This window comes from Lactuca virosa, chromosome 2 (assembly GCF_052849685.1).
Source record: "Lactuca virosa cultivar CGN04683 chromosome 2, Lactuca_virosa_CGN04683_v6, whole genome shotgun sequence".
Classification (NCBI taxonomy): domain Eukaryota; kingdom Viridiplantae; phylum Streptophyta; class Magnoliopsida; order Asterales; family Asteraceae; genus Lactuca; species Lactuca virosa.
The window spans coordinates 185232704-185290582 of NC_136427.1; the positions used below are offsets into that span (position 1 = coordinate 185232704).

The following is a 57879-nucleotide window of genomic DNA, read 5'->3' on the forward strand; positions in this document are numbered from 1 at the left end:
TACATGCAAATCACATTTTTACCCAAATTATATTGTAGTTAAACTTTATATACCGTTGTTATGTTTTGTATTTTTGTATATTTCTTGATTAATAACTTAAAATGGAAAAGTATCTTATGTTCGTTTTTCTTCTTCTTCTTGTGACTCCTATTGCTGAAGGTAAATAATTAAATACGTTTTACCATCTATATATAATATGAATGTATGTGTATTTGTTTGTGGTTGTGTGTGTTACGGTGTGTTTGAATGTGATTACATATGTATGACTTTGTTGTGTGTATCACTATGTCAAAATAGAAAATTCATTGTTATTTATGTTTTTGTTATATATGTTATATCTCTGTCCAACACATTCATCTATACAAAATATATATATATATATATATATATATATATATATATATATATATATATATATATATATATTATTTAAACTCTTGATGCAACGTGCAAGTTTAAAACCTTGTTATATGTATAGCGGAAAGGCATAAACTCTATTTTTGTTTTTCAAATGCCTACATGTAAGTTTTAGATACTTTGACATATAAACTTTAATTTTTACCAAATATAACATAAATAAATTTTATCATAACCAAAAAACCTCTAAAGTTTAAAAATGTATCATTTTTCCATTGGTTGTGGATTCAGATCTTATTGTGAACAAAACATAAAGATTTAGGAGTATGATTATATGTTTTTATGAATTTGTTGTTCTAAAAAGAAAATAGCATATCCTTTAACAAATAAATTGATGCACTACATAAATTTCTTAAGAATCATAATTATGTTATTTCATACTAAACACATGATTTCACCATATCATGTATATTTGATGTATATCTGTATATCATAACACAATGATTTCCTTTACAAAGGTTAAAGGTTAATATATTTAATCCATATGTTTAAAATAAACTATCATAAAAAAATAGAATCACCTTCATTTTTTCATTTTTTATATTCTATGGAACAAAAATCATTTCCATATATTAAAAGGTGCATTAATGTTCTATGGTCTACTAAAAATAAATCATATAATTAATCACAAATTGACAACTTTTTTATGTGTGTATAGGCACCACAAGTGGGATAATAGAGTCCTTAAAAAATTGGAAGTGTGTTTTACGCAAAGAGAATGGAAAAGATGCGTATTGTTGTACTAACCCGGCTCATATAATGTGTTATATTGGGATTGGGAATAAGGACTTGTGTGATCGTGCATGCAATAGGTTGGGGTGGAGCATAGACTGATTTCTAATAGATACATTTAAACGAGTCTTTCAATGATAGTCCACTATTTACATTTGTGATTAACTTATGCTTAAAAAAATTTATTGTTCTTATAAAAATATGTGAATAATTGATTTTTCAAGATAGATTATTATATAAAAAACTATAAAATATGATACTTATATTTATATTACAAAACATATTGTCACAACATTTATTTAGTTGTCTAAAGGACGAACCACGCAAAAAATAAAACCACGAGACCAAACACATAAGAATTTAGATAGTTATATTAAATCAACATCTTTTAGCAAATCGCAGGGATCGACAATGTAATTTTGTCTTATCTTTAAGTACACAATTTCTCACGGTATTTGCTAAAAGAGAAATAAGTTCATTTTAGATTGTGTGACGAGGATAATGATGATGATTTTCATGATGTTTAATGTGATCTATATTATACCATAACATTTTGTCACCATTTCAGTTAGTCCTAAAAATTTACCATTTCTATATTGGTAAAGTTTTTCATAAAAACGTACCATTTCTATATTGGTAAAGTTTTTCATTAGATGTGCGTAAGAGTAAATTATGTTTAAATAAATATTTCAAAACATCAATAGTTATTCGGAAGACCTATCCCCAGTGTTCTTTTACTTTTATAATCTTTGTTGTAAATCATTATCAATTTAAAGGTTTTCGTTCAATCTTACTCTTACTTCATTCCAAAAACTCATACAAATCGAATGTTCGACGCTCTTTCCATGTTCTTTAAGTATCTCGATAAAATGTTTACAATCATTAATTAAATCCATCATTTGTTATATAATCTTTTTTATTAGTAGATTTAAATAACTTAGCAACAAAAACAATATACTTTATCAACATATTTTGAATAATCAATCATTTTCGATCACATCTCTCCCTTATTTAAGTTTTCAATATAAAAAAGCATAATAAAATGTCTAGATGTTTTATCTTCATGAAACATAAGATTCATTTCCTACTTGGTCGTTTTCAATTATAATATCTCTTGATTTATTAATAGCTCCGTCCCGATTTATAGGATCATAAACATCTATGAGAGGAGTGAACCTTAAAATTACCATAAGGTTCATTCAAGTTAGCATCAATTCCATTCAAATTAGTGTCATTTTCATTCAAATTAGCAACTGGTCCTTCAAATTAGCATGTTCATTATTCAAATCAGAAATAGTTCAATCTTTTTTTGGTACCAGCCTCGTAACAGCTAGATATTTTTTATGGGCTTACATTGTGCACCTCTACTCCATACCATCGTAAACCTTTGAACATGTAAAACTAAACACCCAAAATACATTAATTACTATTGGCTAGTAAATAAATGAAAGGTTAGCCCGTTTCAGACAATTAAATCATTAAAATTTTCAACTAAATTTGTTTTCTACTACGCTAAATATGCATAAAATAATAAAACTGGATCAGTGTCATTATTTGATATCTAGTTATCTAGAGAGTTGTTACAACATACAACAGTTGTCCTATGAATATAACTACCACGGTTGCCCTTTCTTTGTATGCCTTCATGCCAATTCCAAGTCCCTTTTCACTAAAATAAAATAAAATAAAGAAAATGTGAGGATAGGTGTCGCACCCACAAACAATCGGAGCTCCATGAAAAAAAAACTTACTTACTCAGGGTAACACGTTTTGCATGAATCGAGCATAAAATTAAATCTTCAAACAACTGAACTGTGTAGGGTAACACGCTTTGCATGAATAAAGTGCATAAAAGGTTAGAAAAGAAATAATCTTTTTACTATAATTTATTTTTGGAAAATACAAGTTTTCGTTAACTTGATTACCCAAAAAATAGCAATTAGTCAAGAAATAAATATGAAAGAATTATGAAACCTCTTGAAGGGTCTGTAGAGCTTCAGCTTGCTAACAAGTAACTTTAGGGGTATGTAGTTGTTTATCTCTTTTACCTACAAACTCAAATGTTACTTCATTAAATATTTCTTACAATAATTTTCAATCTCATACATAGTCAAATTTGATATATGTGTTTGCAATTGATACAATTTATTAGATCATGAACTAAATTAAACAATTCTTGGATGTTTTATAAGAAAATTTCCTTAATATCTTCCGTTATTTTCCCTCTTTTGGGGTTATCAACACAAGTTGCAACTCATATTTTATCACTCTTCTTCCTAAAATCACCGACCCTGTATCTATTGACTACCGCCCGATTAACTCAATCGGTTGCATGTATAATGTGATCTCGAAAGTTATTTCAAATCGCCTAAAATATGTCATTGGATCTGTAGTTGGGAAGGAACAAACTACTTTCATTGTTGGTAGGAATATACTTAATGGCCCCCTCATGATCAATGAAATGATATCTTGGCTTAAAGAATAAAAAGGACGCACTACATTTCAAAGTGGACTTCAATAAGGTTTTTGATTCACTTAATTGGTCTTTTTTTTGTCCCCCAATGTTGTCATGTCTGAAGCATGTACTATAAGGATGTTCCATGACATCCATACTCCAAATGCAGGCCCACTCATATCTCACATTTTTTATGCTGACAATGCGTTGTTTGTTGGTGAATGACCACATATCAACCTACTAAACCTTGTTAGAATATTACGTTGTTTTCACTTGGATTTGGGACTTATGGTTAAGAAAAGTCTTCGGGGTGGGTATAACTGCTTCTGAAGTTGAACATTTTCCTCGAATTTTAAGTTGTCAGGACGCCACTTTGCCTTTCACATATCTTGGTCTGCCTGTTAGGGCGAACATGTCACTTATAAAGCATTGTAAACCAATTATTGATAGATTTCAATCTCGACTTTCTTCTTGGAAATAAATAACTTTATCCTTTGGAGGGTGTATCACACTCATACACTCGGTACTTGTGAGTCTTCCAGTCTTTTACTTTTCGCTCTTCAAAGCACCCCTTAAGATTATTGATGAATTGGAGAAGATCAGGAGGCGGTATTTGTGGGGGATGGAGATTCAAATTCAAAAATTTGTTGGATTAGTTGGATAAAGTACTCACTCCAAAAAAATGGTGGACTTGGTGTCATTGGTTTAAGGGATTCAAATCTCGCACTACTTGGTAAATGGTTATGGAGATTGAAGTTTGAGCCTTCATCGATCTGGGTAAAACTAATATTATCTCTTCATAATTTGGATTGTGTTTGGAAATTCTTCCATGTGCGACTCAAAGTCACCGGTGTTTGGAAAAATATTGTGAGTGTTTCCAAGGATATTGCCATTTGCAACATCAAGATTGTTGAATTAAGCAAAAAAGAACTGGGTGGAGATAACACGACTTCATTATGGTTTGAAGACTGGTCAGGAAGGGGAATTTTAAAAGATGTTTTTCTTGAGTTATCTAAACTATAATTGAGAAAACAGTCCATGGTCATTGATAGATACCAAAGAGTTGGCGCTTCAGTAGATTGGATATAGCGCTGCAAAATAGATCCTACTACGAGTATGGAGAAAATTGAATTAATGTGTTGTAATCTAACTGTTTCGAACAACATGTGGAGTTGTTGGTAGATAACGCGGGTACAATCACAGTCATATCCCTACGTCGCCTATGGGAAACGTTTTAGTTCGTTGAGTTTCCTTATAAACACTTTTGGAACAATTGGGTGCCGATCAAATTCAAATTTTTTGGCTGGCATGCGGTTCTTAATCGACTACCTTCTAAAACCGCACTTTCAAATCGTTGGGGTCGTTTTACCCTCCACAGTCTATGCTTTTTGTGGTGCTTTAGAAGAGTCAGAAACACATTTATTTCTTCCATATGTTTGGGTAAAAGAATTTTGGGCTATATTGGAAAGGGATATAGATGGAGTCTCACTCATTAAAGAGAGTTGTAAATTCTTAGAACAGGAAAAAACTATAAATATCTTCCCATAACCAACTATGAGTTCCATTTGATTGTAAGTCATAACTTGTTGAAATGCAAAATCCACATACCTACAAACTTGTCAATCAACAATTATATGTTCAATTTGAATACAAAAAATTATATATCTTGAGTAGGATATTGTCAAGTAGGAAAACTGGAAAAGTCTAGAAGAAATGGGATTCGGACCCATGCATTATGCAATCTTCTTATATGTCGATTTAGCAAACCAATGCCTTAAGTTATGTTCTCTTTGTGCATTTAGTTGTGCTTGAACCTCGTGCAAGCTTTCTTTTTTACCGAATAGATTTGGAGATAGGCGATGCAATGTGGGAGTCGTGGTCCAAAAAGACCCGAGCCTAAATTAGAAAGCTGATAGGGTTTGGGGTGAGTTGTGGGCTACATTAGATATGAGTTGAAATGGCGAGCGAACAACAATTTGAGAGCATCTTTGGAACTGAAAGAAGGGGCTAACCTGACTTTCACTTTCATAAAAAGAGAAAATTGGACTTGAACTTTAAGAAATGGAATTGCGATGAGCCAACAGTTAGAATCTCGCCTAAGGACTATTTCCTTATGGTCACTATCTTCTCGCTACTGATTCGACCTGTTAAATTGGGCTGCTGTTTACTTAGAATTGCCAAGCGATCTGTTGCCCACCCCTAACCCCCTCTTGCGATTGGACTTTATAACAAAAAAGGTTGTGCAAAAAGGAAACTGAAAAGAAGCTTTGCAAAAGCTAAGGCCAAAGCTCTTCGGGCGATATTATATCATAACGCATTTCCTCGTGATTAGGGTGATGTGATTGTTTGATCAGCTTTTCTTATGGAGGGATCTCTTAGTCAGGATAATACTAGGCTGCGATGGAAGAGATTAAACATTGGAATAAGAAGTAATTTCGTTACCTGTTTTAATTTTTATAGAGGTGGATGGAGAAAGTGGACAAAAGGTGTGAACTTAACCTATATAGGGTTAATTCTCTTGAACATCTCTTATCAGTCTCACATTGCTTCTATTAATCATCATTGCATAAAAAAATTACACATACCATCCTCTCGAGTACACTTTGGTTCATATGTAAGGCAAGAAACGACCTTACTTTCAATAATAAGGGAACATCATCGGTTAAAGTGGTTGAGAATATAAATCAGATGTGTTTATTTGGGTTAAAAATAGGGGTATGGAGCTTCTCCTAAATTGGGACAATTTGTGCATTCTCCCTTTTACGGTTCACTAAGGTGGTGGGGAGGGTTATCAGAGTGTTATTTGTTTTATTTTGTGTCATGTTTATCTACAACATATGTGGGTTTGGTGCGCGTATCGATTCATGGGTAGTTTTGTAAGTCCCAAAACTATGGATCTTATACGATATCAATCAAACTATCTAAATAATGCGGAATATAAATCAGATAGTGATTAAAGAACACACAAAATAGCTTCAAATGCACACGATTCTATTATCAATAAATCGCTTGGTACAAGAGAAAACACTTAACAGCCAAGAACTCATAATGATCAACAACTAACACCTAACCGGCTGAAAACACTTTGTATATGCCAAGTACAAGGCCTTAACAGGCCCAAGCCCAAGCTGACCAAAATCATTACGGTGATTTCGGTCCCCATAACTGAGAACATTAAAAGCCCATCAACAATAAATACCTCTAAGCCCAAATACAAAAATAGCCCAACATAAACCATAAATATGACCCAACAATCTCCCCCTTGGTTTATTGTTGGCTGACTTTACGGCTTCTCCACAAGATGAACATCAGCCCTGTCAAATGCCCCAGCACACAGCTTCTTGTCAATTATAGTAGCTACCATTTCAGTGAAAGCTTTCCCGACAGCTTCAAATAATTCATTTTCAACAATAAGTTGAAAGTTTGATAAAGTATGGATATCACATTCTCCAAACTTCAACAAGTCTTTGGGATCGATAATGCGATACTAGTTCTTCTTCAGTTTGATCACCACTGATGCGGTAGCCTCATCATAAACCCATAATTGCATTGATTCCAAAGTGCCTTCTGGTAAATGTTTGGGAAGCGGAATCCTTTTAGCTTGCTTTGTAGGCAGCCACATAACATTCACCATGGTTTTGTTAGTACGAGGATCAGTGACATCCCTGGCCTTTTTCTTGAACGATGAAGCAATCTTCATGCCTTCAAAGTTATGTTTAGCTTTATCCTCAAGAAAATTCTTAAAAGACCAGGCCATGGGTTCATTGATTGGATTGTAGAAAGGTGCGTTAATAAGTTCAGAAATATAAACTTTTGTCCAAGACAGAAAGTCGACATTCTTCTCATAATACTCAATTTGTCCGCTCTTCCGCTTTACGATCCACATTTTCTTATCAACATCATAACCCCACATTAAAATGCCAGAGCGATCCCCATACTTATCTATAAATTTCTTCCCAGTCTCCTTGAAAACCATCTTAGGGTGATCACTAGGAGCATTTTGGTCTGAATGCTTCATCATTAGCATCTTCCCTCTTAGCTTCTCAATCCTAATTTGACTTTCTCTTATTTCTTGAGCTGAAGCAGGACCAGAAGATAAAAATGTGTCAAGATTTGCATCCAGAGCAGGTCTTACAATTCTTTCACTTGCAGGTTGAGAAGTTGGATTGACTGGACCAGAACTAGAAGTAGAAATCTTTTCTCCTTCAACGCTTAAAGGTTGAAAATCATCACCAAACTTTTGATGTAAGAGCTGTCTCAGGTCAAAGAATAAAGCAGTTAGACCACCAAGATTTGCTTGAAGTTCTAAAATCTTTGCATCTTTAACGGAGTTCTCCTTTTCAAGATTAGAACTATCACATCCAGATTACCAATCAGTAAGTCCTTCTCAATGGATTCCTGCTTGAAAATCACAATCTCTTGTTTGAGCTCAGAAATGGTTTGATGAGAGTCTTCATCACCTCCTTGACCGGAGCCAATAGATATTCCCTTTCCTTTGGACCGAGGAATAGAGTCTTGAAAAGCAAGTAGCTTGGCTAGCTTGACAGATGCAAAATCATGCTCTGGAGGTGGTGGAGCAGAAGAGCTTCCCGAGGCAAAAGTTTCCTCATTAGCTAAGAAGTCAAAATCTTCATCAAGAATTGGGCTTTGAACATCTTGATGAACCTGGGCTGGTTCTACAATCGGGCTTTGATCATCTTGAATAATTTGGGCTGGTTCTACAGTCGGACTTTGATCATCTGGAATAACCTGGGCTGGTTCAACAATCGGAGTTGGCTGTTGTACTGGTTCAGTAACAAGCACTACCGGCCTTGGATCTCTACGTCTTCGCTTTATTTGCACCAAGGAGACGTTTGAATAGTCTTTATCACTCTCAAATGGAGACTCAGAAGTAACAGGAACTACTTGGGGAGGCTTCCTTGCATTTGACTGTAATTGTGCGATAAGAGCTTCCATCTGTTCGGGTGTGGGATCGTTTGGTTGCTTAAAAATGTTGATTTCCTTTTCTGTCTTAGCTACAGAAATCACAACCTCATTGACCGGCTCCTTCGATGGTACAAACATACGAAAATCCATACCATCATCATCACTATCACTATCATCATCATCATCATCACTATTAACACCATCATCATCATCACTATCAGAAACCTCAAACGAAGAACTGAGATTTTGTCTTGATGGCGCCACATGTTCTTCAGCCACCATAGCAATTGGAGTACTTGAAGTTGGAACACCTTCTGTATCTACAAATTTTCCAAATTTCACCAGCTCCTTCAATCCTTGATAGGTGACTTCGGCTGATTTTCTTGATTGCTTTATGAGCCCAAAGGTGTTGGGACCCAAGGCTTTCATATCCAAAGTATCAGACGACCTCTCAAGTTGGGGATATTTTTCATTTAGGATCATTTGAAGGAACCTGGGATACATCAAAAATAGGTCCTTCTTCTTCCCCTGGAGGTTGCTTTTCATTTCTTCAAAGACAAACCTTGAAAAGTTGTAATCCCAGTTCATTGCTAAAGCGACAATAATTGAGGTCGCAGTCTGACTAATTTCATCAGATCCTCCCTTCCTTCCAGAAATACAACTCACAAAATAATGTGCCAAAAGCCTCCAGTAAGGTGGCAACAGCTTCTTTGTGGTGGGAGGATAGGTTCCTTCATAACACATCTTCTCAAGGACTTCCTTCACTTAATCAGCAGAGTACTCAATTGGAAATGCAAGTGCATCACCAAATTCAAGTACTTCTCGGTTAACTTGCTCAGAAATAACTACTTGAGTTCCCTTCACCACCGAATCAACAACACCAGCTCCATCTGCTCCCTGCTTGTTGATTGAAGCATTTTTCCAGAATTCAGTAATCAGATCTTTGCAGATGACTGGATTAGCACGTAGAGAATGAGAAATCCTACAACTGTTCAAACCCACGATCATGGATTTGAATTCCTTGTGCGCGACAGGTGGATCCAAGAGATATCTTGCGATATTGTAAGAATCTACAAACTTCAACTGATATGCCATTTGACTGCACCAAACGAATCAAGTGAGAACCATAAAAATTAAAAATAAAATGTTATTTTCTCAAAAATTCATATTTTGGTCAAAAATGTCGATTTCGGTCAAAAGGAAGTGAATTCGGTCAAACTATGGGATTTCGGTCAAGGACTGTTGATTTCGGTCAGTTTAATTGGTTTTCGGTTGGATTTAATTGATTTCAGTTGGACTTAGTTGATTTCGGTTGGACCCGGGTCAAGTTTGATCGATTTTGGTCGGATCTGGGTCAAACCGAAAAACCCGAGAAAAAACCCGACGATTCATATATTGGTCTCTTTGACAGTTTTGACGGAAACCACCGTCAACCACGTCGAAAACCCTTTGAGCACCCTACAAAACTTCAAGAAAAAACATAAAATCTGAAATACGTTACTCGAAATCCACGTACCTTGTAAAACTCTCAAAGAATCGAAGAAAAAATAGCTGATTTTGGTTGAAAACGAAGATGAACCGATGAAAGGAGAAAAAGGGGTTTCCGATTAGGTATTTGAGAGATAAAATACTGATTTCGGTGGTGACATGAGAAAATGAAACACAAATTTATTTAAAACCCTACAACTGGGTTCTCGGCCCTTGGGCCACCGAATTCGGTGGGCCCAAATCCATTTAACAATTCATTTAAATAATTCGTTTCTTTAGATTAAAATCAAAATGGAATGAAAATAAAAGTAAATAAAATAAAAACTAAAATTTAAAATTTTAGATGAATGCAAATTAAATGCAAAATAAAATAAAATCAATAAAAATTTTAGAAACAAAAAATAAAATAAAATAAAACGAACACATTTTAATAATTAAATTTTAAAAAAAAATTAGGATCATGGTGGGATGTCAAGTCCACCAAGCAAATTACACCCTTTGATTTCTAAATAAACGTAATATAATGGTAAAAAGGGGTATCGATCCTCGGAGAAATGGTTGTATTCAATCACCAATGCAATTCAATAGAACTAGTGAAATTAAACTAACTAACTACAATTAAACTAAAGGGGGGGGGGAGGTGTTTGATTACTTGAAAACTAAAATACTTGAATAACTAAAAACCTTGCAATTAAGCAAGTTGATGAGATGCTCAAAGGTTGGGAATAATTGGTTAACTAAGGCAATTCAACACAATGAACATTTGTGTGTTTATCATTAGGATCTAATACAAAGCTTATCCTTCATCCCAAATTGGTTATAGCAATCATGAAGCATGATATGCCAAGATTCCTCATAGGTAGTATGGAGGTTGGGGAAGCCCACAACACACCTTCTTAATTAAGATCAAGGGTCAATTGAAGCAATTAATCCCAAGAAATCAATTAGCCTTAAGAATGAAGGAATCCCCAATTCCTAGAGGATGTCAAATGCTTACACATCCATAAAGGAGTTATGATTCATAAGCTAGAGATGATTTCTACCATCATAAAGCCTTTGTTCTAGATAAATTCAATGATCCAATGCAAAATCAATGAAACAAATCAACCATTGCTCAATCAAATACTAAGCTCATGATCAAAGCATCAAATAAGCATAAGAATTGTAAACTAGAATCATAAACATGGAATAAATTGATAATCAACATAAATCCTTCAAAACCCACAAACATTCATTGGTTTTCAGCCAAAGTCAACCAAATAAGAGTATTAGCCACTCATGGCAACAAAGTAACAAGAACAATAATTAATTTGCATCAAGAATCTACCTAAGACTTGAAAAGATGAAAGAAATTGAGTATTTTGCACTCCAAATCGTGACTTGCAGGTCTCCAATGGTGGAAAATTCGTGAAATGAGCTTCTAGATCTGATCCCCCAGAGTTATTGTGAGCCAAATGACCAAAATACCCAAACTGGGCAGTTGCGTGGGTACCCGCGCAGCCAAAATTCTACCCGCGCAAATGCTGCTGGAATGCTATTGGTCCACCATTCCACTACTCCACCCTTCCACTACCAAAGATTCCTTTGGTCCCCCCCTTGTCCATGTAATTTGAATCCACCAATCATCATTTAGCCACTAAATGGATGCTCCAAGCCCAAAATTAGAAATTTATGATCCATCTTCACAAGCCCAAATAATCCAAGCCAATAACTTTCAAAGCTCAATTCTTCTTCTTTGATTCCGCCAAGCCCAATAATGCTTCAGGAGCCCACTAAGCCGTCTTCACTCTAATCCACAATCACAAAAAGCTCCAAAACCCTGCAAAATTCCTCATGCAACATAACAAGCCCCCAATACGATCCATGATAAAGAAAATAAAGAATATACAATGCAATACTAATAAAAATAGCTAAAAATCTAAGTTAAACTAATAAAAATAAGGAAATAAAATAAGCTATCAGATCAAAAGTTGTCAAACAATTTTAATACCGTTTATCAGCACACACCTGCATAGATGACTCTGATCAATCACCAATATTGTGGCCCACTTAAACACAAAGGATATTTGTAAGTTGGATAGATTATAAGTGACAAGATATTGCAACTATATTCCTAAATAGACCATTTAGCTGTCGACGACCAATGATTTTGTTGTCCACTTAAATTCAACAGCGAGATCTACAGTCAACCTTTAGTCATGAACCAATTCAATTTTAAATGCACTAGAACGTGTTCCCCACTTCACGACATACCATAGTAATCAAGGAATTCCAAATAACTCTTTACCTTAGGTGAGTGTTCAGTTATTTAAGAGAGAATATAGATAGAAAGATAGGTGCATATGTTGTGACCTAGGTCGGATTTCTTCCAATCACGCAAAGGGGACAACATATGACTAACATAGATAGAGGGATAGAGAGATAGAAGGATGCATATGTTGTGTCCCAGGTCGGATCTCTTCCAATTGCACAAAGGGGACAACATGTGACTGACATAGATAGGTAGAGAGACGATGCATAAAAATAGAGATGCATATGTTGTGTCCCAGGTCGGATCTCTTCCAATCACGCAAATAGGACAACGTATGACTGACATAGAGGATAAGAAAGAAAAACAATTTCACACAGACCTACTTTATCAGAATCCCCCAGTCACCCTATCAGTACCAGAATTAAGGACATAAGTTTGTGCGTCCAAGAAGTGTTGAGCCACAGTTCTAGATGACAATTAACTTTAATGTATCTTGCAGGTTCCCTAGTTTATCTCACTGCTCAATCTATCTAAGCATCGTATGGTCAGTCCAAATGTAACTATCTAAGTCCAGGTGAGTTAACACTATCAAGTCATTTCATTGTAACCAGTGTCTACTCCTTTCATTTTGAATCCTTCGTGCCTACCAGCACATTGAACACAGAGTCTAAAAAATTTAGCTTCATTGCATTACACGCATTTCACATTGTCTTTTAACACTAAACTTCATATCACTTCCCAAAAACACTTACGAAAGAAGACATATTTTTGGATTTTTTTTTTGTATTTTTGATTTCTCCCCCTAAATTTGTGCATAGGGAAGAAAAGAAATAAAATAAATGCGCAAATTTTAAAAAAAATTAGTCTTCGAAACGAATCATTTTCAGAAATCCCACAAACACATTGAAACGAGTGTTACTGAAGGGTTTGGTGAACAAATCTGCTACATTGTTATCGGTATGAATTTGTTCCAAACGAATGAGCTTACGCTCATAACAGTCTAAAATAAAATGAACTTTAATGTCGATGTGCTTGGTTTTTGAATATTGAATGAGATTTTTAGCAATTTGAATGGCCGCATCATTATCACAGAAAATAGGGGTGTCAAGGAAATTCAAACCGTAATCCAACAATTGGTGTTGAATCCAGATAACCTGAGAGCAGCAGGCTGAGGCGGCAACATATTCAGCCTCAGCCGTCGAAGTGGACACCGTTTGCTGTTTCTTGCATTGTCATGACACCAATCGGTCCCCCAAGAACTGACATCCACCCAATGTAGATTTCCTGTCAAGATCACAACCTCCATAGTTGTTGTCAGCAAAAGCATATAAGTCAAATTCGGGATTTTTAGGATACCAAAGACCCAATTTTGGGCTACCTTTAAGGTACCTAAAAATCATTTTAACAACAATTAAATGGGAAATTTTAGGATTAGCATGATAACGAGCGCATTGACAGACGACAAACATGATGTCAGGTCTGCTGGCAGTCAGATACATCAGAGATCCGATCATCGATCGATATTCAGTTTAATCTACGGATTCTCCTTCTGGATCTGGCATCAACAGTGGTCTTTCTGCCATTGGAGTGGAAGCAATTTTTGAGTCTTTAAACTCGAATTTTATTAGCATGTCTTCCATATATTTGCCTTGATGCAATAAGATTCATGTCGAATCATGTCGAACTTGTAACCCTAGGAACATTGTTATTTCACCCAACGAGCTCATCTCAAATCTTTTCTTCATTACATCCTCGAACTCTTTGCATAGATTTGAGCTGGTCGACCTGAAAATGATATCGTCTACGTATATTTGGACGACAATCAAAATTGCATCCACTTTCTTGATAAATAACGTTTGATCAATCGTTGCCCTTGTCTACCCGTGCTCCAGTAGATGTTCGGTTAAGGTAACATACCAAGCTCTAGGAGCCTGATGCAAACCATATAGAGCCTTTTCCAGTTTGTAGACATGATTTGGAAACTTTGGATTGACAAACCCTGGTGGTTGATCAATGTAAATCTCCTCCTTCACAACTCCGTAAAGAAAGTCTGTCTAGACATACATCTGATAAACCGTAAACCCCATGTAAGAAGCGTATGCCAGGAATATATGAATGGCTTCCAAACGTGCCACAGGAGCATACACTTTGGTGTAGTCAAGACCCTCTATTTTCCTAAATCCACGAACGACCAAACGAGCTTTGTTGCGCACAATCATCTCGCTATCATCTTGCTTATTTATGAACACCCAACGTGTATCCAAAGACTTCTTACCCTTCAGTAACTCTACAAACTGCCATACTTTCAACTTCTCGAATTGATTCAGCTCTTCATGCATTGCATCTACCCAACTTGGTTCATTTATAGCCATGTCCACATTCTTTGGTTCAATTTGGGATATGAAGCACGAGTAAAGACACTCATTGACATCTCCACTTTAACTTCTGGTCTGAAACCCACTTTATAGTGGACCAATAATGTTCTGGATAGGATAATCACGTTGAACTCTGGTTGGGATTTGATGGCTGATATCATTTACTGCGACTGGAAGATTTGTGATGTTGTCAAATCTGCCCGCCGTCGAATCACCCCCTTCAGATGGTCTATGATCATGAGAAGTACTTACCACAAATTCATTTGCGATTGGCTTTGGAAAGAGAAATTCCATGAAAGTTTGTGTGGCAGTTACATTTTCCCTTGAGAGAATCTCAGCTTCTTCGGGAGTAAGGGGAGTGGCTTCGGTATCAGAACTAGACTTTTGGACTGGTGAGGAAGGAGGTGTACTTGGTGTACCTGCATCCATCGTAGGTGATTCAGGAATCACCACAGATGGTTTGAATGAGCCAATGATACCATCTTCCTCATCATCTTCAACAACTGCACTTAAAACTTGAGCATGTACCTGAAACATCATCTGAAAACACATTAAATGATTTAAACAAAGAAGTGTAATCAAATCAACAGTCTGGTCCAACTCGAGCGTCTGTCGTGTTCTCTTCCAGCCAGCGCACATCGAATGACTCCACGATCTTTTTGGTGGATTTGTTGTAAACTCGATAAGCAGTGCACCCAACATATCCCACGAAATAGCAGTCATCAGCTTTTAAATTGAACTTAGGAGTTGACTCCAGGTGAAATAGTGTGCAAGGGCATCCAAAGATCCTAAAGTGAGCAACTGTTGGCTTGTGACCATACATAATTTCATATGGGGTCTTCATCTACTGTTTGTTGATCAGAACACAGTTCTGAACATAGCACGACGTGTTAATAACTTCAGCCCAGAAAAAGACCGGTAATTTAGAGTCACTCCACTACGGTTCTGAAAACGGTCCTTGTTGCATCAATCAAAGTGCGATTTCGCGGCTCCACTACGCCATTTTGTTGAGGTGTCTGAGCAGTGTTGTACTGACACAATATACCCTTTTTAGCACAAAAGTGATCCAGGACAACATTTTTGAACTATGTACCATTATCACTTCGAATCCCCTTCACGTTCTCGTTTGTTTGATTTTCAATGAGCACAATAAACCTCTTGATAAGTTTAGCAGTTTCACTCTTATTGGACAAGAAGAAAACCCAGGTGAACCGTGAGTAATCATCAATTATAACCAAACAATAAGAGTTCTTGTTGAAGATCAGAACATTTACGGGACCGAATAGATCCATATGTAGCATCTGGAGAGTTGTGTTGATTGTGTTGGCCAATTTGGGCTTGTGTGGATTGCGATGATATTTGCCTTGAGCACAGGCCACACGTTTCTCAAAAGTGATGAAGTCCTTAATTGGAAGACCACAGACAATATCATTCTTAGCAAGATGATTGAGGTTCTTAGCGTTTGCATGACCGAGACGACGATGCCAAAGAATAGCATTGTGTTCTGAGACCTTTGAAAATAGACATGTGACTTGCTCAGGAATGTTGTGATTCATGTCGATGATGTAAGCATTCCCCTCTCGTTCAGATCTCACCAAATCCAATCCTCTGGTATGATGATACCAGGCTTCAAAATTAGACACTCTTTGTTTGTAAAATGAGTTGAAAAACCTTTGTCACAGATCTGAGAGACGCTCAGCAAACTGTGTTTCAACTCCGAAGCAAAATTAACATTCTCAAAGCTTAAAACACCATTAGTGACTGTACCCTTTTGAGTGATTTTTCCTCATACTCCCCCAAAGGAAACATATCCTCCATTAAAGTTTTGAATGTCATGCAGTTGAGAGATGTCTCCTGTCATGTGCCTGGAACAACCACGATGTGCGAGATTAATTAGATTTGGGAACCCAGTCCATAGAGACACTGGGTTGACCATTTCCATCTACACATGAAACTTCTTTCCATACCATATCCTTTGAATCAAATAATGTACATGACAAATTTAAAGGATGGTGAGGTGATTGGGCCGCATGACTTTTGGGCACCCATCTGTAATTGGGTTTAAGAATTTTATTACTGACACAGACAGGGGCTTTGGCATTTGATTTTGAAGAATTTGTGTCCTTTATGTTTGATCTTTTAGGTATCCATCTATGGTTAGATGATGACCCATGAGATGACTTTGGTGACACCGATCCTGGTTTGACCAATTTCGGTTTCACTAAATTATCTCTTGAATTTTGTTTCAAAATCTTTTTGTCCTTATTTTCTTTTACAACTTGCTTTATGGCCTTGTTTGCATTCCAATCACCATTACTGGAACGTGACCTCAAGGAATTTCTTTTGAGAGATCTTCCTCGTGATACGTTCGGCCTACCTTGTGCATAGTAGGGAACATATGCACGATTTGGGCAGTTTCTGGCAATGTGTCCAGGTGTTCCACATTGGAAACATGTTTGTTTCTTCACATAAAAGTTGTTACCACTTGTCCCTGGTTGCGTGTCCAGATTTTGTCCACAAGCACACTTATAATTAGTAGTCTGTTTGGCTTGTTTTGGTGGCTTATATTAGTAACAGCACGTCCATTAGGATTGGAATTCACAACCACATCATCACAAATATTAGAAGCAAAAGAAGTATCGGTTTTCAAGGAAACATTGTTTGAAAAATCAATAGAATTAACGAAAGTAGCGGTATCGGTTTTCACATCATTATATTTCAAAGCAGTGTCATTTTTCAAAACAGAAACACTTTCTCCATCCTCTTTCCTGTCTTGCACTAGGGGTTCATCTGCATATGAGGTAGAAGCATTAGTATCGTTCACCCTATCATTATTTACTGGCTCAACTACAGCAGGTTTGTCATACTGTAGATGTGCTTCCCTTGCCATTTCTTCCTCAGCCATAGGAGAAAAAGTGTAGTTATCATTAAATGGAGGAGAAACGCTATCATACCCTAGACCTACATTCTCTTTTTCTTTCCACATAAGTTGCTTTTCAATCATTGTCTCAACTTTCTTACTTGACACATCAAATTTTTTAAAATTAAAATATGCATTTTCATATCTAATTTTCAATGTGTCAAGCTCGGCAGTTAGACGGACAATGTTTTCTTGAGCATAATCATAGTGTTCACATTTAGTGTTATATTATTATCTAATTCTTTTTAGATCTTTGGTTTGGGCCTCTAATTTTTCTTTTAAGGGTTTTTGGGCCTTTATGAGAGTATATCCTTCATATTTAAGGTCCTCAATTTCCCTAATTAATAATTCATGTTGATCACGATAATGTTTAACTTTATCACTACAGGCTTGAGTACAGAAAGTTTCACTAACCTCTTCTGTGGCAGGTGTGGTGGAGACCATGAAGGCGAATTGCAGCTCCAAAATTTCTTCTTCAGCTTCCTCTACCTTTGAACTTTCACTGATCTGCGCCAAATGAGTTACTTCATGTCCTGTCAGATTTAGCGCCTGTATTTGATCCCCCCAGTCAAAACTTTGTGCCACCATCGCCAGGTTAGCTGTTTCATTGTTGGCTGCAACTCCTCTATTGTTCCCTGCAGGCACCATCGTCCTATCGGGATAGTTGAAGCACCAGAGCTTGCTCTTATTGAACCCCACCTTCTTCTCCACATTCATTCCCCAGTTGTTCTTCCCTGTGCGTTGAGTAAACTTCTTTGTCCAGAACACAACCACAACTATTTGCCACGTGATGTCCATCTCTTCCACATCCTCAGGATGAATCTGATTCAGTTCTCCAACCATGATTGGAGGAGCTAAATCTCCTGCCAATAGAGCATTGTAGTAATTCATGAACCCAGTCATTAAAGCCATGTTATCTTCAGCTTCTTTTGGAATTGATGAAGTTTGGACTGTAGCTGTGGCTTTAGAGCTTGAACCAGAAGAACTTGAAGGTGCCAAATGTTGATGAGGTACAACAGGATGACCAGAATGTGTCTGTTGAGCTGAAAAGTCACTATTTGTTGAGATTCCTAGATTGACAGTAGAATAAGAATTCACATGGTTGATTTCACGCTGCTTATCATCCATGTCACATGCCTTGATTATAGCCATCACTTCGGCAAGGGAAAGTTGGCTCAGATCTCTAGTCTTCTTGATCACTCCCACATTCATGTCCTAGCTACGTGGAAGAAAATTCAGCAGCTTCTTGTTAATCTCTGTGCGTGGTAAGATGATTCCTGCCGTACTCATCTCTGCAGTGAGAGTAACAAAACTTTGTAGCTGAACTTCAAGAGACTCCCCTAGAACATGATTAAACATGTTGAACCTCTGCCAAAGTAGGTATTGTCTGCTCTGCCTCATGTCCTCATTTCTCTCATAAACCTCAATCAAGGCCTCCCATAAATCCTTTGCAGATGTATATTGCCTAAAGCCTTGGGCAATTTCAGGAGATAAGGCCATGGTAAGTGTGGCAAGAGCTCTATCATGTTCTTCAATCTTTTCAAAATCCTTTTCTGTGTAGTTGTCTATCTTTTTATCAACAACAGTTCTAGCTTCATCATCCAAAGTTGTTGTAATCCTGACTGTACCTCTGAGAATGCTCCTCCATGTCTTGGCATCGTTCATTTTTGATGTACTTCTCAATTCTGAATTTCTATTCTGGAAACCCATCAGTAGACAAAAGTCGAGGAATGCGAGTAGCAGTCCCCATAATAGAATCCAACTCTTGATGCACTGAACTGTTGTATTGAGAATCCATTTTAATTAACAAAACCGAGAACATCCCAAAAATCAAAGAGTTGACCGAAACCAAGGAAAGTCAACAGGTGAGTTGACCGAAAACATCAAAAAAAATTGACCAAGAACTATTGATTTCGGCCGAGAACAAAAATCGAAAAGTGCTTATTTCTTGAACAGATTTCGGTCTAAGCGTTGACCGAAAACCTTGAACTTTGACCAAAAACTCACCGAAAACCCTTTAAGACGTTGGAACCGAAAACCTTGATTTCTTAATAGGAAGTTACCGAAATCCCTTAAATCTCGTGATTTTAATTGATAAGGATCCAATATAATCCCGAAAATTCAGATGAAGATCCACAAAGAACACGATGAATGCCAAGAATTCCAAGAACAGTTAATCGATGAACAGCCAAAATTTTATCAGTTTAAATCGAAACTTATCAATTTTCGATTAAACCAAAGATCTCAATCAAACTATCTAAAGAATGCGGAATATAAATCAGATAGTGATTCAAGAACACACAAAATAGCTTCAAATGCACACGATTCTATTATCAATAAATCGTCTGGTACAAGAGAAAACACTTAACAACCGAGCACTTAGAATGATCAACAACTAACACCTAATCGACTGAAAACACTTTATATATGCCAAGTACAAGGTCTTAACAGGCCCAAGCCCAAAGCTGACCGAAATCACTATGGTGATTTCGGTCCCCATAACCGAGAACATTAAAAGCCCATCAACAATAAATACCTCTAAGCCCAAATAAAAAAATAGCCCAGCATAAACCAAAAATATGACCCAACAAGTTCCAATGTAGGATTTTTGTTGGAGTTTAAACATTCATTTGGGTGTGTGTGTTTGTGTTTGTTGGATTTTTGGAGTGGTTTCGTAATGTGTAGGAGGTGGTGGTGCATCTTTGGTGTTGGTGTGTGTCTTTTCTAATATTTCCTTCTTAGAGGTACAATAGCTTTATCTCAAAAGTTTGGGTTTGGGCGGGTACTTTGTAGCTCTCATTTTTGGTTGTTGTAGTGATCTTGTCATATCCTCGGCCGGCGACGGAAACGCCGAGTTGTGCAACGTACGGATATTGGATCGCAGTCATTAAACATACATTGAACACTACAAAACAATATAAAACATAAATGTCACTTTTATTGATAAATAAAACGTTACATCAGATTATTAGAATTTCTAATATATATATATATATATATATATATATATATATATATATATATATATATATATATACACACACACACATACACAAAACACACAAGCGAAATGCAACTCTCCATAAATGAAACAACAATCACAATACATACACGGAACGAAAGTCTCCACACATGCAAATCACATTTCTACCAAAAGTATATTCTAGTTCAGCTTTATATATCGTTGTTGTTATGTGTTGCATTTTGTGTATTTCTTGATTAAGAACTTCAAATGGAAAAGTATTCTATGTGCAATTTTCTTCTTCTTCTTCTTGTGACTCCTGTTACTAAAAGTAAGTAATTAAATACTTTTAACGATATATATATATATATATATATATATATATATATATATATATATATATATATATATATATATATACACACACACAAAAATACATACATACACATAGACACAAAACGACATAAGCAATATGCAACTCTCCATAAATTAAACATAAATCACAATACATACAAGAAACAAAAGTCTACATACATGCAAATCACATTTTTACCCAAAATACGTTGTTGTGAAGCTTTATATGTCGTTGTTGTTATGTTATGCATTTTATATATATCTTGATTAAGACTTTAAATGGAAAATTATCTTACATTTTAATTTTCTTCTTCTTCTTCTTCTTGCGGCTCCTATAAGTAAATAACTAAATGTTTTCCACACACACACACACACACACACACACACACACATATATATATATATATATATATATATATATATATATACACACACTCTAATAAATAAAAATATTTTTGCTACATTTCATACCCTCATTCATTTTGTCACATGTCATTTTGTTGTTATTTTAAATGAACTTTTTTCACATGTCATTTTATGGTTTTTTTTCATTTTATTAGATTCCACGTTGTATTTAAATGTAATAACTGCAATAAGTTTAATAATAAATAAATATCAATTTCATTAATGAACTTACCTTATAATTTCAAAATTCTTAAATTTAAAACCTATTAATTGCATTTGTTTATTTATCTAAAGTATTTGGTTGAATATAAAAGAAAAAAGCACTTCAACTTTAATAATTCATTTTTTTAATAAATTAAACTTCTCAAATATTTAGACCTTCATTTTTTAAATAAATCCATGTAATACATATGTTTCACAACTAATTAATATATATATATATATATATATATATATATATATATATATATATATATGAATGTGTAAATGTTACATATAGCATGTACTCCTTTTTTATTTTAAATAATTAAACTCATTCAATATGTAAATCTTGAAAAAGAAAAATGAGTTTATGAGCTTAATTTTCAAAAAAGGAATGAATGGATTAAGCTACATAAGTTGTGATTAATAGTACATGAGTGGTTTGGAATAGTAGAAAGGTTTCTTTAAAGCTTATGTGAAAATGGTGATTTTTCGAAACATGTAAAAATCACTAAGTAGCCTACTTTGGAGCTCTATAACTCAAGATCTAGAGTCTATATGTTGTACACTTGAAAATGGAATTTATAGTGGATATGATAAGAAATTCTTAGAAAAAATAATCAAGTACAGTTTAGTTCTTATGATATAGTTATATATGTTTGAAGTTAGGGAAAAAGTTTTCATAAACTTAGATAAAATTAGAAAAAAAAATCTAAGTTTGGAAAAAATGTCCCAACAACATCCTAAGAAGCCTACTTTGAAGCTTCGAGCCCTTCTAATGTCCAAATGTGCATTATAATATATTAATGGGAAGTTTTTGCTGAAAATAACATATAATGAAAAATTTTGTAATTTTTTGCTTAATTTTTTGTTGTTTTCGGTAATTGATATTTGATTAAGGATTTTGGGTAAATATGCATATTTTCTTATATATATATATATATATATATATATATATATATATATATATATATATATATATATATATATATATATATGTCATATATATATAGGGAAAGGTTATTTGGAAAACAAAAAACCCTAAAAAAAACCCCTAAAAATAATAAAAATGCATAAAAAAAATACTTAGAGATCTCAAAACTTTTTTTTGAATTTTTTTTATAAAAAATCACAGCTTTCTATACAAATTCGCTGAAAAAAAAATTTGAAAAAAAAAATTTGATTTTTTATTTTTTTTTTCAGCGAATTTGTATAGAAAGCTGCGAATTTTTTAAAAAAAAAATTCAAAAAAAAGTTTTGTGATCTCTAAGTATTTTTTTTATGTATTTTTTTTTTGATTTTTAGGGTTTTTTTGTTTTCCATAGAACCTAAACCTATATATATATATATATATATATATATATATATATATATATATATATATATATATATATATATACACACACACACCCAAACCCACCATATTATATCGTTTTTGTATATACATTGTAATCGTCCAAAGTTCTTAAAATCTAACTCCTAACTTGATGTACTTCCAAGATTTTTAGAAATTTCATCATTATCTTCATCTTACATCACATCTTTTTTCCGAACATCTACCGAACTATATTTATGGTAGTTTCAAATGAAAATTGTGTTAGAAGAATATAACAGTGAAATTTCTAAAAATCTTGGAAGTAAATAAAGTTTAGAGTTGAATTATAAGAATTTTGGACGATTACAATGCATATATGATATAAAAATGATACAATATGATGGTTTTGGGTATCTAAGTTTATATAGCTTCTACGGTGTGTGTGTGTGTGTGTATATATATATATATATATATATATATATATATATATATATATATATATATATATATATAGGCCTAGGTTATTCTATTCAAACTAAGTATTGTGTTATTGTATACATAATTGTGGGTCAATCATTTTACTTAATTTTGGAAAGTGAATAATACATATTATTAAATTAAATATAATTAAAAAATACCAACTAACTTCATTCTAAGGGTATTTTAGTCAATTAACATAAATTTAAAAAAGGAAAATTACATATTTTAAGGAAAATAGATTCTATTAATTTTAAAAAATCTGATTGTATGGATGATAATTCTCCTAATTCGAAAATTCTGACGGAATATGTTTATCAATATATGAAAAATAACAAATATGATTGAACCATACAAGAATTACACATTCTGACATAATATATATATTGATTTAATGAACTTCTTGAAAAATAACAAAATTTTGGATACAAGTTAAAAAAAATTTCATTACATTCTTAGAAAAGAAAAAAAAATTATATACTATTCTATACGAATGTTACACTTATTAATAACACAAAAAACACAATATATGAATCATTCTACCAGAATATACTATTACATATATTTTTTTCATTATATTGTATATTATTCTGGTAGAATAATCCATTCTTTTTGGAAGATTGGTGGTCATTGTTCATCTTCATCCCATACAATGTTCATCTTCAAGATTCTATTCTCACAGAATCAGAATTCAAGATTCCATTCCAGTAGAATGTTGTAAGTTTCATATGTACCATGTTTTGCTTTGATATCTCTCGTTTCGTACCTACAAAAAATAATGGTATTCAACACTTGATCATTATTAACCAACAATATAAGATAAAATTCAAGCAAACCAAAATAAAGTCACGCAAAAACCATTAAAGAGAAATGGATTCGTGATTCCATTCGAACATAATTAGAATTCATGATTCCATTCCAACATAATTTGATTTGCGATTTCATACAATTCGTGAACAAATGCCAACATAATTAGAGGAACTGTTTGTCTTTCTGTTTGGATGGAAATAGAGGAACTATTTCATTCAAGCATTTCAGCGAACAGTTGGTGGGCAGAATCTAAATATACATAAGCATGTATCTCAAATAATAGGTACACGTACACAGAGTTAAAACAAATTACAGCAAGATGCTTGTAACACGAAGTGGTTTTGAAAGATTTTATTGATGTTTGATGACTATCTAAACATCAGGGTTAGTTGGGTTTATCGAGACATTTTTTTACCTGTCGTTGATCGGGACTGCCGAAACAAGGGGGAAACACCGGGATTGTCGAGCAAACACCACCGAGACCCCCATTTGATTCCTTATTCTAACCGGGAACTTTTCTGACTTCTTCATCTAACCCTCCCTGCTTCGCACTTCAAAGCCACAGAGGACGAAAGTAGCCCCGCTGCTTTGGCCCACGTCCTTCTTCGATCTAGACGACCATCAGAGCACGTCATTCGGGTGCGATGGGTCTGCAATCGTCGGTCTATAGTTGCGATCAACAGTGGCTACGTGGTTGGAGAACTGGAATGGTTTAACGAGGGTATCAGCAGTCTGTTGCTCAATTTAGGGTTTTCAGAAATTGGTTTTTATATAAAGAGGGGAACGAGATTTAATAAAAGTCAATACCATGATTATAGAGATTATTTTTGAAAGTTATTGAACAAATTACTAAATTACCCTTATTTATTTATTTAATTATTTAATTATTTATTTAATTTTGATTGGCCCACATTTATGCATACAATAACACAATAATTAGTTTAAACAAATGAACATAGCTCTCTCTCTCTCTCTCTCTCTATATATATATATATATATATATATATATATATATATATATATATATATATATATATATATACTTTTGTTCGTATAAGCACGCCATCTATATTGTTTTTTTTTCAATGGTCTCTATGGTTTTCAGATAGAAATAAATAGTCATTGACTGATATATAATTACACATATGGTTGCGGTTTTTATGGCTTTTTTTTTTCGAATTTGAATTCATGTCAGCTCACCAAGCTTTCTGATTATTTATTTTAGTCTCCTTTTATGGTTTTTATGGTTTTTTTTTTTCGAATTCGAAACTTAGTTTGTTTTGATAAATAGTTTTTAAACTTATTTTTATACTTTTTTACTATTGTATTTTTAAAAATTTGCTTTTTAAAAACTGAAGTTTTTTCTTTTTTCCTTTTTTTTACATAATCACTATTTGTACGTAATTGTTTTTATGTATTCATTCTTATTTCGATTTGAACCGTATGATTTTATTATGTGTATGGCTATGTCAAAAATAGAAAAAACATTGTTATTTATGTTTTTCGTTATATACATTCTATCTCACTCTAACACATTCGGGTTTTTTACAAAAGAAAAATATTGTTTAAACTCTCAACGCAAAGCACAAGCTTAAAACCTCGTTATTTTTATAGTTGAAAGTCAAGCTCTACCGTTGTTGGTCAAATGTCCACATGTAAATTTAAGATACTTTGATATATAAACTTAAAACTTTACCAATTATAACATAAATAAACTTTACCATAACCGAAAAACCTCTAAACTTTGAAAATGTGGCATTTCTCAAGTGGTTGAGCGTTCAAATCTTGCATGGACAAAAAAATAGAGATTTAAAATTATGATTATATGATTGTACGAATTTGTTCTAAAAAATAACAAAACATATCCTATAACAAAAAAGAAGAAGAAGATAAACTACAATAAATTTCTTAAGAGTTAAAACTATGTTTTTTTATACTAAACAAAAGATTATCACCCTATCATGTATATCATAAGATAATGATTTCCTTTACAAACGTTAAAAGGTTAATATTTTATTTCATCATTTAATTTAACTTTTTCATAGAAAAAGAATCACCTTCATTTCATTTTTATATTTTATGGAACAAAAATCATTTCTATATATTAAAATGTGCATTGATGTTCTTATTGTCTACTTAGAATGAATCCTTTAATTAATGACAAATTGAAAACCTCTTTTTATGTGTATAGGTAGCACGAGTGGGATAATAAAGTCCTTAAAAGGATGGAAGTGTGTTCCTAGCATCGTGAATGGAGAAAAGGGGTTTTGTTGTAATAACCCGGCTTTTAGAATGTGTTTTCCAGGGGATAAGAAATTATGTGATAGTCATTACAAGCCATGAACGAAAAACAAACTTCCTATGGAGGGGGCAAAAGCCTAATCTTCAAAACAAAATCACAATCTACTATCTTTTAATAGTACACTTAAATGAGTCTTTCGATAGTCACTTATATACTTATGAATGATTTATGTAAAAAAAATATCATTGTTCTTATAAAAATATATAAATGATTGATATTTCAAGATCAATTATTATATAAAGTACTATAAAATATAATATTTGTATTTATATTACAAAACATATTGTTACGGCCTCCATTTAGTTGTCTAAAAGACGAAAAACGCAAAAAATGAAACCACAAGGACCAAACACATAGTGGTTTATATAGTTATGATGAATCAACATGTTTTGGCAAACCACATAGACCAACCATATAATTTTGTTTTATTTTAAGTACATAACATCTTACGTTATTGGCTAATAGGGAAATAAGATCATTTTGAATTTTGTGATCAAGATAATGATGTTGATTTTCAATTTGTTAACAAGATTTGTATTACACCATAAAATTTTGTCATTATTTCAATTAGTCCTAAAACATTATCATTACTATAATGGTAACGGTTTTCATTAGACGTGTAAACAGCCAAAAATTATGTTTAGATAAATATTTCACATCATAAATTATGTTTTTTAAAACTTGTCTCAACGCTATTTTACTCTTACAATTTTGTTGTAAATCATTATCAATTAGGAGGTTTTATTCAATCTTACTCTTGATTCATTCCAAAACCTCGTACAAATCAAATGTTTAATACTCATTTCATCTTCTTTAACTCTCTCGCTAAGATGTTTACAATCATTAAAATCATCATTTGCTATAAAACCTTTTTTTATTAGTAAGTTTAAATAATTTACAACAAAAACAATACACTTTATCAACATATTTTGAATAAACTAACCATTTTCCATCAAGTCTCTTTATTTAAGTTTTTAGTATAAAAAGCATACAATCCTTCAAATTAGCATGTTCATTCAAATCAGAAATAGTTCATTCTTTTATTTAACAAGCACCATAAAAACCTTTCAATTTCAACATGTAAAAATAAACACACTAAATACATCAATTACTACTCAACAAAGTAATTAAAATTCTCAACCAAATTTGTTTTCTACTACACTAAATTTGCATAAAATAATCAAATTGGAATAGTGTCATTATCTAATATAATCTAGTTACCTAAAGATTTCTTGTTACAGCATACAACATTTGTCCTCTGAATTTAACTACCATGGTTGCCCTTTCTTCGTAAGCCTTCGTGCCAATTCCATGTCCTTTTTCACTAAAAAAAAAAATTAAAGAAAATGTGAGGACAGGTGTCGCGTCCACAAACAATCAGAGCTCCATAAAAAAAACCTTACTCAGGGTAACACGCTTTGCATGAATCGAGCACAACATTGAATCTTCAAACAACTGAACTATGTAATCTTCTGCTGCCTGAATTTTTGCTTAAATATAAGTTTTCTAGTAATAAGTTTTCATTACTTTGATGAATTAAAAAAGAAATTTATTAATTAATCAAGAAATTTTTATGAAACCTCTTGAAGGGCTTGTAGTGCTTCAGCTTGCCAACGTGTAACTTCAGGGGCAATGTAGTTGCTTATCTCTTTTACCTACAAACTCAAATATTATTACTTCATTAAAGATTTCTTACTATAATATTTCCAATCTAATATATAGTCGAATTTGATATCTATGTTGCATTAGATACAATTTATTAGATCATGGATTAACTATATTTGATAACTTTAAAAGAACAAGACTTACCAAAGCTTACTACTGTATAATGTTAATGTAATTCACAACTTTGTAGCCACATGAATAGAAAGGCTTTTATGTTATAATTTGGTTAATTTGCCACAAAACCAGTTAATATAGATCACTAGAATCCTTAATGTTTCATGATATTTGTATATAGTGATTCTCAATTTCAAATTGGATCAATCTAAACAGGGGTAAACAAAAGTTTCATAATTTGTTTCCTTATATTTGCTAAACCCTAAAGCCTGAATTAGCATGATGTCAATCAATGTGTATAAACACATACATACAAAAGTTTAACATGATTAGAAAGATCAAGACATCTTACAGTTCGAATGAAAGGAGCAGCTGGAATGAGAAGATTAACAGTCTTCTGAAGACGACGAATCTCACGAAGTGCTTGAGTTCCAGGCTTAAAACGATGGGGTTTCTGTTTCTGTTTCTGCCTTTGTCCAGTTCCTGAACCTAAATTCCAAAATACTTCAATTCAGAAAACTCAAAAACACATAACACAAATCGAAATGTAAGCAAAAACTCACTCCCTGCATCCTTTCCCGGAGATTTTCGTGGCTGCCGCGTTTCAAAAAGCAACCAAAAAGAAATAAAACTACATTGCATCAGAAAAACTTCGAAACGACGAATTTTATGGAAAGAATTCAAAAATTGAAACGAGAGAGGGGTTTTAAGAGCATTACCGTACTTGTTGAGGTTGAAGTTGATGCTCCAGCTGCAATTACACAGAGAAGGAAAAAAATTAGGGTTTGAACAAAACCTGAAAACAAAAACGAGATCGGAGAGCAAGAGATGGAGATGGAGATAGTGACCAGATTGTCGCTTGCCCCAACTTCGTTTAGCAGGTTGTTTGGTTCTCGCCATTGTTGATTCGATTTGATATGGGGGTTGGAGTTGCTGCCCGTTGGTGTAGAAACGGTCGACTGGCTGTGGTCTTTTTTCGAAATGAAGGACATATATTTCCCCGCTCAGTTTGTTTTCATTCGGATCCAACTATCTCAACCCGGATCCGGCTTGTGGTCGTTATTTGATTATTTCTACCTATTGGGTTTAAATATTCCTCTTTAAATTCTAATTTTAATTTGGGTTAATAACATAAAACACTTTATATATTGAATTTTTTTTATTAACCCTCAAATTTATTATTATTAATATCATTATTATTATTTTGTAAAATGGTCCTTACATTCCTATTTTTCTTTTATTTGGTCATTTTAGCAAGTTTGTGGTCTTCCGACTTTACAAAAGTTTTTTCGAAAAAAAATCTCAAGTTATATTCTCTTGAAATAAAACTCACATTTGGCAAACTTTTTTGTTTAGACAATTTTTTTTTGCTCATAATCCCTATAATTTCTATTTTTTTGTTGTTTATGGTGTTCTTGATAGTTTTCAACATTAAAATATGAATATGACATTTTTTTTCAAAACAAAGTGAAAGAGTGCATTTCTAATTTTTGTTGGAAAAATAAATATCAAAATTTTATAAATAATGCTTAAAGATTGTAGCAGGTGAAAAACAATGGTCTATGTTGACTTAGAATCTTAGACAACGACCAAAGTTGACTTCATATCTTAGAACTTCCATGGTTATGGTTTAGGGTTTAAGGCTTAAAACTTATGGGTAGGGGCGGAACTCCAACGTTAAAATTAAAGGGGCCGACATCAAAACTTCATAAATAATCATATAAATTAGTTCATTTTGTTAAGAGTTATAATACTCCCTCGGTCACAAAATTATTGTCCACACACAAAAAACACAAATTAAAGAAACATTAATTACCATTAACTTTATTAAATGAAATGACAATTATACACTTTTTGCTGCATTTAATTCTATGGTAGTTGCATTTAACTTTATCGTAGTTTTAGTAATAATGTAGGGTATTGTGGTAAAAATTATATTTATTTTTAGAAGTGGACAATTATTTTGGGACAAACCAAAAACGAAACATGAACTATTAATTTGGGACGGAGGGAGTACATAAAATTCTAGAAAATGTGCGTATAAAATATTCGCTCCTAAAAAACAAACCAAATATCTACTTTTGCCATTTGAAAATGTGATCATTTAATTATGAAATGCCACGTAACCTCCAAATTACCATTTTATTACATTTTTGAAAGTGGACTTACATGTCTTGTAAAATTAAAATGTTGGAATAATATTAATATTAATATACGATAAACTATGGAAAATGATTAGTCTACATTCCAAATCATTTTTAGAATATTAGATGTTTAACAAAATTAAAATTTCTAAATTAAGAAGCACATTAAATAAGTTTAATAATTATTCATGTAGGCTTGCAACTTTTTAATATTTTAATGGATAGATAGCTCTCAATTTGCATACAACTATTGTTGTAGATGACCAGGTGCAAGCATGATATTTTATCTTTCAGACTCATTTACACATCATAAGTATTATACTATAACAAAAAGATAAACTTACAGATCCTGAGATCTGGTGATGGAGGATGCTGTCTTGTCGGTAATAGTTTAAGATTGCACTTCAGTTTGAGCAAAATGCAGAGTGGAGAGACGAAACACATGCAAAGATGAGGGTGGTGAGCATTTTATGTTTCTGTTGAAAATCAGGCGTAGTTGAGTATTCCGACATTCGATGTTTTATTTCCGGTATTTTCGAAGTTCCTGGAAGTGATGATTATTTAGTATGGAGTTTTGTATTTTTTTTTTTAAGATCGTGTTAATAACTTGGATTATAGCATATTTTTTTTGGCTTCTTATAAATGTTTAGTTTCCTAATTAACTAATATCCTAATTTTTAGGATTGGTTTTGATTTTTGTTGTGTATTTTTAAAATTTTAATCTTATTCCATAGATTTCTGATTTTCAAAGTTGATTAGCTATTTCAATATAGTTTTGATTATATAATTTGTATAATAAACTTGAGGGGCCAAGAAAACTACTAAAATAAAATATATACAATACATATACATGGCCCTTAAAGCATCCGCCTGTGCTTATGGGTTATGGGTTATGATCTTGGGGTGTTGGGTTTTTGGTTTATGGTTTAAGGCTTATCGCTTTTTGGCTTTTGACTTATGGTTTAGGACTTATAGCTTATGGTTAGTGGCATAGAGTTTAGAGTCTAAGGTTTATGGTTTATGGTCTGTGGCTTATGACTTATGATACATATTCTTGTTCGCAAAATGCATAATAATATATATTTCTTATTCTCATTGGCAAAATACATATCAAAATCTTATTACAAGATGATCAAAGTTTGTAGCAAGTGAAGACATATGTTTTGACATCTTAACTTGGTTTAAGAATCAAACAGAAAGGGAGTTTCTAAACTCCAAACGATCTAAGATTTCAAGTAAGCTTAGACTATTGTTATTCACCTTGTACAAATATATGAGCATTCTATAAATAATTTTTGATATGCATTTTGCCAACAAGAATTAGACACATCATCATTTTTCTTTATTTTGAAAAATATTGGATGTCATCTTCACATTTTAGTGTTCAAAACTATCAAGAACACCAAAAACAACAACAATAACATGAAAAAAAATGAGACAAAACAAAAAGTTTGTCAAAGGTGATTTTTTTTGGAAAAAATTAGGTTTCTTTCGGAAAAAAAAATGTAAAACCAAAAGATTACCGGTAAAAATGCAAAAAGGGCCAAATCAAACAAAAATAGAAAAATATAAGGACTTTTTTTAGAAAAAAAATAAAGTTATGTTTAATTCAAAAAAAAACAATATATACGGTAATTAACTCTTTTACTCTATCTCAAACTCACAATGCATACTTCAACATTTCATTTGAAGAAAAAACAATTAAATCAAATATGTATTTAATTTTCAGTGAAATTAGTTTTTTCTACGACGACTGTCTTATACACTAACTGATTCTACACTTAAATCTACATATTTTATTCGCCAAAATATTTGAACTCTCAACCATTTAAAAAATAGAATATATTTTCAGTATAGCTAATGTCGTTTGGACCACAAACACTTTGATTTATAAAATTAGTTAACCTAGCAATTAAATTGTGATATAATTATGAAAACAAAGAAAGAAGTTTAAATGGGTCGATGCAACCCAAATAAATGAGAAATTATAAAATTGGTATCTAATGGTCCTAATTGCTAGTAGATATTTATAAAAAGAGAAAATTAAATATTTTCTCACATTTTCTTTCTATTTATCTTTTTATTCGTTTGAAATAATAGTAAATAAAAAGAAAAATGATTTTTAATTTCTCTAGAAAGTTACATTTTGCTTTTATTGAAACATGGCCTTATATATGAGAAAATTGAATATACATTACAGCCCCATCTAAGCTTAGGTACTAAACCTCATGAAAATAAGTTGTTTTACGATATAAAGATTGCGATTAAGGGATTCACGATTAACAATTGAAGATGTAGATTCATGATGTACACAATAGTTTTGATAAGGAAGCAAGAACATTGATTATCTTCGACCTTCGTGACGGTGGAAAACAATAATGTTCACTAGGGTGAAGTAATAAACGATACTGAAAGAATGAAAACAAGGATGGTAAAACGATAATGGAGGGAAGAAATGTTATTGGGGGCGATATATTTACCAAATCAAAACCAAATCGAGTTTAATTACTAAGTTAAAACGAAATATTTTAGAGGTTTAGTACCTAAGCTTAGGTGGGGCTGTAATGTATATTCCCTATCCCCCCCTTATATATATATATATATATATATATATATATATATATACTTAAATTATTGTGTTATAACTAATTATTGTGTGGATGTAAGGATAAATATGGACCAATCATTTTAGTTATTTTAAGAAAATGATTTATCTATATTATTAAATTAAAAAATAGAATAATACTATTTAATTAAAAAATGGCAATATTATACATGTGCATTGCCTTAAAATTAAGAAACACAAATATAAAAAGGAAGTTTTCGGATTTGGGATATTTCATTATCTTAATTTTGAATTCTAATTGTTTTTAATTAATTCAGTTTAAATAATTCTAACATAATTTTTAATCATACCCGATTTTATTTTGTCCGAATGACATTCTTTTATAATGATATTCTATGAAAATGCAAACCATAAACAAATAAAAGAGTCTTACTTCTTGACTTTCATTAAAGACCCATAATTTTTAATCATACTCAGTTTTATTCTGTCCGAATGACATTCTTTTATAATGATATTCTTTGAAAATGCAAGCCATAAACAAATAAGAGTCTTACTTATTGTGTTATAACTAATTATTGTGTACATGTAACTTAACGTATTCACTTTGTAGATAGGATATGAGTTTTGATGGTGGAATACTCACTGTCAAGATCCATAAGGAATTCGTACAACCTCTTTTTATCTTTGGATTCGTTTAGTCTTTTGCCCAACTCACAGGTACAATAAGTGCAATCACAACGTGGAGTGGGTGTTGTCGATTGAATTTATCCAAGATGGAACGGAGTTTAGTGTAATAACCGGAAACAGATGCTCCTTCCTGCCCTGTCGTCGTGAGTTGTTGCTTTAGTTCGTAGGCTCGGGTTGCACTTTCTTTTCCAAACCTCTCTTCAAGATCACTCCAGATTTCGCTAGCTGTGTTAGCGTATTTCGCACTAGATCTGATGTCCTTTTCCATGGCGGCGGTCAGCCATCCTTTTATCATGGCGTCACAACGCATCCATTGCATGTAGATCTCCGACTTTGCATCCAGCTTGCTAATCGTCCCGTCAATGAATCCAATCTTATTTTTGGCAAATAGAAAATTCTTAATCTCTTGAGCCTAATCATTATCGAAAACAAAATACTTCGAGTCTAAGATAAAGATAAACTTTGGAGTCTAAGATAAACTAGCAATCTACTAGGAATAGACAAACCAATTGACACGATAAGACACACAATTTAACTATTAAAATTATAATCAAATTCTTCTCTTTCAACCTATCTAATTTTCAACCCGACATATCTCTACTATTTTTTTTTCAAGCATAGGTAATTAACTATGTTAATACCTCCTTAATTATCAACCCGGCATAATAAAAGATGTTAGATGTGCCCGTTCTAAAGGGAAAAAATGTTTAGTCTACATAACAAATTCCTTAGAAAAAAGTGTTTTTCTATTTTTTTTTATTAATGTTATGAAAGTTTTCAGCAATTTACTTATTTGCATCTGCCACGATTCTGTGAGGATAATAAGCCAAACTAAAATATAAAAAATTAGAAAAGATTTCATGAAATCTGTTACAAGAAATCAACCAGACCGTATACGCACGACCATTGCAATACCCAAATGACGAAACAGCCCATGCTCATTACCCTATAAGTAAAACTTGTCGGAGGCCAAAACGGGTAAAATCAGATTTCGACACAATTAAATTAAGACACGTGGTGGCGACAAGGTTGTGCACGATTATTTCCCAACAGCTGCAGCAAAAGCATATTACCTCTCATCGATGATTTTTCTCTTCAAAAATTGTTGCAAAAAAGTGAACCCATTCATATATATATTTGTTTTAAATAAAAAATTATTAGGGTGAGAAAGATTTGGGTTTTTTTATTAAAAACAAAACCAAACCGAATGTTTTGCTTTTTCTTTTCATTCTTTTTTCAGTTTTCGCTTTCTTCCTATGTGTTTTTTATCTACATTGTTGCTAATACATTTTTAACAACTTAACTTTTATTAACAAAATATAACAATTAGCTAATAGTGGGAAAACCCCTTACAAATGAAACAAAATAATTCCTTTTTTTTAACAATATAACCCAACTACTTTCAATTTTGACATTTCTATTCACAACACATTGGTAAGAAAACTCCATAATCGAGTCTTTAACAAAAGACATTATTCTAAAACATCAATTTTGACATTTTTATTCAGAACACATTGGTAAGTGTAACATCACTAAAATTCATAAAAGTTTTAAACTTTTCAAATATCCAGAAACCACTATTTATTACAATTTGTTTTCAAAATAGTTTAACATCAGAGAAGTCTCAGAAATCATAACATAAAATGTGAGGAGGTGCACGATCAAGCCTTCGCCTTTCTGCGATCATCCGAAGTACCTGAAACAAAATCCACAACTGTAAGCCAGAAGCTTAGCGAGTTTCCCCCAAAATACCGATACATAACAAATAATACACATAATGACATCATGCAATAGGTCCACAACTTTACAGACTGGATTACCCCCGAGCCCACAATATGAGTCTGGCTTGTCTATCAGGCCCACAACTCATATCTAGCTTGCTCTTGAGCCCACAACACAAGTCTGGCTTGCCCTCGGGCCCACAACATATTTCTGGCTTGCTCCCTCAGTCCTCGAACCAGAATACAAATGATTAGCCCTCAGTACGAGTCTGGCATGCCCTATCCGGCCCTCAACTCATATCTGGAATGCTTATGAGTCCTCAGTATGAGTCTGACATGCCCTCCCTGACCCTTAGCTCATATCTGGCATACTCCATGGTGTGTTGGCTACAACACGGAGCAATACAACCTTAACCCAACCCATACAAAATGTCGACATGTAACAAATAAATACACATACAAATAATCATACAGTATCACAGGTAGTCTTACAGATCTACCAGACTAGCATATCAAACTAGCATGCATATCTAATTCATACCATCATATCAATAACTACTAGGATATCAGTCCAATGAGCCGGCCTTGGTGATGTCGACCCCTAAGTATAGTGAGGAAAACTCACCTCATAAGCAACACTGGGTGACAAGATCCAACTCTCAATTCACAGCTCCGAACTCAACTGCCTACAACCACCACATGACTAACTCCATCAAAATCCCAAAATACCTGAAATACCCTCAAGGTCAAACTTAGTCAACCATGGTCAAAGTCAAAGTCAACAGTCAAGGTCAACAGTCCATGTTGACCCAACTCGTCGAGTGAATCTATCAACTCGCCGAGTTCCTTCAGTACTCAGAGAAACGGATAAGACCCGAGCCAACTCGTCGAGTTAGCAGAACAACTCGTCGAGTTCCTACAACATCCAGAAAGTAGGAAAACCCGAGCCAACTCGCCGAGTTGGCGAGGCAACTCGTCGAGTTTTCTTAGTCTTAAAGCATTCAACCATTTCCCAACCGAATCTAATGCCTCAAACCATAGATCTGGTCCCCTGTGGCTGAAATACCACGTAAAGTTGCTAACTTTACGTCCATGCATGGCATCAAAAGGCTAAAACACTTAAACAAGGCTTATTAAGGGACTTAGAGCATGAAGGAGGGCCAAGACTTGATAAAGTTGACAACTTTAAGTCCAAAGAGGCCATGAGATGTCTAGATCTGAAGTTATAGCTTCATGACATGCTCCAATCCAAGAATGGTCCCAAAATAAGCTAATAATGACAATAAATTCTCAAATAATGACAACAGGGAAAGTTCTGGATCTAAAGCTTCTCCCTTCAGCTATGCACCACCAACTTCAAACTTCTTCAAGTAAACACCAAAAAGACACTCTTTAAGCTCACACACACTAAAAAATGAGAGAACGCACAAGCTAGGGTTTTTATGGACATAAGGGCAGATAGGGGTGTTCGTTTGGATGGATCGGTTTGATCCGATCCAATCAAGTGAATCCAAATTGATTTCGGTTTTCAAAACATGGATTCGGATAGTCCAAACTAAATTCAAATCTGATCCGATCCGATCCAATTAAAATTCTGTTTGATCGGTTTTTATAATTCGGTTTTAAAAAACCGAAACATTTTAAAACGACATATAATTATAATATTATCGAATTTTAGCCAAAAAGCGAAAACAAATTATTTGGTTGTGATTTGAAATTAATAAACAACTACTAAGAATGTATATTATAGTTAAATATTTTATAGATATAAAACTTTTGAGAGAAAATGCATATTAATGTTTTTTATCGGGTGAAACGTTTTGAACCTATTTGAAAAAATAACTTACAAAATTAATAAATAACTATATATATATATATATATATATATATATATATATATATATATATATATATATATATTAAAAATAAATAAATAATAAATGTTTATTCGGTTTTTTTTGGACTATTCGGTTCTTATTTTATAAACCAAAACCAATCCGAAATCCAAAATAATAATTCGGTTTTGTTGAAAACCAATCCAAAAATCCGAATATCCGAACCGAATAGTCCAATCCAAATTATCCAATTGGACAATTTGGTTTTATCCAAATAGTGAACAGCCCTAAGGGCAGATAAGGAAGCCACCCCAAAGAGTATAAGGTCCTTAAATAGGGTGCAACACCCTAAAAACTGGGGTTTCATAAATAGTCGCCAACTCGTCGGGTTTTTCTCAACAACTCGTCGTGTTGAGAGCTTCCAACACGTCGAGTTTGAGGCCATCAACTCGACGAGTTCCAAAGGAGAATTTTTATTTTAAGCCATAAATCTCATGCATGGAAGTCGAGATGTTACACTAAGAAAACTCCATAATCGAGTCTTTAACAAAAGACATTATTTTGAAACCTCTAAATCATCCATCACATCGTCGTTATAATCCCTTCCAAAGCAAGATGTTATGAACATATAACTAAGCGGAATCAATTCATACCACAACATTTTGAACCCACCGAACACCAAGAAACCTACACAATTGCATAGTTACTTCACAATTAAGAAATGTTTGATTGACATCTTTTTAGTGATCCATACATGGGCATAAGACCAAGGCAAGATCAACACCAATTTGAATTAGGTTCAAGCCAAACTGCTAATATGTAATTTCCTAAAACATAAAACAAGACAATGTTAACATATGTTTATTATTTGAGTTTTCCGAAGAAACCGTAAATGCATGATAATCACATTAATGTAGACACATTTATACATAAATGACACAGTATTAAATATTTTACTTTAGTTCGTTTTTCCATTTTTATAAATAAGAATACAAATTCAACAAAAAAGTTGTTTTGGAAAAACTAAACAATTTGTTTTTTCTCACCTGGGCTTTGGACGAGTTTTTGTGAACCATTTAGATGATACAATTTATTATTAGTTTTTTAAAACAATTTATTTGTTTTTTTTTGGTTTCAAGTTTTTTGTTTTTTTTTGTTTTTGGTATGGTTTCACTTTTTGCACATCCCTATTAACCACAATTTTCATCTTTTGGTTTTGGTTTGTTTTTTGTATTTTCTTGGTTCAGTTTGATATCTCGAGCATAAAACTGTAGAAAAACGAAATAAACCAAAATACCAAAATTATGTACATCCATGGATATGCTTAATTTATTAAGTATGTTAAAAATTGAATTAATTATTATGATTTTTTTAGAACGGTAGAATTTTATAAAAAGACGTCACACGAAAACATTTAAGAAAGATTAAACTAGTAGAGATTTTGTTCAACAAATAGGGCATAAAATCGAATTAATCTCCATACCTTTGTAAGAAAGATTAAACTTGTAGATATTTTGTTCAACAAAAGACGTCACACGAAAACATTTACTTTTATCGGAACGAGACATTATCATCTCGTAACAGAAGTAGAATCAATAAGAATTTTTTTTTATCAATTTCTGCTCTGGCCGACCTCACTGAAAAACTGCCCGTGCCATCAAGAGACCAACTCCATCTGTCAGGAGAAGAAGAAAGCAAAATCGAAGAAAGTAAAAAGCTAAAATTGACCACTGCTCCTCCTCAACACCTCCTCTCAGACTTCTTCTAAAAGAAGCGTCTCATCCTGGCTGTTGTAACTTCAAGGAAACTGTAATTTATTTAAAATGATGTTTTTGAAAAGGCTATTTTAAATGGATGTTTTTTTGAAAAGCTTTTAGAAATATTAGTGGTTTTTGCAAATATAAAGATGATTCTTTTCAAATAAAAGGTTGAAAATGTAGTGTTTTTTTATTAAAAATTTCTCAAAGTAAATCTATATCTAATATGATTTATAGGACTACAAAAAATACAAGAATAAATATAACATATAAGCTATATATTACTCATAGGTCTTGTGGTTGTAAGTTGTAACAAAAGATGTATAAATGTTGAGGCTACCTCAAAAATCATCAAAGAATTTTTTTGGGTAGCCTTTGCCCTTTGGTGAGGAAATTAACGAGTTAGTAACTTAGTACCAAATGGAACATGCAAAACACGATCGTAAGAGTAATCTTAAATTTAACAACAATAAATATTCAATTAAAGTTTTGAAATACAAACCTAAAGTTATTCAAAAATTCAAACACAAATTAGAATTTGTTAGTTTTTTTTTGTATAAAATCTCCATCTTGTGGATCATTAATTAAAGTAGATGCAGCAAAAGTTGTCAAGACCCGTTAATTCTATACGATGTTGACACAAAATAAATAGGTTTTGATAAGAGATTTCAATTATCTTTTAAGTAAACACGTTAACACGATATAACACAAAAATTTAACGAGTAAAACTAGAGTCAGACTATTTCAACACGCCATAACACATAAGGTCTCAATGCACTAACATGTCAACCCAATATGAACTCGAGACAAGTTTGGATAAAAGTTTTCTATTTATTCAAGTAATGGATTGAAATGACATGATACAAAATTTAAACAAATAAGATCATAATCAAATTCTTTCAATTTGTTTAATTTTCAACCGAACACCATATATCTTTACCATATTTTATAAAAAGCATCGATAATTACCTATGCTAACTAAAGCACCTCCTTAAGTGAATAAAATATTGTATTTCCTAGTAAGTTTAATTAATACCTTTAAATAACAAATGTATTAGAAAAACTCTTCTTCATTTTTCTTAATGCTGTACTAGTTTTTAGTACAATTTTAACTTCATTTGTATTTGACACGATTTTGTGAGGATAATAAAACAAACTAAATAGAATTCTTTTTCCTGAATTCCGTTACGTACAAGAAATGAACGTGGCCATATACGCACACCCATTAAGCCTTTACAATACCGAAAGGACAAAACTACCCATCCTTGTTACCCCATAAGTAGCACTTGTCCGAGGGTAAAACGGGTAAAGTCACATTTCGAATCAATGAAAAGAATACACGTGGCGGAGACAAGCTTGTGCACGATTATTTCCCAGTAGGCAGCAGCAGCAGCTGCAGCAGAAACAGATTATCTCTCTCTCATCGAAGCTTTTTCTCTTTATAAATCGCTGCAAAAAACCCTTCGTTTCTCATAACTCCATTTTACATCATTTCTCTCTTCATCTTCTTCTTCATTATACCTCCGGCGACTTGTTAAGCTAGGTATATCATCTCTCGTTTTTCTCTTTGTTTTCATATGTATATGCAGAATCATATATACATGTATCGATCCATGGTTTATATATACATGCTTTAACTTGTGTTTCTGGATTTGGGTATCAAAAAAGAGTAATATGATCGTAAACCTAGCTAGCATATATAGATTAACGAAATGTATGTTGTTTGTGTTCGTTTTTGTTTTCCGGTTGACTGGATAACGTGGTTTTACTGAAATATTTCTCATCTGATTCATTCCGAGTCTCTATGTACGTATATCTTCGATCGATGTTTGTTTTTCACGATTTACACTGAGAAATAGTTGAATGTTTTGTTACTGATTTAACGATGTATAATTTTGTTGGTTGAATAATGGGTTTTTTTTCTTAAATAGTGTAAGTTGACTGTATATATCTTTCTGATCTTGCTCAGTGTGTTTGCATTTATGCGAGATTTGATGTTTTACTTTCTTAAATAGTGTAAGTTGACTGGGTATTTTTCTCTGCAAAGAACTACGTCTTCCACTTGTTCCTACTTATTTTTGTTAATATTTTTGGTCATTGTTCATACAATGTTAGAGTAAACTTTTTATAAAAAGTTACAAGATAATATATATCACATTCATGAGTTAAATCGTTGTTAAACTAAATGTTGTTGAGTGTGAATCCACGGAGGTTGTTGAGTGTGACTCCACATAAAACTTGGTCAAAAATGGCAGGAACAATGTGAAGTTGTGAAGCCACAATTGTTGAATGAAGACCCAGTTGTGTTTTTTGACTACTTTTGATTTCCATCTCTATATAAGAGATTATTCTGTATTTGTAAAACTCGTATCTAGTGTAACACAGAAAAAGTGCAGATTAGCACCAAGAAATGTAAATTCCTAGTTACCGGTGGACGTAGGTCAGAGAAGGACCGAACCACGTTAAATCCCTCGTGTTCATCCTTGTGTTCTTGTTTTTCGTGAGCTGTGTGTGTGTTTAGAGTCGTGTGTTAAGTGTCTCGATCCTAACAAGTGGTATCAGAGCTTTGGTTTAGCTCCAGAGGGTGATTTTCTGTTTTTTGGTCGAAATTTTTTTTCGTCAAAAACGATATTGGTGTATACCGTTGGAAAGGTCTCGTTCCGAAGATTCCGAAAATATTTTTTTCTGAATTTTTTGACCACCGGAAGACGTCCAAATCGCCGGTCAAAGGTTTGCCGGAATATTGACCGGGAAAACCAGTTCGCCGGAGAAGACGACACTGTAGCACCAGATACTGTAGCAGTCCGCCGAGAAGACGACACTGTAGCAGGACTGTAGCACGACGTCAGCAGTGATGTCAGCAGACACTGTAGCAACACTGTAGCAGATTTGAAAAATTGCAGTTTAGCCCCTGAACTTTCAGAAAATTGCAGTTTAGCCCCTGATCTTTCAGAAAATGGCAGAAAGCAGTAAGCTTCAGATTGAGAAGTTTGATGGGAAAGATTTTGGTTGGTGGAAGATGCAAATTGAAGATTTGCTCGTGCAGAAAGACTTGGACGCAGTTTTAGGTGAAAAAAACCGGAGGCGATCACACAAGCAAACTGGGAGACTTTGGATAAGAAGGCCAAGGCATTTATTAGACTGACTTTGTCAAAGGATGTTGCCTTCAACATTTTGAAGGAGACCTCGGCAAAGGGAATCATGGAGACATTGTCTAATATGTACGAGAAGCCGTCGGCAGCAAATAAAGTCTTCCTGATTCGGGAACTAGTCAACACGAGGATGAGGGAAGGAAGTTCAGTTACAGTACACATCAACAATTTGAACTCGATTTTATCCAGACTTGGGTCAGTGGGAATAAAATTTGAGGACGAAGCTCAAGCTTTACTACTGTTATCATCATTACCTGACAGTTGGTCCGGAACAGTTACAGCCGTTACTAGTTCCGCAGGATCGAAAGAGCTCACTTTTGAGGGAATTCGGGATTTAATTCTAGGCGAAGACGTCAGACGAAGAAATTCTGGGGAATCATTAAGTGAACAATTGAATGCGGTCAGAGGTAGAAGAAATAACAGAGGTAGTGGGAGCGAGAACAGGAGAAGGAGTCAGTCGAGGACTCGAAATGATGTGACTTGTTGGAACTGTAAAGAGTTGGACATTTCAGGAATCAATGTCCAAAAGACAAGAAATAAGTTAACGTTGCAGTAGACCATTCAGATGATGATGTTTTGATCTGTAGTGTGGAGAGCAATGTGGATTCCTGGGTTATGGATTCGGGTGCTTCATTTCACGCTACCCACAGCCGTGAAGCACTGCAGAATCTAAAAGAATGAGATTTTGGTAAGGTAAGACTGGCGAATGATGAGGTTCTTGATGTGACGAGCATAGGTGACTTAGTTTTGAAGACTCCAGTTGGTCCATGGACTTTGAAGGATGTCCGGGTAATTCCAAGTCTGAAGAAACAGTTGATTTCTGTTGGGCAGTTGGATGAACAGGGACACGAGGTTAAGTTCAGGAATGGGCAGTGGAAGGTTGTCAAAGGAAATCTTGTGATAGCTCGTGCACATAAGAGGGGTTCATTATATATGGTCAGTTTACCGTCTGAGGGAGTAACCGTCCCAGTTCAGAAGAAAAACAAAATCCGGTTCATAGAGTCTCGTGGACAGAAGAAGGTTTGCTTTGCAGATGGCAAACCCAGAGTCACAGGTCAGATTCAGGTTGAACGTGTTTGGAACGGTTCAGAAAAACCAGTCAAGGGCATTCATAGCAATGGGAGCAAGGGCTGTGCTTCAGCTAGAATACCCAGAACACAGTGGGTTAAGAGAACCAGTATTCCATCTGTAAAAGTCTCTCCAGATTATCTGCTTCACATGGAGAGTGTCGTTTGTTCTCAGGATGTTCCAGGATCGGGCAGTTCATTTCAGTGGGAGCCGGTGGAGACAGAGAACAGTTCAGTGGCAGACTTAGCCATGACTGATGCGTTGGAGCTAAAGAAAGCTTCAACTAGCCTTCAGGTTAATTGAAGAGAAGGCCAGGGTAACTAGGAAGAAGTTAAGATCAAATACAGATGCACAGTTGAAGCACATGTGAAGATTGTTCCGTGGCTTCAAGTGGGAGATTGTTGAGTGTGAATCCACGGAGGTTGTTGAGTGTGACTCCACATAAAACTTGGTCAAAAATGGCAGGAACAATGTGAAGTTGTGAAGCCACAATTGTTGAATGAAGACCCAGTTGTGTTTTTTGACTACTTCTGATTTCCATCTCTATATAAGAGATTATTCTGTATTTGTAAAACTCGTATCTAGTGTAACACAGAAAAAGTGCAGATTAGCACCAAGAAATGTAAATTCCTAGTTACCGGTGGACGTAGGTCAGAGAAGGACCGAACCACGTTAAATCCCTCGTGTTCATCCTTGTGTTCTTGTTTTTCGTGAGCTCTGTGTGTGTTTAGAGTCCTGTGTTAAGTGTCTCGATCCTAACAAATGTCAAAGTAGGATCATAAATAAAAAAAGGGAGCTGCATAATTTTAGCAAGTTCGTTAGTTATTTATCGTATTCATATCCTTTTTGCAAACTAAGATATATTGATATGCGAATAGATTAAGTAACAATATAGTTTTATTGCTATATCCATAAAATTGTCTAAATATTGTTTACGTTAACAATTTTTAGTGTTCTTTTTGAAAGTATAACGATTAGAACTAAAGTTGCTGACGTGTTTTATATTGTTCTCATGACATACAGAATTACCAAAAAATGAAGGAATTGCCACCACCTCCGCCTATTCCATCAAATTTTGTTCCAGCAAAAGTCAATGAGTCAAACCGGCGTCCAATGGCCAGGCGTGAATTGGGCACTAAAGGTCTAAGGATCTCTCTGTTGACCAACCATTTCAATGTCAAATTAAGCAGGACTAATGACCACTTCTATCAATACAGTGTATATATCATGATTTCAACTCTTTTTCACTATTTATATTCTGCCATAGTTCGTAACATGATATGAGGTTACTTATGAATCACAAATATCTGTTCTTCAGGTTGGTTTATTTTATGAAGATGGAAATCCCGTCGAGGCAAAAGGGATCGGAAGAAAAATACTCGATATGGTTCATAAAACCTACGAATCTGAAATGGGTGGCAAAGGTTTTGCGTACGATGGTGAAAAGACTCTTTTCACCGTTGGTGCTTTACCTGCAACTAAGCTCGAGTTCAATATTGTTCTGGAAAATGCCGCATCAAATAGGTAAAATAACAATGTTTGACTTTTGAGTTTCTTTTTAAGAATCTTGTTGCTAACAGTTAACAAACTCGTGGAATTGTTTGTATAGAACTATCCGAGGTGGAAGCCCAAGTGAAGGAGAAACGAAGAGGTCCAGACGTGTGCCTCAATCGAAACAATACAAGGTCACTTTAAGCTACGCTACAAAAATCCCAATTCAAGCCATTGTTAATGCGCTTCAAGGTCACGATTCTGAGCAATTTCATGAAGCGGTTAGGGTTCTAGATGTTCTTCTTCGCCAACACGCGGCGAAACAGTAAGTCATATACATATGTAAACAAGAAATTCTAGTTAGTTATTCATGTATTTGTATTCAGTTACATTAATCATGGTTTATTTGGGATTATACACAGAGGTTGTCTTCTGGTTAGACAATGCTACTTTCAAAATGATTCCAGAAACTTCATAAGCATTGGAGGTGGTGTTGTGGGTTGCAGGGGGTTTCATTCAAGTTTTCGCGCCACCCAATCTGGGCTGAGTTTGAACATGGGTAAAAAACACTAACGATTTCATCTTTTTTTTTGTCTAATTTTAAAAATTATAATGCTATGAGTCTATGACTGATTATCAATCAACATTGATTTGATTCTATTACAGATGTATCGACAACAATGATTGTGAAGCCAGGGAAAGTTATGGATTTCCTATTTGAAAACCAAAACGTTCGCAGCTTAAGGGAGATCGATTGGATCAAGGTATACCAATTTTGTTCTGTTTTAAACTTATGGATTCAAAATTTGAAACCTTGAATTTGATTCTTTTTTGGTGATTAGGCAAAAAGAATGCTGAAGAACCTTCGCATCAAGACCTTACCCTCGAATCTGGAGTATAAGATCATTGGATTGAGTGAGAAAACATGTAGAGAACAGAGGTTAGTGAAATTGTTCAATTATTTCATGTCATTTTATCAACATTTCTATACGTTTCAAATCTGAATAATTAATTTTGTAGGTTTTCATTGAAACAAAAGAATCAAAGAGATGGGTATAGCCCAAGTGAAGCCATTGACATAACAGTGTTTCAATACTATGCTGAGTATCGACAAATACACCTTGAATACTCTGCTGATTGCCCATGTCTTGATGTTGGAAAACCTAAGAGACCAGTTTATATCCCACTTGAGGTAATTAAATATATAAATCTTTTCAGATTTTGTTAACAAATATTAATCACCCAAATCCAATCTAAATCCTTTTTGTTTTTTTTAATAGTTGTGTGATTTGATTTCCCTTCAACGATACACCAAGGCTTTGTCTAATCTACTAAGAGCTTCACTTGTTGAGAAGTCACGACAAAAGCCTCGTGATCGAATGCAAGCATTGACTGGTGTAAGCTTCTATATCTTAATATCAATTACGAAAATAGAAAATATTAATTAAATGGTAATATAAAAAGTAAAAACTATTTGAATTTTCCTTTTCAGGCACTGAATCAAAGTAACTATGGTGCTGATCCTCTTATTAATGCCACTGGGATTACAATCAGTACCACTTTCACACAAGTCGAGGGTCGAGTTTTGGAACCTCCAAAGGTAATTACAATAAATTAAACATTTTTTTAAATTTATATTATTAATAATAATGTAATTAAAAATTTTGTTTGTACTTTTTCTTAGTTGAAATTCGGGAGAGGAGGAGACATGGTGCCACGTGGAGGTCGGTGGAACTTCAACAACAAGGTCAACCTTCTCCATTTTGACCATATTTACATTTTTTCATTAAATCTAACATTTACATATACTGGTCTTAATTCAGACACTTGTTGAGCCTTCAAGGATAAGCTGTTGGGTTGTAGTCAACTTTTCTGCACGATGTGACCTGAATGCCCTCAAGAACAATCTCCGTGTGTGTTCTCAAGCAAAAGGAATCGTAAGTTCTTTCATATAATTAATCCATCTATTTTTAATATAACATCATAAAAACTTACAAAAATTGAAAATTAATATATATTTTTTTTGTGTAATGTATACAGGAACTCGATCCACCATTTGGTGTGATCGAAGAGAACCCTCAGTTTAAACGTAGCCCTGCCCCCGTTCGTGTTGACAAAATGTTTGAAGCCATAAGACAAAGACTCCCGGGCCCACCTTCATTCATTCTATGCATCCTCCCTGAACGAAAAAATTCGGACATCTACGGTTTTTATCATTTTTCTTCATCTTTTAATATCTACTCTGTTTAATATTATTATATTGGAACTGGAACTGAGACTGATGTCAACTGTATTAATCACAGGTCCATGGAAACGAAAATGTCTTGTGGACCATGGGATTGTCACACAGTGCATCGCCCCGACTAAGATCAACGACCAGTATGTCACAAACATGCTTCTCAAGATTAATGCAAAGGTCTTATTTTCAATCCAAACACATTTTTTTTTAAAAATTTCTTGAACTCGAGTCTTATTAATTTAATTTATTATTTTTTTTATTCAGATGGGTGGAATAAACTCTTTGTTGTCAGTTGAGTTGTCAAATGCTATCCCATTGGTGTCCAGGAATCCCACTATAATCTTTGGGATGGATGTCTCCCATGGTTCACCGGGACGTGCGGATGTTCCCTCAATTGCTGCTGTATATTTTGTCACACATTTTTAATTTCGTCACATTCTTTAATCTAATACGATAATAATTAATAACATATTATTAATATGTACATTTAGGTTGTAAGCTCAAGGAAATGGCCACAAATTTCGCGATACAGAGCATCTGTTCGTGCACAATCTGCAAGAGTTGAGATGATCGATGGTTTGTTTAAGCCTATTTCTCATGATAAAGATGAAGGAATGATAAGGTTAAAATTAATTCATATTTCATAAACATTTACGGATTTTTCAAAGTTTGAATCTCGAATGCTAAAAAGTATTGATGGATGTTTATATGATTTCAGGGAGCTGTTGGATGACTTCTATTTAAGCACTCCAAAGTTGAAACCGAAGAACATAATCATATTCAGAGATGGTGTAAGCGAATCGCAGTTTAATCAAGTGCTTAACATCGAACTCAATCAAATCATTGAAGCGTGTAAGTTCTTGGATGAACAATGGGATCCGAAGTTTTTGTTGATCGTGGCACAAAAGGTTCATCACACGAAATTCTTCCAAGCCAATTCAGAAGCTAATGTCCCACCAGGTTTCCGATTTTGAAATTGTTTTGATTTTGGATGAACAAAAAGTCAAAAACGAACAAAAATTGAATTTTTTTTGCTTTCTTGTGTTACAGGAACAGTCGTTGATAATAAAGTTTGTCATCCTAAGAGCAACGACTTCTATTTATGTGCACAAAATGGACCGATTGTGAGTATTGTGAAAGGATTTGTAAGATATGATTGTGATTAAAGAAATGTTTTTGAATTGATTGTATTTGGGTTTTTTAGGGAACTACGCGACCTACGCATTACCATGTGCTTCTTGATGAGATCGGGTTTTCTGCTGATGAGTTGCAAGAGCTTGTTCATTCGTTATCCTATGTGTAACTCGATAAAAACTTAAATTTTCTAAAATATTAGGTCAAAATTACTAAATTAGTGATTGATTTGGGGATTTTGGGTTTTGTAGGTACCAAAGGAGTACAACTGCTATATCTGTAGGTAAGAATATATAAGATGTGATAATTAATTAATTAGTTATACAATGAATTTTTTACATGTTTTTAAAGTAGAATCTAATGATTATATATGCAGTTGCTCCGATATGCTATGCTCACTTGGCGGCAGGACAGGTGGCACAGTTTGTGAAGTTTGATGACATGTCAGACACTGCGTCTAGTCATAGTGGTGGTGGTGTGGGTGGTTCTTCTTTCACCCAGTTGCCAAAGCTTCATGATAAGGTTTCTAGTTCCATGTTCTTCTGCTGAACAACAGTGGTGGTTATGATTGATTTTTGATAATCAAAACATGAATTCTTAACAATCTGGATATTTATGTTTGTTGATTGATGAGATTTTGAGAACATATTAACACATGGATGTTGATTTTTACTTGGATGCTTGCTATATATCGATTATAATCTTTTTGGGTGGAGTAATTTTCCGTCTATTAATATACATTATTCATAAAAATATGTAAATAATGATTGCATCATACTACTAGATGTGCTCCAAGGTTGCATTGTTGCTTTAAATTTTATTGTATTTGTGATGTTTGATAATGTATTTAGAATGTTGCTTGTATAGATGATAATATATATTTACGTGTATCCACTAGTTTATTAATTAATGCATAATGTATAATTGTATGAGTATTTAATTTGGCATTATTATTAAGGTTTTATAGTAGAAAAGTTTTTTTTCTTTTTTTTGTAACCCTTAAAAATCTTTTCGTTGAAAATGTTAGAAGTTTTCATTCATTTTTTGATTGGCTTAACAAGTATAACTTATAGCTGATAGTTTAGGGTTCATGTCATATTTTGCAATAATATTTTTTTTTCCGAAGTGGCTATGGGCATGCATATTAAATTGGGATAATGACTTGAAAGGGTAACGAACTTTCGACTTTGTTCACATTTAGTCACTAAACTTTTTTTCGTTATTTATTTGTCATTGAACTATTAAAACTGTTCACATTTTACCCTTATGACCGGCTGTTACCGGTCATAAGGGTAAAATGTGAACAGTTTCAATAGTTTAGTGACAAATAGATAACGAAAAAAAGTTTAGTGACTAAATGTAAACAAAATCGAAAATTCGTTTCCCTCTAAAAAGTTCAATGACTAAATGTGAACAAACTTCCTATTGTATTATGTTTTAGCAAATTATTTATTTTTGTTAAATTATAGAAACATTTGTTGATGAAGAAATCTATGAAATAAAAAAAAAACAAAACCCCGAAAAATATATTAAAAAAAACGAAAAACCGAAACCGAAATAAAAAACCAATGGTTTGGTATTTTCCAAAATAAAAAATCACAATTTTCCAATCTGATTTTGGTTTTACAAAAATTCCAACTTTCGGATTTCCATATCTAAATCCCTCCCCCTTTTTATAATCGGAAAATGATTATAAAACCAAAAAGGGAATGAGAAAACGCTCAATTTAGAATTTTCTATCCAAAACTCCCCCTTTATGACATGAGAGATAGAGAGAGACATGTAAACATTTCTATATAAGGTGGGTTCATACCACATGTAGATGTGTGCTTGAGAGATGTAACATTGAGAGTGTTACTAGTATGTGTTAATTATGTAGATTTAGATCTAGATCCTTTTTTGTAAACATCTTTTATAATCGAATGCATCTCTTAAACACCCAAATCACCGTGTTCTTTGTGTGTTATTTAATTCTGCATGCCAAACCAATGGTCATAATTCACATCAGTGAGAATTGTTCATTTTTTTTGTAAAACCAAAATCAGATTGAAAATTTTGATTTTTTATTTTGGAAAATGTCAAACCATTGGTTTTTTATTTCGGTTTCGGTTTTTTTTTTTTAAATATATTTTCAAGGTTTTGTTTTTTTTTTATTTCATAGATTTCTTCATCAACAAATGTTGCTAGAATTTAACAAAAATAAATAATTTGCTAAAACATAATACAATAGGAAGTTTGTTCACATTTAGTCATTGAACTTTTTTAGAGGGAAACAAACTTTCTATTTTGTTCACATTTAGTCACTAAATTTTTTTTCGTTATCTATTTCCCACTAAACTATTGAAACTGTTCACATTTTACCCTTATGACCTGTAACAGCCGGTCATAAGGGTAAAATGTGAACAGTTTCAATAGTTCAATGACAAATAGATAACGAAAAAAAGTTTAGTGACTAAATGTGAACAAAGTCGAAAATTCGTTACCCTTTCAAGTCATTATCCCTATTAAATTCAACAATAATTGAGTATATGTATCTTAGAGCATCCATTATGGTATTCATAATTTATAAATCTGATACATATTTTTTAACCACACCAAACATTATTGTAGCTGCATAATTGGGTGGGATTGCATACTGTAATGTAGTTCCATATTTTTTAACTACATAGTTCCTCTCAAAAGAGATCGCATTTTTAGGGTTTGGAATTGCATAATGTAATGTAGCAAGCCTCTTAAATGGTGATATTTGAGTTAAGACTTTTGTCCATCGATTTTTTTTTTTTTTTTTTTTTTTTTTTTTTTTTTGTAAATGTCACCGTAGCCCAACCAACTATCAGGTTCCGTTTTAAATGGTCCTTCATTTTACTTGGCAGTTTAGGGGTACGAAGTCCATTTTTACCTTTTAATAAAGGACAATGCCTTATAATTGCCGGTTTTCATGATGATAGGGCTTTTCTCACTAAACAAAACTAAAAAGAAATAAAACTAAAATCCACCTCACCTCACATCTCATCCAGCCTCTTCTTCTTCCACATTCTTTGTTGTTGATCCTAGTCACAAAATCCAACCACCACTCTTCCTCAAATAACTTAAGTTTAAACTTGTAACATCCCAAGTTCGGAAGCAAGAAGTTGAAGGGTGCTAAGTGAAAATAAAGGAAGGGACTCGGCGAGTAGGTCTCTTGACTCGCCGAGTCGAAGCGGGTGCGTGGCACGGGGTTAAGTGGCCTGACTCGGCGAGTCGGCAGCTGGACTCGACGAGTCAGTGCTGGTCGAGGAAAAACCCTAATCTTCGGGGTTGCACCCTATTTAAAGGACTTAATGTCCTCCCCTCAGCTCCCTTAGCCCCCTTTGAGACCCAGAAACCCTAGAATCGTGAGTGAGAGCCATTGGAAGCAAATTGGAGCATTGTTAAGTGTTTTGTGAAGAGATCTTGAAGATCAAGAAGCTTGGATCAAGGAGATTTGTGGAGATTCAGATTACTCTTCAGCAGGAGGTCTTTTTGGAGGTAATGAATCGTTATCCTTGGCTTTCCCCTTTCTAGATCCATTTTCATGGAAGTTTAGGGCTTGTTTGGAGATGATATGATGATATGATGAGCTCTATTTGGATCAAAGATGCAGAAAGCCCTTTTGGTTGCTATGCAAAAGCCTTTCCCCAAGAAGTTAAGTCCCTTTCTAGCTTGGTTTTTGGTATTATGGGGCAAGAAGCACGTAAAGGTAGCAACTTTATGTTGCTAATGGACTCTAGAGACCCCGATCTATTGCTTGGAGCAAAGGAGCAGCTCTGTGTCTCGAGATTTTGGGAATGCACGTATAGACTCGACGATTCTGGGAGATGACTCGGCGAGTCGGGCTAGAGATCAGACTTTGAGTCACGTAGTAACTCGGCGAGTCGCATGGGTGACTCGGCGAGTCTTATGATGATGAGCTTGGACTCGACGAGTTGGAAGAACAACTCGGCGAGTCTATTGAAGATTGTCGTGGACTCGGCGAGTCTGTTCTTGGACTCGGCGAGTCTGGTCGCATAACCCCTAACCCCTTTTGGTTAAGACGCAGATAAGTGAGTCGAGGGGTGACTCAGTGAGTTGGACAGGATGGGACTCGGAGATCGTTGGACTCGACGAGTCTTGGGGTGACTCGGCGAGTAGACTCGGGTTATGGGAATTTCTGAGTATAGGGACTCGACGAGTCGACGGGTCGACTCGGCGAGTAGAGTCAGTCAGGGAGGTTGACTTTGACTGAGGATTTTGACTTTGACAAAGAGTTGACCAGTTTGACTTCCAAGGGTATTTTGGTGATTTTGGTATTTATGGAATTGGTTCTTTGGTAGTGTTCGGTGGTGGAGTTCGTGTCGGTGATCGGAGCAGCTGATCTTATCCTTTCAGTCGACAATTGCGAGGTGAGTTATCCTCTCTATATCGACAGGGTCTACGGCACCAAGGCCGGCCCTTTATCGGATGAAAATCCGGGTATTGTTTGTTATGTTATTGTTTTGCTAGATCTGTATCCTGGTATTTAGGATGGTGTTATGTTAGTGACCTGGTTAAGGTCGGTACCCGGGATATAGGGTAATGTTATGCTAGTGACCGGTTAGGTCGGAATCCTGGTTAGGATGTTGATATGCTATGTGATCTGTTAGACTGTTTGTCTGGTTGAGGATTGTTATGTGATTGATTGTTTTATGTGCACATGGTTGTTTGACGGGGGTTGGGTTGAGGCGGGTCCTGCTTTGTGCTGAAGGCCAATATACCCAGGGCGGACCGGATATTCCGAAGGCCCAGCGAGCGGACCGGATAGGCTGAAGGCCCCAAAAGGGCGGACCAGACGTGTCGAGGGTCGGGGAGTGGACCAGGCCGACTGAAGGCCCGGTGCGGGCGGACCAGTCATACTGTAGACTCAGAGAGTGGACCAGGTGGATTGAAGGCCCGGTGCGGGCGGACCAATCACACTGTAGACTCGACGTACATGGCTAGACTCGGAGGTTGGACCAGGTGGACTGAAGGCCCGGTGCGGGCGGACCAGTCACATAGTAGACCCGATGTGCATGGTTGTTCTATTTATGATATGTTATGAGTGTGATATGTGTGGTTGGTATTTTGGGGGTAACTCACTAAGCTTTCGGGCTTACAGTTTCAGTGTATTGTTTCAGGTACTTCAGGAGATCGTGGCAAGGCGAAGGCGTGATCGTACCGCTCCTTATGTTTTATGATTTATATGATATGGTTCTGGGGGATACTCTGATGTTTAAACTATTTTGAAAACGAGTTGTATGAACGTAATGGTTTTTGAATGATTAAAATGTTTTAATTTGGCTCAAATTTTATGGGTGTTACAAAACTCCATCATAATCAACGCAAGAGACTAATTTTTTCTCCATATAAGGTTGAGATAAATACAGACGTTTATACAACTTTAGAAACTTTGACCAACTAATCAACACATTATGAAGTGAACTTCTCGTATGAGGTATGAACTCGAGAATGCCATTTAATCCCTGCACAACAATATATATACCACACAACAATATCAACACCTCCGACTATAATCAACGATTTCAGATCTCGTCAAGAGTATTTTTTACCGGTCATGAGCGTATAAATCTAATTCTTTTTTCGACATAAGTTGATGATGCTTTTGATGATTCAGGGACTGAATCAGGATAATCTGCTGCAAATGACACTTTGGACATGCAATTTTCACAACCAGTACGCCATAAATTTAATCGAACATCTCCAAGAAATTGATATTTTTTTTATCTGAATATGGGTAAATGGACATATACCCAATTTAAATAATACTTCATATCAACATTTAACAGTTCTCACATTTTTGGTTAACAAAATATGTAAAAACCTATTCAAAGTTATCAGAAGTTCTTCGAATCCGAGGAGATCGTATCCAATTGCTAGTGACTAGCCTTAACAGATCGGAGATAGACATTGACACAAATAACGTGAAGTTGTTGGATTTGATATCATTGTGGATTTCAGAAGTGTCGATGGAGTTGGCGAAGGGAGGCTAGCCTCTGAACCAAATTGGTTCCAGATCTGTTTGTCAAGAACACGATCCATGGAAGATTCGAACCAAATCAGACCTTCTAGGTTTTGCTCACCAATATTCGTTTTGGAACTCAAGAACCGGATTCAATAATGAAAATCACAAAAATCAAAGATTTGCTTCACCATGAACCTGATTTCAGATCTTAAGTTCTGGGTTTGTGTTTGTTTCAGACCAAGAAGACTATTTCTTTAATTCTTGAACACACATACATAAACGATTTCTTGAGTTCTTGACACCAAAATCATTTTTTAAAACCCAAAGAACCCACATGAAATCCTGAAAAACCTAGAATAATTTGATAGTTTGCAGAAATTGAATGTGTGTGTTCCAGAAACACATAAAGAGAAAGAGAGAAAACAAGAGAGGTGAGAGAAGAGTGAATAGTAGTGAAGATGTTTAAAATTTTATATACATGGCAAATGATTTGGTAAATTTTATTTAGTGACATGACAATTATTTTGCTGATTGGGTTCAAGTTTACCAGTAACCTCCTTCATATTCTACAAAAAGGACCTTTTAAAACATAAAATTGAAGTTAATGCCCATGGGATGCAAAAAAAGATGGACCATTTAAAACAAAACCAGATAGTTAGTTGGGCTAGATTGACATTTATCCATTTTTTTGAACGGCGAGCAATATATTAGCACAAAAGAAAAAGATTAAAACGAGGAGCTCAAGTCAAAGTCAAGTTACAAAAGAGTCGAATTTGGGGACAAAGACCAATCAAACCAATTAAGATAATGAAATTTAGATCTAGCCTTAATCCAACTAAATGTGTTTAAACTAATATCATCTGCCAAAGTCATTATAGCTCACATATCTTTTCTGAAAACCAAATGCACCAAATGTTAGGATTAAAATCCTTAAAGATTTTTTAGATTCAAAATAAGTAAAAGCAAGAACACAACGATGATTCAAAGAATACTGAATGATTAAGTGTCACGCCTCAGAAGAACTCTATGAAGAATTGCTAATGTAGAGGCGTGATTAGGGTTACAGTGTAAAGATCAGAGTTAGCCAAAATACGATTCATGTATGCATCTTAAATACTCTAACCCTAGAAATAAATACGAGTGGACAGACCCAACTCGATAATACAAAAGACTAAATTAAAAGCCCAATGACGCAACATATAATACCCAACAATCTCCCCCTTTGCGTCAATTGAGGCACAAAACCATTAACCTTGGATTCGCTTCAGCACTTCATAAACTTTTGGAATGATGCCAAAAATTGCTTGGCGAATCTCAATATACCACAAGACCATATCAGAGAAGCACTTGAGGTCATCCTTACTGTTGCCTTTGTATTTACTCACCAAATCCAAAATATACTCAAGAAAGAAAGTAGTATATAAATGCTTATCAGAAAGAAAGAAGCATCCTTTGCGAAAGTCTGCACTAGTTCGTTCCCTAGCTGAATAGACAACGAACCATTCTCCACTGTGAATCTTCCCCAACTTCAACTTTTCGAAGTCCTTAGGAGATTCCTTGCGAACAGTAGAAGGCTTCTTTCGTAGCACAACAACAACCTCAACAATAATTTCCCCAATCTCTTGAATGTAAGACTTTATCATTTGCTTGAGATGAGACATGACACGTTCATATTTTTCTTTTTCCTTCAGCAACATGTTGTAAAGAACGAACCAGTCATTGGGGTTAAGACAAGGTAAGTCTGCGAGAGTGAATTCGTAGTACTGGCTGGCTGAACCTCTTGCCACTTTGAACTTCGCGTTTGGAAAGATATCAGTCTCGATTGGTCCTGTGACTTTCACAACAGTTATCTTGCTTAAAGACCATGTTTCGTATTGCGGCTTCATATGCTTCGGATAAAAAGAGAACAACATATGATCAGCCCCGCTATCAGTGGATGGAGCGTTCACCACTTTCACAAAAGAACGGAACCTGAAGGATTTTGGAGTGATTGGTAGATCCAGTTGTGAGTCTCGTGTGTTTTGAAGATCAAACGACACAACTGGCTTTAACCAATACTGGCTTGGTAGATCAACAACATCACGCTGGATTCGCTTCAAGGTCCACTTGGGAAACAAAAGCTTTTTGATTTGAAGAGTAGCATGAGCCTCTTTCTCAACTCTTTCCTTTTCTTCAGCCTCTCGGATGATCCGCTGATGCTCATCTAGTTCTGCTTCACGAGCCTTTCTCCTTTTAAGGTCGTTTTCATCCAGCTCCTCTTCATCTGCACTGTTATCAACGATGGGCTCTTCACTGAACAATTTTTCCTTGCCCTTAGGTTCTTTCTTGACAACAGGTTTAACCGGAGCTTTGGGTTCTTCTTTTCTTGACCCACCAGACACACCTTCTCACCCTTGTTTCTGATTAAAGCTTTGATCCAAAACACCTTCTAGCCTGTGAAGCATTGTGAAGACGGGTCTTAATTCTCTGCAAGATGCTTGCGCATTGTTATTGTGATCATTGAGTCCCTGGTCTCAATGATATCCGAGAGCATGCCGATAACATTTGTGATACAACTTTGCATGACAACTCTCTCAGATAACAAATCATTGACCTGTTTCTCTGAAGTGTCCAGTTTAACACTCAACATCTTTACTTCTTTCGTCTTGAGGGCAAGAGAGTCCTTGAGGTTACTCTCATTTGCCAGCTCGTCTTGAAGCTTGGAAATGTGAAAGGAGATGGAGGTTTGAAATGCTTCATGGTCAGTTTTCAGACCAGTACGAATCTCTTGCAATTTCGTCTTCTCAGTTTTGAAGAGAGAGCCCAGACTCTTTAAAGCTTCATTGGCTGCCGCGGTGTTTGAGTTGAAGGTGGTTTGGAAATTCTCCATGAAAGTAGCAGTGTGAACAATTAGTTTATCGACTTTTTCGGTCGTTGTCTTGCAAACTTTAGCAGAATCAACAACTGCTTTATGCATCTTTTCAGCATTAGCAGAATGCTCCTTCGTGATTCTGTCAAAGAGAGACTCAACTGCAACTTTAGAGTATGCGTCAGAAGACGAAGACTGGGAAGCAAGAAGAAATTGATCAATCTTTTCATGTAGGGACTGAAGTTTCCCTTTCGAAATAGGCACGTTATCTTCACTCTCAGTTCGTATTTGGAAAGGCCTGTAAGTGAATCCCCCAAGATCTTTATCTTCAACATCATCGAAGATCATATCCGGGTCATCTCGGTTGAGAGGGGAAATAGGAGGTGAAACATGGGTTGAGAAACCTGAAGTTTTAGACCCCGTATCAGATACGTTGACCGAAACAAGAGGTGTGGTAGAGGTAGTAGGAGGAACTGTAGAATCAGTGAACAGTGGGATAGAGAGAGGAATGCTGGTTTGTTGTTGTGAAGAGACTGGTGGAGGGCATGGTGCAATGGTAATTGGGATAGAGCTGGTTTTAGGTGAAGGAGGTGTAGAAGGAACTGAATCATTAAAAGTTTGAGTTACCTCAGAATTTGATGTCTCTTCTATGTTGCGAACGTTGTCATCCTCGTTGTGAACGTTATCATCGTCGTTGCGAACGGGATTATCCTCCTCGATGCGAATGTCTGATTGAGTGTCAGACTCCGAATCTTAACTTGCACTTGGAGTGGGGGTCTTTCGCTTGCGATCTGGCTGCTTTCTCCGTTTGGGATTTGCTGCAGAAGGAGCAGTTTTCGCCTTTCGCTTCTTTGGAGTGACCGCTGGCTCAGATGGACCCTCTTTCGTTTGCTTTTGTTTACCTCCCTTTTTCACCTTGTCAGTTTCGTAAATTGTTGTGTGCATCTCAGGAGTAATGGTGCGAGCTCCTGAAGATGTAAGCTTTTTGTACTCCTCCAGAATTTTACTTGTAGCTGGCACACATCGAAACATTGTCTCTGGAATAGAGCCAGCAAAGAGAAACTTCGAGTTGT

The 57879-nt window shown here is 34.5% G+C and overlaps 2 protein-coding genes and 1 long non-coding RNA gene across 3 annotated transcripts; 2 read left to right on the forward strand and 1 right to left on the reverse strand.

Annotated features, from left to right (window-relative positions):
- Positions 1 to 20765: 20765 nt before the first annotated feature.
- LOC145156658 (uncharacterized) lies at positions 20766 to 26619 on the forward strand. Its single transcript, XR_013736844.1, has 2 exons — positions 20766 to 20857; positions 26280 to 26619. It is a non-coding gene; the product is annotated as an uncharacterized LOC145156658 (long non-coding RNA).
- A 786-nt stretch (positions 26620 to 27405) lies between these two features.
- LOC145156659 (histone H3-like centromeric protein CENH3) lies at positions 27406 to 29158 on the reverse strand. Its single transcript, XM_079075945.1, has 7 exons — positions 29018 to 29158; positions 28889 to 28920; positions 28733 to 28763; positions 28522 to 28658; positions 27971 to 28045; positions 27794 to 27869; positions 27406 to 27714 (listed from the first exon to the last, which is right to left on the reverse strand). Exons 1-7 carry the CDS (start codon positions 29067 to 29069, stop codon positions 27659 to 27661), a joined length of 459 nt encoding a protein of 152 aa, XP_078932071.1. The 5' UTR covers positions 29070 to 29158; the 3' UTR covers positions 27406 to 27658.
- An 11174-nt stretch (positions 29159 to 40332) lies between these two features.
- On the forward strand, positions 40333 to 48684 carry LOC145159830 (protein argonaute 4A-like). Its single transcript, XM_079078874.1, has 21 exons — positions 40333 to 40422; positions 44123 to 44317; positions 44418 to 44623; positions 44709 to 44915; positions 45013 to 45149; positions 45257 to 45354; positions 45433 to 45530; positions 45611 to 45782; positions 45871 to 45987; positions 46083 to 46190; positions 46275 to 46337; positions 46414 to 46527; positions 46631 to 46796; positions 46894 to 47006; positions 47094 to 47231; positions 47321 to 47451; positions 47548 to 47789; positions 47880 to 47953; positions 48034 to 48128; positions 48215 to 48246; positions 48340 to 48684. The coding sequence occupies exons 2-21, from the start codon at positions 44135 to 44137 to the stop codon at positions 48510 to 48512; spliced, it is 2667 nt and encodes an 888-aa protein (XP_078935000.1). The 5' UTR covers positions 40333 to 40422; positions 44123 to 44134; the 3' UTR covers positions 48513 to 48684.
- Positions 48685 to 57879: the final 9195 nt, after the last annotated feature.

Excerpts from the sequence above, each read along its gene's own strand:
- LOC145156659 (XM_079075945.1), bottom strand. The coding sequence starts at position 29,069 with ATGGCGAGAACCAAACAACCTGCTAAACGAAGTTGGGGCAAGCGACAA. Across the intron at positions 28,764-28,888 it reads CTTCAACCTCAACAAGTACG|CCACGAAAATCTCCGGGAAA; the intron begins GTAATGCTCTTA and ends GAAACGCGGCAG. Across the intron at positions 28,659-28,732 it reads TCCGGGAAAGGATGCAGGGA|GTTCAGGAACTGGACAAAGG; the intron begins GTGAGTTTTTGC and ends TTTGGAATTTAG.
- LOC145159830 (XM_079078874.1), top strand. The coding sequence starts at position 44,135 with ATGAAGGAATTGCCACCACCTCCGCCTATTCCATCAAATTTTGTTCCA. Across the intron at positions 45,988-46,082 it reads GAATGCAAGCATTGACTGGT|GCACTGAATCAAAGTAACTA; the intron begins GTAAGCTTCTAT and ends TTTCCTTTTCAG. Across the intron at positions 46,191-46,274 it reads GAGTTTTGGAACCTCCAAAG|TTGAAATTCGGGAGAGGAGG; the intron begins GTAATTACAATA and ends ACTTTTTCTTAG.